General features: G+C 38.9%; 1 protein-coding gene across 1 annotated transcript; it reads left to right on the forward strand.

Moving 5' to 3' along the window:
• The first annotated feature begins 21,375 nt into the window (after positions 1-21,375).
• IFNG (interferon gamma) lies at positions 21,376-25,835 on the forward strand. The gene is made up of 4 exons (XM_037515257.1): positions 21,376-21,489; positions 22,667-22,735; positions 22,830-23,024; positions 25,701-25,835. The coding sequence occupies exons 1-4, from the start codon at positions 21,376-21,378 to the stop codon at positions 25,833-25,835; spliced, it is 513 nt and encodes a 170-aa protein (XP_037371154.1).
• The last annotated feature ends 46,254 nt before the right edge of the window (positions 25,836-72,089 follow it).

Raw genomic sequence — 72,089 nt, forward strand, 5'->3', positions numbered from 1 at the left:
GAATGGCCAGAGCATAGTAAGCAATGAAATTGGGAGATGATGGAGGAAGAGGAGCAGGCACTGGATCATGTGGGACTAGCAGGACACCATGAGAAGTCTAAGTTTTTATTCTGAGAGTAAAGGATGCTCAGAAGATTTGTGAGCTATTCCTTTGAAACTTGAAGGGTATTCTTTCTTTATATTTTAATCTTTTATTATAAAATCTTGAAATTTATCAAAAGGGGGCACTATTATTTATAAAACAGAGAAACTCTAACACACAAAGTTTTCACATTAAAAAATTCTCAATATCTGGCAATGCTGGATTCCCTGGAACTGCTACCCTCCCACCCCAGATTATTTTTTAAAGTTCCACATACTGTAGTTTTATGTATAAACAGTTTAGTATGCCTAAGGAATAAGAACTCCTGACAAAACACAGCTGGACCATCACATCACACTCAAAAATTGACAATGACTTGTTAATATATAATCAAATTGAACATCTGACAAATGTCTTAATAGTTGGTTTGTTTGAATCAGTATCCAAGGCAAATGGATTGTTATATTTCTTAGATCTAAAGTGTCCACATTATTGTCTTTTTTTCCTCTGTTAACCTTTATTTGTTGCAGAAACCAGACCATTTTTCCTGCAGAATTTCCCACCTTTGATTTTTGCTTCTGTGATGACATTTTTTGCTTCTATTATGGCATTTTTTGCTTCTATGATGGCATTTAACCTAGCCCTTTACCCCAGAATTTTCTGTAAACTGGTTATTGGATTCAGAAACATGATTAGATCCAGTTTTGAGGTTTTGGCAAGAATACCTCACGGTGGTGCTGTTAACTTCCTACTACATCACTTTGGAGAACAAGTAATGCCTGTTTCTCATTTCTTGATGTTAAGATAGATCAGTGGTTTCATGCTATTATCAGTCAGAGTAAAATCATTATAATCAAGGGAGAGTCTAGCCATGATTTATTCCATAAGATCATCCTGGTTACTATGTGGCTAAAGGGACATAGGCAAGGATGGAAAGAAAAATATTTAATAAACGATGGCATGGGCTTTGACTAATCTTGGTGGACTATTTTTTTTTTTAGATTTATTTATTTTTATATAAGAACCGAGGTACAGGCCAGATGAGCAGGAGGGTGAGAGGATTCACCAGAGACAGAGCGGGGAACAGAACAGGCAGACTGATTAAATGCACTGCTGATGGGAGCAGCGAGCGAGACAGACAAGCTTCGCCATGTGGGATTCTCGCTGACCGGACTGGATCGAACCAGCGCTATAGAGGCTGCGGGACAGCTTCACAGTGTGGCGCTCAACCACTTGCGCCATCAGTGAAGCCCGGACTGACTAACTATTGACGTTCAACCCTGACTATAGAAGTGGAAGTTTGGGAGGCAATTAAATAGTGCTTGATATTGAGCTTATGGACTTACTGATTTATGATTTGAAATCCACTCAACTTATTGTTTCTGTTTTTCTATCATGGACCTAGAACAACAGAATAATTCATGTAGTGCTCAACTATAAAAAGGGTTTGTTCCCATAGTCTCCTTGAGATACCAACTAAGTGGGAAAACAGAAGAATCAGTGTACCATGGATGGCAAAGAAATAAAACTACTGGATTTCTTTTAAGACAAAAAAAAAAATTAAGGAAGCCAAAAAATTAATATGGTAGCTATAGTTTTGGAGAAATTAGAAGGAGAAAGACTAGTGTGCATATATACATATGGAAGCTAACTTTTCTGTTTGCTATTTGATTTATTAAAACAAAGTGTATGCATGATTGTAAAATCCACTCATCACATGTCTCAGGTCTCTGCTTCCTGCTTAGCTCATTGCTTATCTCCTAATGCAAAAATGGTGTGTGTAACCACGGTGACTTGCCTTTAACCGCAAGTGAAGAATTAAGTTCTATTTCCTAGAGAAAAATGTAAGAGCCAACATTATTTGCTTTTTTTTCTGTTCATGCACACCCTTTTGGGAATGACCAATGACACTTTTCCTATTGAGGAGGAGGCCTTTTCATGGTTGTAACTAACCACAGGTTTGGTTGATTACTCACATTACTACATTATTAACATCATTTGCTGTATACTCCACACTAGGAAAAAAAGTGCTGAATGCAAAACCACAAACTCATCTGTAGGTGGAAATAGTAGTTAATGGCATGTTGCTGCTACATCAGACAGTTGATTCTTGGTAGAGAGGATTATCTTGAATGTGGTTTCCAAATCAATGGATAAGAGTGATGTGGCCAAGTTAAGCAATTCAATTGCTTATCACACTTTAAATGCAGATTGAAGTTTTTTGATAAGAGAATTCTGGTTCTATTTTTGCATACAACACTAATGATAAAGGACTGATCACAGAAATCTACAAAGAGTTGATGAGACTCAACAAAAACAAAGAAAATAATCCAGTCAAACAATGGGCACAAGAGCTAAAAAGATACTTCTCTGAAGAGAAAATGCAAATGGCCAACAGGCATATGAAAAAATGTTCAACATCACTTGTAATCAGGGAAATGCAAATCGAAACTACAATGAGACACCATATTACACCAGTGAGAATGGCACATATTAAAAAAACTAGCAACAACAAATGTTGGCGAGGATGTGGAGAAAAAGGAACTCTCCTGCACTGTTGGTGGGAGTGCAAACTGGTCCAACCACTATGGAGAGCTGTGTGGAGATTTCTGGACCTACTAAACATAGAGCTTCCATATGATCCAGCAATTCCACTCCTAGGTATTTACCCAAAGGACACAGAAACATCAATTCCAAAGAGCACCTGTTTATAGCAGCACTATTTACAATAGCTAAGCTTTGAAACAACCCAAATGCCCAAAAATAGATGACTGGATCAAGAAGATGTGGTACATATACACTATGGAATATTACTCAGCATTCCAAAAAGATAAACACAAGCAATTTGCAGCAACATGGATGGTGCTGGAAGGGATCATGCTCAGCGAAATAAGCCAGAAAGAAAAAGAAAAATACCGGATGGTCTCACTCATAGCAGGAATCTAGAAAACTTAAATAAGGGACCAGGAAAAAGAATAATTATAAGAAAGAAAATATCAAAATCAACAAAAATCTATGAACCAGAGACACTCTATGGGAGGTGGGGGGCGGGGAAAGGAGGGCTTGGGGTCAAAATAAGGGGGTTGTAATTGTATGGGGAATATAAAAATAAAATTTAAATAAAAAAAGAGAATTCTGGTTCTAATTTCTATAAATTAATGTGTAAACAATTAAAAATTATATATTAAATTACTTATATTAAAATTACAAGTTAAAATTATATATGTATATGTTAAAATTATAAACAATTCAAAAAGCATTAGGCATGGAATCGATTTGTCTATATATAGTTATTTCAAAAGTTACACTAAGTTTTGGTGGAAATAATTTTGGGCCTCAAAATAACAGTTCAAGAAATCTAAAAATCTATATTGAAAAATTAAGGTCATCAAAATATCCAAGACTAGTTCTAAGATATGATAGCATTTAGTTGAGCACCAACAAGAAAATCTAGATATATCAACTTGCTTGTCAAATTTACACAGACATCACTGGAATTTCACCTGATAAATGGTCTACCACCTACTAGGTTGGAGAAACAACATAAGGTCATGTTGAAATCCTTCTATTTTAAGTAGAATATTGCTTTTGTTGTTGTTGTATTTATTTATTTTATTTATTTTTTATATTTTTTACATCATTTTTCATTTTTGCACAATGTATGCATTTTCATCTTAGTTATAGTCCCCGTACAATTCCCACCCACCTTAATTTTACCATAATCCCTCCTATCCTCCACCCTCATAGTATGTCTCTGGTTTATAGTTGCTTGATGATTTTGATTTTTACTTTATTATAATTAGTCTTTTTCCTGGTCCCTTATTTAGGTTTTCTAAATTCCTGCTATGAGTGAAATCATCCGGTATTTTTCTTTTTCTTTCTGGCTCCTTTTGCTGAGTATGATCCCTTCTAGCTCCATCCATGCTGCTGCAAATAGCATGAGTTTATCTTTTTTGAGTGCTGAGTAATATTCCATTATGTATAAGTATCACATCTTCTTGATCCAGTCATCTATTTTTAAAGATTTATTTATTTATGCATACGAGAGCTGAGATGCAGAGGGTGAGAGGATTCATCAGAGACAGAGCAGGGAACAGAATAGGCAGACTTACTGAAATACACTGCTGAGGGGAGCAGCGGGTGAGACAGGAGAGGTCTGCTGCGCCATGTGGGTTGCTCTCTCCCTGTCTGGGATCGAACTTGTGCTGCAGAGGCTGTGAATTGCTTCATTGTGTGGTGCTTAACCCCTTGCGCCACCAGGGAGGCCCCAGTCATCTATTTTTGATCACAAAAATCTACAAAGAGTTGAAGAGTCTCAACAAAACAAAGTAAACAATCCAGTCAAAAAATGGGCAGAAGAGCTAAAAAGGAACTTCTCCAAAGAGGAAATGCAAATGGCTATCAGGCATATGAATAAATGTTCAGCATCACTTATAATGAGGGAAATGCAAGTCAAAACCACAATGAGATACCATCTCATACCAGTGAGAATGACACATATTAAAAAAAACTAGCAACAACAAATGTTGGTGAGGATGCGGAGTAAAAGGAACTCTCCTGCACTGCTGGTGGGAGTGCAAACTGGTCCAACCACTATGGAAAGCTGTGTGGAGATTCCTCAGCCTGCTAAAGATGGACCTTCCATATAATCGAGCGGTTCTACTCCTAGGTATTTACCCAAAGGACACAGTATCATTAATTCAAAAGGGCACCTGCACCCCTATGTTTATAGCAGCACTATTTGCAATAGCTAAGCTATGGAAACAACCCAAATGCCGCAAAATAGAATATTGCTTTTTTAACTCACCCCTGTCTCTAACATGGCTTCCAGAAAATTAAGAGCTTCGGGAAATAATGTTTGGGCTATGGAAGAGAGAAGATTGAAAATAGAGATGTACTAACACTGTTAAATTAAACCAGACTACATAGGTTGGCCATCCCTGCTAACTTCTCACCCCAGAATTAATAAACATATGATAATGATCCATGCTTTGACATCACCATATTGACTACACCAAAACAATTTCTTCTGGGCAAGAGAAATCTGCCAGATGGGGAATTATCTAGAGCAAGGACTACCCCTAGAATCCAGAAATGGCCTAATTAAGCCAAGAGAAACACAAGGAAATTATATATATGTATATGTTTGTACATATTATATATTATATGTAAACTTTATTGAATAATATAGTTACATACACTTTTACCTATATCTATTTACCTATATTAAGATAGTATTTAGGTTTATGAAGAATTTGAGGAGAAAATACAGCGCTTCTATATATCCTGCCTACCTCTCTTCTGTCTAATACCTCTATTTTTTTTTAAGATTTATTTATTTATTTATTTATCTATCTATCTATCTATCTATCTATCTATTTATTTATTTATTTATTTATTTATACAAGCACTGGGTACAGTCAGAGGCGCAGGATGGTGAGAGAATTCACTAGAGCCAGAGTGGGGAGCAGAGCAGGCAGAAGGACCGAAGTACACTGCTGAGGGGAGCAGCGGGCAGCAGGAGAGTTCTGCGTGCGATGTGGGACTCTCCTCGGGTGGCCTGGGAGCAGCCAGGGATCGAACCGGTGCTGCAGAGGCTGCGGGCAGCTTCGCAACTCAGCGCTCAACTGCTGCGCCACCGGGGAGGCCCCTAATACCTCTATTATTACCATCATGCATTAGTGTTGCACATTTTGTTATGATTCATGAGCCAATTTTCATTCATCTTTTTTTTAAAGATGTATTTATTTATGCATAAGAGAACTGGGGTACAGGCCAGAGGTGTGGCGGAGGAGGGGAAGAGGATTCACCAGAGACAGAGTGGGGAACAGAACAGGCAGCTTGACTAAAATACACTGCTGAGGGGAGCAGTGGGCAAGTCAGGAGAGGTCTGCTGTGCCATGTTGGTAGGTCCCTGGCCGAGGATCAAACTTGTGCTTCAGTGGCTGCAGATAGCTTCCTAGGTTGTGTCTTAATCCATTGTGCCACAAGGGAGGCCCTCATTCATCTTTTATATTAGGATTCATTCTGTATTCTACATTCTATGGGTTTTACCAAATGTAGCTGCCATTATAGTAGTATAAAGAACAGTTTTTAAAACCTAAAAATCTTCTGTGTTCTGCTTATTCATCTCTCCCCTCTCCCACCCATCCCCTGGCAATCATGGATATCTTTCTTTCTCTGTAGTTTGCCTTTTCCAGAATGTCATACACTTGGAATTATGCAATATGTAGTCTCTCCAGATTGGCTTCTTTCACTTTGTAATGTTTATTTATGTTCCTATGTGTCTTTTCATGGCTTGATATTCATTTCTTCTCATCAGTGAATAATATTTCTTTGTATGGATGTAAAACATTTTATTTATCCATTCATCTATTGAAGGACATTTTGGTTACACCTAAGTTATATTAAGTGTTCACTTGTGGATTTTTGTGGGGACAGGGCATACATTTTCAACTCACTTGAGTAAACACCAAAGAGTATTATTTACTGGCTCTTATGGTAAAAATATGTTTAGTTTTGTGAGAAACTGCCACTCTATCTTCCCAAGTGATTGTACCATTTTGCATTCCCAATGGCAATGAATACCACTTTCTGTTTCTCCATATTCTTGCCAGAATTTGGAGTTGTGTTTTGGATTTTTGCCATTCTAGTAGGTATGTAGTGGTATCTCATTTTAATCTGCAATTCCCTTGTGACACATTCTGACCATCTTTTTGTATGCTTATTTATCTCAATACATCTTCTTCAGTGATGCGTCAAACTTTTGTCCATTTTTTAATTGGATTGTTTGTTTTCTTACTGTTGTGTTTTAAGAGTTTTGTTGTATATCTTGCATGCCAGTCTTTTATCGGGTATGTGTTTTCAAATATTTTTTCTCACTCTGTGACTTGTCTTTTCATTCTCTTAAAAACCTCAAATTTCTATTCCTTAGTCATTCACAATAAAATTTATTATCATGATGTAGTTGTTGGGAACAGAATGACATTTCCATAGTGTAGTGGTTATGATGTTTGCCTCACAGGTGTTGGAAAATGTAAAGATGCGTAAGAAAATTTCTTGTCTTAAAGAACCTCCTTCCTAGCTTAGTGGGTGTGGTTACCTCAGAGGGAAGAAGCAAAACAAATTGCTGAAGCACTGGGAGCTCTGCAGGTGGCTTCTTACAGCTCTTCAATAAGAGGAAGTCCAACAGCCTCTTGACTGAGGCAGAGAGCGCTGCCCTGCAAGCTGCTGTCTGTGAGTGCATGGAGAAAGGAGCCCAGGCAGTGGAAGTATGACATCAGGTCGGGTGGGGCTATAAGAGCAATTTCCTCCCCTCTCAGGGTGACCCTCAGGAAGGAGAGAGAGGAAGTCAGGTCAAATTGACTTGACACCTCTGTCCTGGGAAATCCGATCAGGTGACTGAAAAGAAAACCTAACCCGCCAAGTCACTGCTCATCGTCAAGAGATGGCAGGCAGCTGGGGGAAGCCCCGAACCACATGCCATTAGCGCCAAGCTAGTCTTGCTGAAAAAGCAGACTAGAAAAGTACTTCTTTAAACTCGACCTGGCGTGACAAGAAATGTTGCCATCTTTCACTTTCCTACTGGAAGTATAGACTGAATGCTTTTGACATGTCCTTGAGATTTCCCCTCTTGTGACTCACTTTTTGTCTTCAAGAAGAAGATAATTTGAGGACATGCTTTTTTACTTGTTTGTTTGATAGGTTTCCTAATAGAATCGTAAGTATGGCCAGCATAAAAGTCATGATCAATGATTCTAATTAGCAAATGATATTTCTGATTTTCAAAGGAGCATATCCTCTCTCATTAATTTGGGGATGCTGAATCTTAATTAAAGACTGAAATATACTTAGAGCTGTCTGGAGTAATAAATCTGTCATAAATAAAAAGAAACAAGATTATCTGAAGGAAAAAAAAAATGAGAACTTGAGTTTTCCAACTTGACATTGTGATACTCATCGTCTTTCAAAATGAAAAGAATATGCAAAACCTTTAAATATCAGTCATGGTGGAGGATTATTAGGCCCCTGGGGGTGGGCAGAGTGTGAAAATGTACATTTGTAGAGGTTTAAATCTATAACCCCCAAAGCTATTACAGTGTCAACCAACTTTACTTCAATAAACATAACATGAAAAATAAGTATCAGTCACCTCAATAGGGAAATTAGTGGAATTAGGGAAATTATAGTTCAAGAAAACAAAGAAATAAAAACAAGAGAAAAGAAAAAAATCAGGATGTGAAAAAAATATAATTAAAAATTTGAGGAGTAACAAATAAATAGGCTGACCTTACAGGTTTCTCAAATTGAAAAAGTTTTCTAAGGGTGATCCTAAGGAAAATATATGAGCAAACATACCTCAGTGTTAAGTAAATATGAAGATATTGGCTTTTAAGAGCAATACAAGTCTAAGTAGGCAGTGACAGTGTTTGCTTTAAAGTCTTCAGAATGCATTTTAAAATGTTTTTTCAATTTAATTTGTTTTTAATATTTTATTTTATATATTTTTTACATCATTTTTCATTTTTTGCACAATGTATGCATTTTCATCTTGGTTATATTAAAATGTATTTTTAAATTAGAAATGCACATATTTCTGTTTTTCAGGTATAAAGAAGATATGGGGCTTCAGTAGCTATGTTGGTTCATGTAATGTGAGTCCCCCCACCCCCACCTGCTTCCCCGGGCAATGTGTCATGACGAAGCTCTAATAGTTTATTTCTTGTTCATGTGAAGTGCAAAATAGATGTATCAGATGCATCAGAGAAGCAGGTATCTTTCCTCTTTGCAGAACCAGGGTCCATTCATCCCATGGCTCCACCATCATCCACACTGAACTTGTGAGGTCTTGGGCACATTTGTGTCCAGCTGGTAAAGAGAAGTTACCTGGAAGATTGCACAGAGAGGCTGGCAAACATCACTTCCATCACATTCCATGGGCTAGAACTCAGCCACATAGGCACACAGCGCTGAAAGGAAAGCTGGGAAATATTATGAACTCTGTGCCAGAAGAAGAAAGGGATTTGGTGAACATCAAGTCAGTCTCTGTTCTAAAAGTTTTCTCAACAGTGGAATATACAGAAGCTGATTCAGGATCAGAGTCACTCTGTAGCGTAGATCCTCATTTGAATCTTAGAAGGTTCAAAGGTTGAAGTAAGATGTTAAAAAGAAAGATATAAATTTTGCTGAAGGTTTAGCCATCCCATGAGTCCCTCTGAAATTCCCTGTTGAGGTCATTTTTCTCTATTGGCACCTAACATCTTCCCCTTTCCTAATGGTATCCTTGTCTGCTTTTGGAGAATCTCATCACCCTCAATAGGTGTGTCAGGGTGGTATATTTGGGCACTTCCACCATGAATTCCAAAGGCTCCCTCTATCAGAATTTTTTTTTCTATTCACTATTGGCTTGACTGCCACACGGGCAATCAACTGACCCAACAATAGTCAATTTGACTCACTCCTTCAGGGTTTGATTTTGGAGCACGGATGCAAAGATGGGGCATATGGGGGGAAGCATTACTTTCCTGATTCTCCCTGCAGCATGCCTGGTAGAAGGCTTGAGTAGTTTCTGGGCCTGAGACCTGGGATTGCCAGGTACCACTGATTTGTTTGAATGTGGTTCATCAGTTTTATCTTTCTTCTATGCATGAGCTCCCCCATGTACCTTCAATACAGGTGCTTTTTTTTTTTTTAAGATTTATTTTTTTTTTATTTATGTGTACAAGAACAGGGATGTAGGCCAGAGGTACAGGGAGTGAGAGGATTCACCAGAGACAGAGTGAGGAGCAGGACAGGCAGATCTACTGAAATCCACTGCTGAGGGGAGCAGCGGATGAGACAGGAGAGGTCTGCTGTGCCATGTGGGTCAGCTCCCTAGCCAGGGATGGAACTCATGCCTCAGTGGCTGCCAATAGCTTGATAGTGCTGAGACTTTAACTCCTGCGCTACAGGGAGGCCCCCAATAAAGATGCCTTTTAAATAAAATTAGAGTTGGTTTTTAAACACATGTGAACAAAGAGATCTAAAAGATATCATACTGAAAACATAAAGTTCTCAGGATGAAACTAGAGATGAATAGATATTTCATGATCAACTGCAAGCTTGCTTGGATCAGAGTGGGTAAGTGCATAAGCAGTGGGCTCAGCCACATCTGGCTTTGTCATTTATTAGGTTGTTAACTGTGAACCATTTACTTAGATGCTATAAGTCTCATTTTTCTCCTTTACAGAATAAAAATAAAGTTATCTTCCTTAGATGGTTTTCATAATTCAATGATACATGTGCATAAACACTAACCACAAATAGCTATTATTTATTATTAGGTATGATTATTTTTATTGGAAGAAATATTTTGTTGCCCAAACTCCTGTCTTGGAGCTAACTGCAGATTATTGAGATCTTCTTGAACTTTGTGTTCTCAATGTTGAGGTCAGACACCTTCACTTTACATATTGTTCAGACTAATAATGGCCTCAGCTAATTGGAGAAATTGTATCAGAAAGTAGAGGTTAACCAAAATGAAGTAGTAATAATGACTACATGCCATTTGAACAATAGTTTAATAATTTCTACTTTTGTAAGAGTCATACATATATAGCATAGCTGTTAGGACATTATATATTCTAATCAAATCTCAAATCTTACAAAATCTGAAACTAAAAACAATTGGGCTTATGGGAATAACTGGTTTAGGATAGTTCATTCAATACCTCTCAATCTTCATAATCAGAATATTAACAAACAACAAAAATTCTAATCAAAATACAAGCTTTATTTAATTCCTAGGAGAGTTTCCACCCATCACAGTGAGTCAATTCTTCGTAGCCTTATAGCTTGGGCTGCTATTTCCTCCTTTGAGAAGTAGGGTCTGAGGACAGTTGCCTCCGATAGAGAATATCTTCATCATCATTAAAAATTCTTGTAGGGCGAGCCATATTTATTAATCTACTGTTTTAAATAGGAGGGAAAATCTTTGCAGCTTCTTCATCTGCACTTGCTGCTTCTCAGAGAGTGGCAAGTTTAGGAATTCTTGATTTCTTAAAACCAATTACTAATTGGAAACACTACTGTGATTTTTTGACCTTTTCCTTAAGGTTTTCAAATATTGCTAAGACTTTTTTTCCATTTGTAAAACAACTTGTACTTGCTTGCAGTAAAGATTTTAACATGCTGGGAAAAAAATCCACTATGAACCAAAATGAATTCCAAATTTTATCAAAACCAATTTTCTATTTGACACTTATGTATGAGACAACCCTATGTATCTCCACATATTACACAACTTTCCACATATTACACCAGAATACATTAAAAGAAAAAAAAGCAAATAATAAAATGATATTGTGAAGTAATGGAAATTTGTCCAAAGAAAGGTATGGCCTCTGCCATCAGCAGCTGGGAGGTAACTTCTAGGCCTTGATATGAAAGTATCATTGTTTACCTGGGACCTAAGCTATGATAGAGTCTATGCTGTCAATGTGATTTATGATGGAGCTTGTACCACAAGGTATGTCAGTCTGACCTCTGAAAGGAGGTTAGTCATACAGGAAGTCAACCATGTCTGTGTGTCTTAGCCCTTCTAACACCAAGATTCAAGTGCGCTTCCCTGGTTAATGGCTCTATGAATATGTCAGATGTCACCACTGAATAAAGTCTGGCCTGCTCAGGACTCCACTGGGGGAGGACAACTGTAAACTCTGAGCCCAGAATACTTCTAGACCCTACCCTAGGTGTCTCCTCCTGCAGTTGATTTAAATCTGTGTTCTTTTGCTGTAATAAACCATAACTTGAATGTAATACTTTTTCTGAATTCTCTGAGTCCTTCTAGCAAACTATTAAATCTAGGGATGATCTTGGGGACTCATGAACTTGCAGGTGTTGTCGTAAGTGAGGGTGGTCTTGAAGATTCCAAAACTATGATCCAAACATTTCCATTACTGAAACATACTTTTCCAAGATAATCACTTCAATTTGCTTAGCTTCAATTTCTACTTAACTCTGTATCACTAAAAATTTCTTACATTGTATTTCCCCATTTTAGATAGCATCTATACACTTCCTCCCATAGAAAATTGTGATTGATTCATCACATATGCTTAAATTTAGTCTCCCCTACTATCCTCCCCTCCCATTATAACTATATTACATTTTGAGTAAAGTTTACATTATTATAATTAAGTAAATATTTTTCACAATATTTATTATTTTTTTTTTCTTGTACAATTTTTGTATTTCTTGGAGTTAGTAATTGATGTTGTTTGGTTGATTTTCTTAGACTTCCAAATTAATTTACCATCTCTTATCCCTAATAGCTGAAGGAGTGAATTTTTTTTGTTTGTTTTACAAGGAAGCAAAAACATATTAGTTACATTTTTTTCCCCCCCTGGAAACACCCTCCTGGTTCTCCTTAGTCTTTCAGTTTCAGCAAGTGCTGGCTGTTCTGTAGGGCTGCTGCTCAGCTGTCTTCTCATAACTACAAAACATGCTGGTGGAACATTCTGAGAGATCTAGCTTATTTTGGAGCCTCCCTGATGGTGCAAGGGATTAAGTCTCAGCACAATGAAGCTATCCGCAGTCACTACAGCACAAGTTTGATTCCCGGACAGGGAGCTACCCACATGGCACAGCAGACCTCTCCTGTCTTGCCCGCTGCTCTCCTCAGCATTGGATTTCAGTCAATCCACCTATTCTATTCCTCACTCTGTCTCTGGTGTATCCTCTCACCACCGCCCCGCACCTCTGGCTTACACCCCAGTTCTTGAATGCATAAATAAATAAATTTTTTAAAAAAAATCTAGCTCCTTTCCTATGTTGAATCTTCTATTTCCTTGATCCAGGTCTTCCTTGATTTAATTTTTCATTTTGATTAAACAATTCCTGAAGATCTTTTGTGAGAAAGGGTACATGGGAAATAAAGTTGTGAGATTGCACTTGAATGGAAATTGTCCTTATCTAACAGTTGATTCTTAGTTTGACTGGAGATGATATTCTAGTATAGACATTATTTTATTAGGATTTTTTCAGATATTTAAACATATTGCTCTCTCAGCCATTTCCTTATTCTTTGTATGTGACCTATTTTTTCTCTTGAACTTTGAGGATCTTTTCTTTACCCAAAATTATCTGAAATTTAATGATGTTCTCTAATCATTTTTTGTGGGATTTTCCATTTTGGAAATTCGTTTTCTGAGTTTTTCTATAGGAAATTCTGTAAAATAATTTTCTTTCTTCAATTATCACTTTTTACCTTTCCAAAGAGCTATTGTTTAAGGATGAACTTCCTGAATCAATTCTTTGGTTTCCTTTTTTTTTTTTTAGATTTATTTATTATGCATATAAGAGGTTAGGTACAGGCCAGAGGTGCGGGGCAGGTGGGTGAGAGGATTCACCAGAGACAGAGTGGGGAACACAGCAGGAAGGTTGACTGAAGTACATGGCTGAGGAGAGCAATGGGTGAGACAGGAGAGGTCTGCTGCGCCATGTGGGTTCTTCCCTGGCCGGCCAGGGATTGAACTCATGCTGCAGAGGCTGCAGACAGCCTCATAGGTTGCACCTCAACCCCTTGCACCACAAGGAAGGCCCAATTCTTTGGTTTTCTTAATTTTCTTTGTATTTTTTCAGCTCTTGGTTATTTTGATCTTCCTTAGAGAATTCTTCAATTGTATCTTTCTATAATTTTTTAAACTTCTGTAGCTAAAGTTTTAAGAGCTCAGTATTCCCTAAATGTCTTGTTTCACAAATATTCTCTTAATTTTGATTTTTGACTTCTGCATTGTTTTCTAGTCCCACTAATTTGTTTTTATTTTTTTCCTGAGTTATTTATTTATTTGTTTATTTATATTTTGAACTTGATTTTCTACCCCAAAGGACTTTCTAAAGAGCTTTGTGGTCACTGGTATTTTTATGTTTGCTTATAAAGTCCTAATCATTGCAATAGACACATCATGTAAATAAATGGAGCTTCTTGACTTACGAGCTTCCTAACAGGGTGATACTTGAAACTGATGTATTTCATGGGAGGAAACCCTAAGTATCAGTATGTCTTTTCCTTTGGTCTGGCCAGTTTTTCTAGAGATGAATCCTCTAGTCACCTCTTAGGGGATATAACTCAGATAGTTAACATATTGAACTAGTGGCCTCAGTGTTCAGTACGGTGACTTTCAACTACATGCTAATCTTATCAATTATCTTTGTTTCTTCAGCTGTGGTAGATAAGTTGAACTTTCCTGGAAAGTCACTTCCAGTCTTCAAACAAGATGTGACAGGGGTAGTGGCCAAGCTGAGCAGGCTGGAAAGCATCTAACTGTATCTTAAATATAATTTCAATAAATTCAGTTGAAAGTTGTTCTACTTTTAATCATACATTGAACTTGCTCTTTCAGAGGTTGTTGACAGTCCAATCCTTTAGTCTTTTGCAGATCTACAGTATGAACTGACTTTCATTTTGTTGAATCCCTCTACTTGGGTACTTACAAGTTTCCTTGTCACAGTGGAGAAATCTAGAGTTGATTCTTGCCCATGCTTTTCCCATCTTCCATAACTTTATTGAGATTTCTCATGTGCCTTGTTCTCTTTCTCTTATTATTCTATAGGGTTACTGAAAAAATACAAGCAACATGTGCATTCAATATTCCATGTCATGCCCTTAAAACATATGACTTCCACAATGACTACAGCAATGAAAGAGAAAGTTGGAAAACTTCCTAAGACTTTACTTAGCATGGCTCAAAAATGACACACAATACTTGGACTCAAAAATAGCTTTCCCAGAAAATGTCATAAATTTCCATTTAATTGCAAGAATCTGTGAAGTGTTCTTATTCCATGTATCAGGAAGAAGCTTACATGTGGATATTGGAAGTTACTAGTAACACTGACCACACATTGATTAAACTCTTACTATATCAGGCAGTGCACTATAATACATATTAGCCTAATTTAACCCATGAAATCCTTTGAGATAGTTACTATTTATATGTCCTTTATATGAAGAAACTGACGCACAGAGAAGTTAGGTAATTCCCATCAAATGAACAGATAGTAAGGACTAGAAGTTATTATTGAACCCAAGTAGCCTGACTCTAGAGCCTTTGGACTTTGCTACTGGACAATTCTCCCTCATGTTTAATTAACCCACAGAAGTTTATTAAGGTATATTTTGTGCCAAACACCCTGTTAGGTAGGTACATAGAAAAAATATGAAAGAGTTTGTGCCAAATGCTGATAGTATTTATCCACGGATAGTGAAATTACAGTTGATTCTTTTCTTTGCTTGTCGTCTTTTAAATTGTCTGATTTTTTCTTGCTCACAAGATCACATAATTTAAAGCCATTCAAAACTATTTCCTTTAGAAAAACTAATAGCTGGGGATTTGGTATGATACTTGAAGAATTAATTCAGGGATTAAAAACATAGTCATATTAACTTATGAAACCCATGTGAAAAACCTGTTATTATTTATTGGATGGTTATAGATTCAGCATTCCTTCTCTAGGTTACTTGGGGGAAAATATAATCTTTAGTTTGTTGCATGTAACTTTTATGATGAGCAACCAAAGGATAAGTCTCTTTTAAGAAAATGAACAAGTTTTCAAAAGCTAATGCCAACTTAAGGGCAACTCACTTCTTGAGATCATGGGGGAAAACCCATAACCTGGGGCTTAAGTCAAACTGTGAGGAAACATTTTCTATTTCATCTTACATATTCTCTCTATATATATCTTTTAAGTTTCGGTTAAAATTTGAAGCTCATATTCAACTTAAATTCAAAACTCAAGTTATTAATGTAATTCCTCAATTTTTCCATCATTCAATAATTGTCAATTATTTCTCTTTAACTCACTAGCAATGTTGGAGTCCTCTATCTCATATAAACTTAATTTTGAATAACATAATAATGTCTTGTATTCTTCACAAATCAGTCACAGAAGCCTCATGTTATAAATGGAAGCAAGCACGGGTCACTGCCTCCAAATCTTTCTAAAGTGATGTAGCTGAGGAGTAAGGCATGCACAAAGGCTTTGTTTAAAGCCCCATCATACCAGTAGAAGATCCAGGACCAAAATTTGGGACTCTCCTTCCTCCTATGTCATAGTCCCCCACCCCATATTATTTTGCAGGTTGTGAATTTTTTTTTAAAACTCTAATACTAATGTTCATAGATGAAGAAGTCATGTCTTTTTACTTATTTGCGATATGAAAAAACTCATTTTAGCAGATCTAGGTAAGCAGCATAGCAACAAGTAAACCTTAACCCCAAGAGAGCAAATATATTGTGAACCATTAATAAGTTGGTGGTATGTATCTAAATTTCAGTGATGAAAGGATTTAGAAGTGACATCTAAATATAGTAGGAAAGAATGCCACTTCTACTAGTGATGGCTGCCATGGGCATAGAGGAAGAGGTGCAATTCATATGTCAGGTTTGTATTTTTTTCAGCCCAATAATCAGTCCTCTTCAACTATATGAAACATCTGAGATGGATGCACATGGAGACAATAAGGAAAATATGGATATTTTACAGGTGATTAAAACAAACAAAAAAATCACACTCTAGCTACCACTAGTTCCTGCCAGATTGTCTCACTGTTAACATCTTTGTAATCCATAAAACCATAGAAATATGGGGGGTGTCCAATAAGGACTTACTAATTGATTGAAATTGGGATGTAAACATGTATATTCATAATAGAACTGTCCCACTTTTCTTTGGTAATTGTGCCATTCATAGTACTAGGCACTTAGTAGGTGCTAAAAAATTCCTGTGGTATAAGAATTTGACCTTCACAACATGACCAGGAATCTCTAGATTATCAATGCACAATCCCATTTGACATAAAATTGATATTTTAAGATGGTGGCTATACTACTTAAGAATAATGTCAAGTATATTCTTTGTGTCATCTCTCAAAGTTGCCCAGATAGCATGAAAGAAAAAGGGGGATTCAGAAAACTCTCCTTGAACATATGGGATTTTATGAGTCAAAATGCGGGGAAAATCTGACTCCGTGTAAACTTCCATTCCGAATGTCATTTTCTTCCGAAGGCTCAGCTTGCATGATGTCAGGATGTTTCCGGGAGTCAAAATAGCGTGGGGGCATGGATCCAAGATTGACTCATCCTCAGTGGAAGAAATTTACCCCAAAGTCTGGACAAGAAAATTCGTTGAGAGTACCAGGGATATGACTGCTTAGCACAGAGGAAAAAGGGAAACCAAGGTGTAAGTTTTATCTTGACTGAATACCTACTCAGTCAAGTCTGAGGAGAGCATGAGATACGATCGAAAATCTTGCTGACGCTTAATGCATAACCATAGCCAGTTTTCAGAAAGAAAACCTAGCTGCAAAGAAAAAAGAAAGTTTTCAGTCCCTTTGTTTTAGTAATATGGTCACACTTTGGCTCCTGGTGGCTTTGCAAAACTTTTAAAGGGTATCTTGGTGGTGAGTTATTCTGCAGTCTCAGTGCTGGCTGGACCAACAAAGTGTGAAACCTCTAGTTTGCATGTGCAACATAGGTGTTTTACAGGCAGAAAAGAGAGAGAAATTACTTCTTTGGTAAAGTTGATAACACAGGAAAAGATCATAAAAGGATATGCTATTATAGCAGCAACATTCTAAACCAAAATCTACTGAAAGATGAAAATACAATAGTAGGTTTTTCACTTCTAGCCTAGGATGCAGGACTGGTTGAAAATCTGCAAAATGATGAGGGGCCTTTATGTAAGAGTTACTTGGAATGTCAAGAATGTAATGACAGAGTATTAAACATAAGGTGAGCTCTGTAAGTGTGGGGTTCTAACAGACTCAGAGATTGGTCCAGAAATCTGGTCTGCTAAGATGTTTAACCAAGAATTTCAGACTTTTATTTGTAGTGTATTTTTTAAAGGAATTGAAGAGTGACTATTATGTCACAAATCCTATAGGAAAAAAAGCTCTCAGAAACAAAATCCTGATAGGATATAATTATTTGGATTCACATATATAACCCAATTATAGGCATATGCAATAATCTTAATATATATTGATCAATTGCGGAACAGGCAGATTAGGGAAAATATCTTAGTTTTACATTGTACATCTAAAATGAGTACTACTATATGTCAATTATAAGTCAATAAATTTGTGTTTTAAAGAGTATCTTGGTTCTAGATACATCCCTGCATTATCTAGTTGAACGAATTTAAGCATAGCACATTGTTTCTCTGGGCCTTGAGTTACAACTCAAAAAAAAAGAGGCACTAGATGATAACCCCTGTTATTTCATAATTCTTTTTTGTCATGAGATCAAGAATTATCAGAGCTTGGATTTTAGCCATGTAGTTACTAATTCTAAACATTTGGTCATATTGGAAACATATTCCTAACATATATCTGTAAATATGAATAGGCATTATCAACTTATAGACATCTACAGAGTATACATTTTCTAGTTATGGTTCCTGCTGTTCTTCACTTCTTATCCCTAACTCCATATTCCAGTGGATAAACCAAAAGATGACAGAACAGATTTTTATTTCTTTCCAGAAATTTTAGAATAGCTTAGAGATTGGACTTTGTTTTCCCGGATGGTGTTGAGCAACTGCAGTGTGTATCAAGACTTTTATTAAATGTTCCTTGTCATTGTTTTACTGTGTAAGAATATAATGTGGGCTGCATTTTTCCTTAAGAAGAGATACAAGAGGGCCTCCCTGGTTGGCACAAGGGGTTAAGAGGCAACCTATGAAGCTATCTTCAGCCACTGTAGCACAAGTTCGATCCCTGGCCAGGGAGCTACCCACATGGCACAGCAGCACTCTCCTGTCTCGCCCACTGCTCCCCTCAGCAGTGTATTTCAGTCAATCTTCCTGTTCTGTTCCCCACTCTGTCTCTGGTGAACCTTACCCCCTGCACCTCTGACCTGTACCCCAGTTCTTGTATGCATAAATAAATAAATCTTAAAAAAAAAAAAAAGAAGAGCTACAAGGGAGCTTTGTGGGAAGGAGCACTTTTCATTTACTTAACTTGAAACTTTATTCTGGCAGATATGGTTCAATCTTGTTTATTCTTTGGGATAAAGAATCTTGTTTCTTCTTTGGGAAGATAGCCCTGAAAAGCATTTTTTTAAATCTTTTTCACATACAATAATACATGGTATTGTCCCAGTAAATAGGAGTTGGTGAAAGAGATACAGCATTTTTTCCCCAACATTAATCTTGTGTCCTATTTAGTTAAAAATTAGTTCATAGGAGTTAGGTCTGATAACACTGGGATTCAAATTTGAGGGAAAATAATTCACAGTAGACAGTTAAGCATCTAGATTCACTTTCTCTTAGTATTGTCTATGGGCAAATCTCCTTCCATGTAAAATTTCTTTAAAGAAGAAATTCTTTATAGAAAGAATTATAGAAGCAATGAAATAATTTCTGATTACCATGAACTCAGTCCTGCATAGAGGAAGACACAGGAGTAGCTGTTTCTAGTATGAGTGTGAATGATTGGGACTCTAGGAAAAGTATGAACCAAGTGTTAGGCCTGTTTAGGAGGATGTGAGGTTGATTTTAAGGATAATGTGGGGTGAACTCCTGGAGATAATGGTTTTTAGGCTGGGTTTGTGTGGATGGCTACCACTCTGAGGGGTACAGATGAGGGGAAAGGGAGTTCAAGACCAAAGAAACAGCATGAGCAACAGTGTGGGGAGTGCTTGATCGTGCATGTGTGCATTGGTGAAGGAAATTCTATGGGGACTACACCTGAAGTGTGTGTGGGGGGAGAGCAAACATTGTTTAAAAATGAACAATAATGTAAAAAATAAAAAATAAAAAAATAATAATAAAGTTAATATAGAAAAAAAGAAAGACTATTAATGTCTAAACATCATGCCCAAGTAGCAATAGGTGACTTCTATTGAGTACTTACTACACAGCAGGCAAATTTCTTAGCAATTTTTATGTATCGTTTGATTCAATTTTCAACTGAAGTCTAGAAGGAGATATGGTTTTTAGGTCATGTTAAAGGTAAGAAAGTGAGTCAGAAAAATTAAGAAGCTGGCTAAAAATCACATTGTCTGACAATAGCGGAGCCCAGATTCAAGTGTGTATCCATGAACACTGTGTACCAGTATACCACACCTACCAGTGGGTAGCTGGTGAGCTGGAATCAAAGATGAGCGAGGGTCTTTTGCACCATCCTGAAGTGTTGTCCTTTATAAATCAATAACCAGGAGAGTGGACAGAATCCTCACTTTTTTTTTGCATTTGAAAGGAAAAGAAACAAAAAGTAAAAAAAGGGAGTTATCCTTTTAGTGATGAATTGAAACAATCGATCATCTGGAATCATGCTGTTCTCTGTGGTAGCCTGTAGTCACATGTGGGCTAGACATTTGAAATAGTCTAAATTGAGATGTGAGATATTTATAAAATGCACACTTGATTTCTAGGATTTAGCATGATAAGGAGAATTATAAAATATCATAGTAATAATTTTGTATATTGCAATTTTGTATATTGCTAAATAAATATATTGGATTTGATACAATCTATTTAAAAATGATTTTTACACATTTCTTCTTAATTTTATTAATGAGGCTAGTAGGAAATATAAATGTACCTATTTGGCTTTTATTATATTTCTAATAGGCAGTGTTTGTTCAGAGCAATTTTAAAGTTGTGGTAGACATTCTACTAAGTAACTCTGATGAAGGACTTCCTTACCACCGTGGTCTTTTAACCACATTCTGTCTTTGCTTTCTAGTCACTTGGCAGAAAAATTTTAAAACGCACCCCCTTCGTAAAGGTTTGAGAGTCCCTAGAATTTCCTTTTTCACTTAATCCCAACCACAAACAAATGATCAATGTCCTCTGTGGATGAAGAGTCAACATTTTACAAGAGCAAAGGGAGAGGGTGCAAAAGAATTTCCAATTCCTGAATGGTGTGAAGTAAAAGTGCTTTCAAAGGATGCCACAAAAATGGCACAGGTGGGCATAATGTTTCTGTCTCATTGCCAAAACGCCCAAGGAGTTGAAAGGAAACTCTACCTACAACACCAAAATGCCACAAACCATAGTTATTAATACTAACTAACTACCATCTCTGCCTATCTGACACCATCTCATCTTAAAAAACTTGTGAAAATACGTAATCCGATGAGACTTCAACTAGGTATAAATACCGGTGGCAAAAGGAGATGCAGTACATTTTTCTGATCATCTGTAGATCAGCTCTTACAAAAGAAAGATCAGCGAAGTTTGTTGAACCTGATCAACCTAATACAGGAGCTACTGATTGCAGCTACTTTCACCCAACTCTCTCTGAAACAATGAATTATACAAGCTGTATCTTAGCTTTGCAGCTTTGTGTGCTTTTGGGTTCATCTACCTATTGCTGCCAGGTTTCATGTATTGAGGAAATAGACAACCTAAAGGACTATTTTGTAAGTATGATCTTTTAATAATATTTTCTTCTGGATGAAATGACTGAATGTTGACTTGGAGTTTTATCTGTAATAGGCCGTCATCTTTAGACCACAGTCATTTTGGGAAGACTTTATGTTGTTTGACTGTTTCATCATCTGGATGAGTTTTTACTAAATGATCTAGATATTGCTTAGGTCCCTGCTCATTCTGCTTTAGAGCTTAGAGGGCATTCATGAATCTTCCGAAGAATGGTTATAATGTGAGTATAGGGCAGAATAATAGGGTAATTTTGTGGTGAGAATCCATTTAATTGTGATATCAAGTAGTACGCATATTGAAAAAGTGACTGGTTATTAGTTATTGATTTCTCAGATTTATTATGGTGAGAGTAAAAGGTTAACATTAAAATTGTAATCTGAAATAAATGATCAATTAAAAAGGTGAAGTCCTTAAAGATTTGGTTTAAAAAATCACTTGCCGATACTTTTTTCTTCAAAAAGTGTTATTAAATTTCTACTGCCCCATCTATACTATCTATGAATTTCTCTGGAATGCAATCAGTTGCTGAGATTTTGTAAGTGTTATAATCTGGCTTACATTTTAAAAATTTCTTTCTTGTTTTTATGAATGCATTTTAAAAATTTTATTTATGCTTAACTAAAAGTTTTTACATTTTAAATATTTTGTTATTTGTCCAAAATTTATGATAACTATAGTTCTTAAATATAATCACATTGGCAAGCTATTTTATTCTCACAAGATCAAATTTCACGCACATACACAGGGTTCAGTTGGAACTACCATTTAAAGGTGATAAATAACCTATTATTTAGGGTGGCATAGGTAGATGTTATAGAGACCTGTGCCATAGGGGGGCAGTATTTTATAGTAGAATGGCTTTTCTGATTTGTCTATTGGACTTGAAAACACTTTCTTTTTCTTATAGTTGGAACAATTGAAGTATCATCAGTCTTGTTGGGTTCATTTGTGATAATGTAATTTAGAGATTATACTAGAAAATAGGAAAACTAAAATAATGTCTTTGCGCTGAAAGCTTTTGGAAATACTGTTAGAAGTAAGCAGAAGGGTTGTAAAGAAAATCAGTAATTATTTTTAGCATCTGAATTGACAAAACTGGATATATATGCTTAGGACAGCTTTGAGACAAATTAAAAAATCAATTTTTTTTTCCAGAATGCAAGTACTTCAGATGTACCAGATGGTAGGTATCTTTTCAGAGATATTTTGAAGAATTGGAAAGAGGTAAGCTGAATTTTCCATTTGACTAATTTTCCTGTTGCTTATTTTCTGATGGATAAATTCACATCAACATCTCCATATTTTCTTTGTTTCCAAGGACAGTGACAAAAAAATAATTCAGAGCCAAATCGTGTCCTTCTACTTCAAACTCTTTAACAATTATAAAGACAACCAGATCATCCAAACAAGCATGGAAAACATCAAGGCAAACATGGTCTCTATGTTCTTCAATAGCACCAACAGAAGCAGCGACAGCAAACGGGAGGACTTCGAAAAGCTGATGGATATTCAGGTGAGGTGTTCTAAATTCTTTCTTTGGTTTTATTGCTGACGGTCCTCCAAAGTACTTAATTCCCTGAAAGTGGAAATTAATTATTAAAGCTATGAAATGAACCCATGGCCTAAACTCCTCCCTACTAAATCTGTTCATATTTTAGGTAACTTTTCAATGTTCTATGGGAATCACTCATACCTGTGATTTGGGAAAAGGCGGGTGTTGTGATTACTGTGTGAAGACGGTGAATGGGCTGATTCGCTGAGGAGGAAGTAGTGACGTGTCGAGGGGAATCACTGAGAAGCTGTTGTCTCGTTACCCCTTATTTGTGTGATGGAAATTCTCTTGCTTTGGATGGAGGCTATCTGTCTTAATGGAAAGAGCAGTGGGAGGCGGGGAGATTTGTGCTCCCCCTAACTCAGTCACCAAGGCTCAGTTTCCTCCTTTTAGAAAGGAGCCTCTTGAGTTTGCTATAATTTCTATAGCTCCCATTGCTCTGCAAACGCTAGGATGCTATGGATAGAAAATGAAAACACGGTGGTAGAAAAGGCTGTGACATTCGAGAATTCACTAGGGGCATCACTCTCTCATGTTGTACATCCCAAACAGAGTCGAATGTTTGCGTGTCTCTTTTTTAGAAAAGGAAATAGAATGTATACCTTATCAATCCACAATTGCTTAGCAACTTTGGGCATTACAATATCTCAGCTGGAGAAGTCCTTAGGACTCCCCAGCTTTATCTCATGAAATTTTTTAAGACTTTAAAGTTATGACTTTTAGAAGTTGAAGGTAATGTTGAAGCATTAAAGACAAATCACATTTTTCAAATTTGTGTCTTGGAGGCAGAACTCTAGATGTCTTTGGTTTGGTTTTGGTCTAAATAGGCTTGAACCACAGCGGAGGGGTCCTATTCTGATTTGTGATCCAAAGATTAGTGTTCAGCTCTCCCTGTACCTGGGTCTGCCTGTCATTCCGCTCAGATAGGCCCCTAGGAACTGAAATTAGTGTGTACTTTTCAAAATTTGAGGTGGTACAACAGTGGCTTGGAAAAATTATAAGACTATTCATTACTATTTTCCCCAGCTAGTGTTTTCCAGTGTTGCGCAAATCTCTTTTGCCTACCTGCTAGGGACTGGAAAAGCACTCATTCCTAACCCAGTGCTGCCCCTTTTTGCTAATTCCTGGATAGTTCTTAGTTTCTCAGTGACTCTTCAAGCCTGGAGAAATGAAATTTATTTTGCCTGCAAATGCACAGCTGGTAGAAACTCTTTGACTCTGCTATAACTGGGCCTTGAAAAAAAATGTTTGTCATATCCTTTGGAAACTCCAAGAGTCCCGCTTCATAATGGGCAGGCTTGAGTAAGCTCTCAATAATTGTCATTTTTTACTCAATTGCTAACGTATTTAAGGCATTTTAAGCCTGGTAGCCAAGAATACCCCTCGTCATTCTCAGAAATCTTGCCAAATGGTCATAGTATTTCCAGCATTAGAAAGAAACATAGTGGCAGAACCAGGTGGCAAATGAATGGACTTCATTTTGTTTACCAATTCACTTAAAAGGTTCTATTGGTCAGAGTGAAATAGTTCAATTTGTTGGAGTGAAAGGCAGGGTAGAGGAACATTTAAGGAACGTTATCTCTTCTGGACTTGGTGTTCATGAAGCTTCTACCAGTGGTCTTTGGCTTGTGGTGGGGGTCAGAATCACCTGGGGAGCTCGGTGACTGCACAGCAGCCCAGGCCTTCTTCAAGTTCATGCCCTTGGGACTCTGACTGCTTTATTGGGCCTCTGGGTTATCATGCTACCCACCAAAGGGAGAACCACTGACCTATAGTAACTCACTTGATAGTTAAAGCAAAGACTAAAGTGTAAGGTGATAGATTTGGTAGTGAGCTTAGAGATCATCTATTTAATCTCATTGTTTAGGTGAAAAGACAGTTTCAGAGAAGTTAAGTAGTTCAAAGTCAGTAATTGCACATGAAGGACTCAAACCTATATCTTTTGTCACCTTAGGGATCTTTTCATTATATAATTTTGAGAATTCTATAATAGTAAATTGAAGGAATTTCTATGGCGACTACACCTGAGGGGGTGGGGGGAAGCAATCATTGTTTAAAAATGAACAACGATGGGGCCTCCATGGTGGCACAAGGGGTTAAGAGGCAACCTGTGAAGCTCACTGCAGCCACTGAAGCATGAGTTTGATCCCCAGCCAGGGAGCTACCCACATGGCACAGCAGACCTCTCCTGCCTCACCCGCTGCTCCCCTCAGCAGTGTATTTCAGTCAATCTGCCTGTTCTGTTCCCCGCTGCCTCTGGTGAATTCTCTCACTGCCCACACCTCTGGCCTGTACCCCAGTTCTTGTATGCATAAATAAATAAATCTTCAAAAAAATTTAAAAAATGAACAGTGATATAAAATATATGTAAATTTAAAAAATGAAAAAATAAAGAAATTAATATATTGTTGCATAAAAAATATACATGGTGTGCTTTACCTTATTACAGTACAACTAGCAATTTAATTATAATTTCAGACTTAATTGCTAAAGAAATCACATTGTATTTTAGTGTAATGCTGCTGAAAGTCATTTCTTAGAAGGAGCACTTCCATTTTCAGGGACCATGACATTAATGGTAGAATATCCTCATGGCTTATGTGCCTAAATTAATTTTGCTGTTTTCTTTATCCATAGGTCAATGATCTGAAGGTTCAGCGCAAAGCAATAAGTGAGCTCCAATCTGTGATGAGTGATCTGTCATCAAGATCTAACCTAAGGAAGCGGAGAAGGAGTCAAATTCAGATTCAAGGCCGGAGAGCATCAAAATAATGGTCATCCACTGAAATCTTTCAATTTTAACTCCAAATCTATTTATTAATATTTAATATTTTACCTTATTTATATGGATAATATATTTTAGACTCATAAATCAAAGTATTTATAATAGCAACTTTTATGTAACTAAAAAGACTATTAATATATATATTATTTATAATTCTTGTATCTTGTTACTACTTGACCCCTTTTTTATGATTAATTAAGTAAGATTATATGATCACAGGCAGCTGTGAGTTGTGCATTTATTTTACTTGATGATATAATGAACACTTAAAAATGAAATAATGCAACCCCATCATTGTCTGTTTGAGAACATCTCTCTCATTCTGAGTCCCACTTTAATAAAATGTCAGCACTTGACTGTGCAAGGTGATATGTAACTTGTCCCCTGATGAAAACATCATGTCTCATCTCAGGGCTGGTGCTTTGGAACATCACTGACAACTGTGACTGCCCCTAAATGGAAAACATTTCATTTGTTTAGTTTGTCAATATTTAATATATGTGAATAAAAAATAATCACATAACTATGCGGTGTCAGACTTTTTCTAAGTGTGGATTGAGTTTAATGAACAACATCTTCATGAATTAAGAGACAAGTAACTTTTTAGCTTTGGAAATCTTATAATTGGATTAAGCTCCATTAAATATGTCATCTCCACTGGCAATTTGTTAGCTTCAACTGCTTTACTTAGAAGCTATTTGAGTTATCTTTCTAAAATGCAGATTTAATTATGTCACAATTCACTTCAGAGCTTATGCTATGGAAAGTAGTCCAAATTGTTTAGCTTATCAAACAAAGATTTATTTCAATTCTTCCTCAACTGCCCACTCCATCTTTCATCTTTTTTTTAAGATATTTCATTTTATATAATTCTTACATCTTTTTTCATCTTTGCACAATGTATGCATTTTCATTTTGGTTATATTTCCCATACAATTGCACCCCCCCCTTATTTTGACTCTAGTCCTTCCTTTTTCTTCCCCTCCTTCCCCCCCCACCCCGTAGTTTGTCTCTAGTTTATAGTTGCTTGTTGATTTTGATTTTTACTTTGTATTGATTTGTCTTTTTCCTGATCTCTTATTTAGGTTTTCTAAATTCCTGCTATGAGTGAGACCATCCAGTATTTTTCTCTTTCTTTCTGACTTACTTTACTGAGCATGATCCCTTCTAGCTCCATCCATGTTGCTGCAAACTGCATGTGTTTATCTTTTTTGATTGCTGAGTAATATTCCATTGTGTATATGTACCACATATTCTTGATCCAGTCATCTATTTTTGGGCATTTGGGTTGCTTCCATAGCTTGGCTATTGTAAATAGTGCTGCTATGAACATAGGGGTGCAGGTGCCCTTTGGAATTACTGTTTCTGTGTCATTTGGGTAAATACCTAGGAGTGGAATTGCTGAATCATATGGAAGCTCTATGTTTAGTAGTTCAAGAAATCTCCACACAGGTCTCCATAGTGGTTGGACCAGTTTGCACTCCCACCAGCAGTGCAGGAGAGTTCCTTTTTCTTCCATCTTTCATCTTGATCTCCCTCCCACTTCCCACCCTTTATCAATCTTGGGTAAACACTACCAGGTATGGAATTGTGAATGTGAGCTCTAGGACAGAGGCCTGGGTTAGAGGCCTGGTCCTGCCAGTACAAGCAGTATGCCTTTTAACAAATTGCTTATATTCCCAAAGCTACAGTTTCTTCATCTGATAAAGAAGAATTGTGCCTTCTTCATAATATTGTGGTGAGGATTTATTCTTTTTCATCAGAAATATTTACTGGAGCACTTACTATATACTTGGTGCTGTTCTAGACACTTGAGGTTACTTAGTGAACAAAAAAGACAAGGATTCCTGTCCTGGGGAAATGTAAAATTTTGCAAGGGGAAGACAGGTAGTACACAAAATCTAATATGTAAGTACATTGCATGGTATGTTAGAAAGTAATAGATTTTACGGGAAAAAAAGGATGGGGGACTGGGAAAGCTAAAAGGGTAAATTGGTGGGCTAGAGGTTTAAATAGAGTGATGAGAGTTGGATTCACTGAAGAAACAATATATGAGGAAGCACTTGTAAGAGATTAGGGTGGTGGCGTTTGGATTTTGGGCATGGCAAACATGCTTGCAAAGAACTAAATATGGTGGTGAAAACTTGGAAAATTTAACTGGTTGTTAAAATTTCCCGAGTGACCCAGGGTTAAACAATGCCAAACACAAAGACAAATTTGGCTTCTTCGATACTTTAACTTTTGTTGTGCAAAAGACAGTGTTAGGCATAGATAAGACCAGCCACAGACTGAGAGAAAATATCTGCAATTCAGGTATCTGACAGAGACCTGTATCCAGAACATATAAACACATTTCAAAATTGAACATTAACAAAAAAATGAGCTCAATTTAAAAAGATGAGAAAATTTTGGAATAGACCTTTTCATGTGGCAAATCAGAATGTAAACAGATGGTGAACATCATGAGTGATTAGGGGAATGCTAATTAAAATCACACTGAGCTACCCCTGCAGCCTACTCCAATGGCTGAAATGAAGCAGGGGATTCCAAGTACCTCCCGGGATGAAATCTCAACTGCAGCAGGGGATGGCAGTTTAGGTTGACAGGTTGAGGTCACTTATGGGGGTAAATACACATTTAGGAGATGCCTGATAGCAATTCCACCCCTTGCAATTCATCCAGTATGGGAAGTGGGGAGGGGAAATAATTTCTCAGTGAAATAGCAACTGAGAATGAGGTTCAGGGACTATGTGTTGGTAGCTTGGTGTAGGGTAAAGAAAATATCAGGCTTTTCTGCCCTTCCGCCATCAGGATAGATGATGGATCCTTGCCTGAATGCATGCCTGATGGCGGGCTCCTGGAATAGGGTGTGGGCATAGGTAGACGGGATTCAGCTGAGCTAAGACTGTGCTTTTAAGGGCGGCGTCACAGGGGGACGCCAGCAGCACCAGTAGCAGCAGAAGCAGCAGTAGAAGCCTAAGCAGAAGCCGAAGCAGAAGCCGAGAAGCAGCAGAACGAACGCCAGAGAGTCCAGCTAGAGTGAAGACTTGCTGGGGGCTGGGAGACCTGCCAACCTCCCAGCCCCCCAGCCAGCACCCCTGCCTGCCATATGCCTGGTGAACCCCAAATAAATAACCTGCAAAAAACTACTGAGGACTCTGACTCCTCCTTTACCCGGTCTGCATGGGATCAGAAAACCTGCACTGTATCCAGTCCTGGCCTTTACAATTGGCGTAAGTCGGCAGGATCCATGCAGATGGGTATTGGAGCTCTCCGAAGACCTGGAGGGACTAAGGAGTAAAAGACTGCCTGTGACGACGCTGGAGGCGCCATGGCGGTATAGAAGATGGATACGTCCACGAGCTACAGGATGAGACCTGGTGTGAAGGAGACGCCCGGAAGGACCAGCCAACAACACCGGAAAGGACCAGCCAACTACACCGGATAGGACCAGCCAACGACACTGGAAAGGACCAGCCAATGACCCCTGAGGCAGCAGGCCGTTGCTGACGCAAGGAGAGGCCAATGGACTTCAACTGATGGACATGGACTGATAAACTTGGACTGACAATCCCTCCAGAAGGCGGAGGACCTTGGCAGGTTATGTTTTTTTTTTGAGAATCTGGGGGTGGCCAGTGGGCCTTGATGGCCAAAAGCAACCTGTGCATGCCCAGCAGCCAGGTGGAGGAGAAAAGCCAACTAAGAAGGCAAAAGCTGGTACTGATGCTAAGTTGAGAAGCCCTAAGCGGCTGTTAAGCAGCCTGGGTATGCTGAAGAACTGTGAGTCTCGTAAAATCACCTGTGGGTGATGCCCTGCTCATTCTTGAGTGAGGGTGAGGAGCTGAGGAACCTGTCCTTGGGGGACGGGTGGGGAATGTGGCTTGGGGTGGAGCCCAAGCCGAATGCAGAGTTTGGATCCCTGACCCATGTGCTTGTGCAGTGGGTTGGCTTGAGTGCAGGGGTCTGCGAGTCGCATGGGTGGCCATGAAGGCCGAGTGTTGGAGCGACTGCAGACAGAAACCCTGAGGATTGGCGATTACTCCCAACAGAATAGGATTGCCAATCCCAGAGCTAGTGCATCCTGGGGGTGGATGCTGTTTGTGCCTTGTAGCCGAGACTACAGCCAGAGAAGGCCAGGAAGCCTGACGGCTCCTGGTGTGATATAGTAGATGCCGTGAGTGATTTCCCCTCCCTCGTCTGAGCAGTGCCTTCAGCAGCAGATTTGGTGGCTCATCTGCTGGTACCAATAATTGTCTTTTGCACTTGGTTGGTTCCCTGCCTGGACTTATTTGTGTTCTGTTGTATTTTGTTATATTTGATGTATTTGCTTTTGTGGGCCATGGCTGCATTGTTTGTTTGCTTAGAAAATTGTGTATATATAAAGACTATATGGCAGAAAACCCTGAGGGGGTGGACTGTAAGGTAAAGAAAATATCAGGCTTTTCTGCCCTTCCGCCATCAGGATAGATGATGGATCCTTGCCTGAATGCATGCCTGATGGCGGGCACCTGGAATAGGGTGTGGGCATAGGTAGATGGGATTCAGCTGAGCTAAGACTGTGCTTTTAAGGGCGGCGTCACGGGGGGACGCCAGCAGCACCAGTAGCAGCAGAAGCAGCAGTAGAAGCCGAAGCAGAAGCCGAGAAGCAGCAGAACGAACGCCAAAGAGTCCAGATAGAGTGAAGACTTGCTGGGGGCTGGAAGGCCTGCCAGCCTCCCAGCCCCCCAGCCAGCACCCCTGCCTGCCATATGCGTGGTGAACCCCAAATAAATAACCTGCAAAAAACTACTGAGGACTCTGACTCCTCCTTTACCCGGTCTGCATGGGATCAGAAAACCTGCACTGTATCCAGTCCTGGCCTTTACACTTGGGCAAGTGGAAGAATAAATCGGTCAGGAGAGTGCAATGTGGATTTCCAGGCACTTTCAGGGCTCACTTGATGTCCACCATCATGAAGATATTCTTGCCAAAGTTCCTCTATTGAGCCTTCCAGTTAATACCAGCATCAGTTACCCAACATATGTACAAACAAGGCTTCAGGTGATTCTAGCTTATAACATTTGAATTTTCCAACAGAGACCTCAGACACCACATTGCTTGTGATGAAAAAAAAAAATCACAGCTGACTTCCAGTTTCAGCTCTGACCTATAAAGACTATGGAAGTTGTTACTTCAATACTTAAATAAGAAAAAAGTTTGACAAATTAAAATTCAGTGAGTTTTCTTAGTTCCATCAGAGAAATAGTTCTGGAGAATGAACTTCCCCTTTGGAATCTGGAGGGACAGGCAAATCCGAAGATCTGCTTAGAAAGAACAGAAAAAACTGGAACTATTAGTGGTCAGAATGCCTAAATCACCATATTCATGCCTTGCTAGAGGCTGAGTAAAGAGAGTTAGAAACTTCGAGGTTGAAGTGTTAGGATTTCCCCACAATTCATGGAATTTACTCACAGGAATTCCACCAGATTCTCAAGGTGAGGGAAGATCTAAAATACATTTCTTTTGGCTCTGGCTAGGAGATGGAAATATTAACCCTGTGAAATATGAAATATATCCCCAAATATAGATCTTTTCACCAGGAGATGGGCAGGAAGATTTTACCAGAATCTTATGAGAGCACCATTGAGGATGCTTCTCCAATTCCAGTTACCCTACCGCTATCTTCATTTTTACCTAAAGCTATACAAGATGAAACACTTGTGAATATCACAGCCCTGAGACACAGACTCACTAAAATACTGATATTTAAGAACTCTCTTTATTTATAGCATACTCTACTATTTCCCCATACCATATTAGTTACCAGTGTAATAATTACGGATTACAGCTGAAAAAGTTGTATGACACAGACTCACTTTTAATAGTGATGCTTAAGGAATCACAAAAATAAAGAAGGGAAATGAAAGCAAAGCACACCAAAGGAATTTGAAGTCTCCGACAAGCCAAGAGGTAGAATAAAACACAGTCTGGATGGACAAAGTAACTATCAGAACCAGACTCATATGACACAAATGGAAATATCAGGCAAGAGATTTAAGAGAACTACAACTAATATGTTAAGGACTCTATTAGAGAAATTAGGCAGAACAGATGGGTAATATTAGCAAAGAAATGGAGATGACAAAAAAGAATTAAAAGACCAATAAGAATTGGTTTTATTGTCCAAAAGTTTATTTTTATTGTTACTTCTTTGCTTGTTTTCTTTATATAGCATATGTGAGTAAAATATTTCTTTCTATAAATAAAGAATAATGTAACAAATGAAGAATGCCTTTGAAGAACTTATAAGTAGATTCTATATAGCTAACGAAAGAGTCAATGAGGTTGGAGATGAGTAAATAGAAACTTCCTAAACTAAAATGCAAGGAGAAAAGTGAAACAAGCAAATGAACAAACCTAGAATGGAACATCTGAGAAGTGCTGGACAATTATCGTAAATGTAACAAAACTACAAATCCTCAAGAATACCAAGCAAAACACATCCCCATAAAACTATATCTAGGAATATCATATTCAAGCTGTAGAAAAACAAAGACAAACAAAATCTCGAAGGAAGGATAGGAAAAAACACCTTAGCCCTGGAAGAACAAAGAAAAGAATTACAAAAGACTTCTTGTCAGAAAGCATGTGTATTAGCTTCCTCCTGCTCCTGTTCGACTCATCACAAACTTACTGGCTTAAAACAACATAAATTTATTATTATACTCTTCTGGAGGCCAGGAGTCTAAACTCAGTCTCAGTGGATTAATACCAAGGTGCTGCCAGGATTGTGTTTCTTTTTTTTTTTTTTTTAAAGGTTGGCATTCTTTCTTTAAATGATTTATTTATTCATTCATTCATTCATTCATTTATTTATTTATTTATTTATTTATTTATTTATTTATTTATTTATACAAGCACTGGGTACAGTCAGAAGCGCCGGAGGGTGAGAGAATTCACCAGAGCCAAAGTGGGGAGCAGAGCAGGCAGAAGGACCGAAGCACACTGCTGAGGGGAGCAGCGGGTGGCAGGAGAGGTCTGCGCGCCATGTGGGACCCTCCTCCGGTGGCCGGGGAGCAGCCGGGGATCGAACAGGCGCTGCCAGAGGCTGCGGGCAGCTTCGCAACCCAGTGCTCAACTGCTGTGCCACCGGAGAGGCCCAGGATTGTGTTTCTTATAGAGAGGCTAGGAGAAAATCTTTTTCTTTCCAATTTTCAAATTTCTAGAGGTTGCTTGCATTCCTCAGCTTAAGAACTTTTTCCTAAGCTGAAAGCAATTCCATTAAGATCTGGAACAAGACAAGGATGTCCACTCTCACCATTGCTTTTCAATATAATACTGGAAGTCCTAGCCAGGGCAATAAGACAAGAGAAAGACATCCAAGGAATCCAAATAGGAAAAGAAGAAGTCAAACTATCACTATTTGCAGACGATATGATATTATACATAGAGAACCCCAAAAACTCCACAGAAAAGCTAATTCAACTCATCAATCAGTTCAGTAAAGTGGCAGGATACAAAATCAACACGCAAAAGTCAGTAGCCTTCCTATACACAAACAATAAATCTGAAGAAGAAGAAATCGAAAAGACCATCTCTTTTGTTATTGAAACAAAAAAAATCAAATATTTGGGAATAAATCTAACAAAAGAGGTAAAGGACCTATACAAAGAAAACTATAAAACACTGTTAAAAGAAATAGAAGAAGACACAAAGAAATGGAGAGACATCCCCTGCTCATGGATTGGAAGAATAAACATTATTAAAATGGCCATCCTTCCAAAAGCAATATACAGATTCAATGCTATTCCAATCAAAATTTCAATGTCATTCTTCAAAGAAATAGAAAAATTATTGATGAAATTCATATGGAATCACAAAAAACCCCGAATAGCCAAAGCTCTCCTGAAAAAAAAAGAAGGGAATGGAGGCATCAGACTCCCAGACTTCAAACTATACTACAAAGCCATAATCATCAAAACTGCATGGTATTGGAACAAGAACAGACATACAGACCAATGGAATCGAATAGAAAATCCAGAAATAAACCCACAGATTTATGGTCAACTAATCTTTGACAAAGGAGCAAAGACTATGCATTGGAGCAAAGAAAGTTTGTTCAATAAATGGTGCTGGGAAAACTGGGTCGCTACATGCAAAAGAATGAAGCTTGACCACCACCTCACACCATACACAAAAATCAACTCAAAATGGATTAAAGAACTAGACATAAGACCTGAAACCATAAAATATATAGAAGGAAATATAGGCGAAACACTACGTGATTTGCACATCAAAGACATCTTTACAGACACATCACCCAAAGCAGTGATAGTGAAGGCAAAGATAAACAGCTGGGACTATATCAAATTAAAGAGCTTTTGCACAGCAAAAGAGACAATAACAAAAACAAAGAGAAACCCCACCAACTGGGAGAACATTTTTGCACCCAACACTAATGATAAAGGACTGATCACAAAAATCTGCAAAGAGCTGATGAGACTCAACAACAACAAAGAAAATAATCCAGTCAAAAAATGGGCAGAAGAGCTTAAAAGAAACTTCTCTGAAGAGGAAATGCAAATGGCCAACAGGCATATGAAAAAATGTTCAACATCACTTGTCATCAGGGAAATGCAAATCAAAACTACCATGAGATACCATCTTACACCAGTGAGAATGGCACATATTAAAAAAACTAGCAACAACAAATGTTGGAGAGGGTGTGGAGAAAAAGGAACTCTTCTGCACTGTTGGTGGGAGTGCAAACTGGTCCAACCACTGTGGAAAGCTGTGTGGAGATTTCTGGACCTACTAAACATAGAGCTTCCATATGACCCAGCAATTCCACTCCTAGGTATTTACCCAAAGGACACAGAAACATCAATTCCAAAGAACACCTGCACCCCTATGTTTATAGCAGCACTGTTTACAATAGCTAAGCTTTGGAAACAACCCAAATGCCCAAAAATAGATGACTGGATCAAGAAGATGTGGTACATATATACCATGGAATATTACTCAGCATTCAAAAAAGATAAACACATGCAATTTGCTGCAACATGGATGGCGCTGGAAGGGATCATGCTCAGCGAAATAAGCCAAAAAGAAAAAGAAAAATACCGGATGGTCTCACTCATAGCAGGAATCTAGAAAACTTAAATAATGGACCAGGAAAATGAAAAACTATAAGAAAGTGAAAATCAAAATCAACAAAAAACTATGAACCAGAGACACTTTTAGGGGGGCGGGGGCGGGAGGGGAGGGATTGGGTCAGAATGGGGGGCGGCAATTGTATGGGGAATATAACAATAAAATTTATAAAAAAAAAAAAAAAAAAAAAAAAGAACTTTTTCCTTCATCTTTGAAACCAGAAACATTGGGCTGAATCATCATGCTACCCATACTATTGCCCCCCTTTTCCCAATGCACCCACTCTTTCACCCCCTTTCCATCTCAAAGCCACAAATTGGTCTTATGGTCCAAAAGTTTATTTTTATTTAGTTCTTTCTTTTGCTTGTTTTCTTTATATACCACATGTGAGTGTAATACTTCTTTCTGGCTTATTGTACTAAGCATAGCTCTTTCTAGATCCATCCATGTTGTTGCAAAGGCAAGACTGCATCTTTTGAAACAGCCAAATAGTGTGTCATTGCATATTCCATTATACATACCACACCTTCATCCATTTGTCAGTCGATGGGTGCTTGGGGACAGGCAAGGGTCATTTTCAGAGACATGTCCAAAAAAAGTTGGACCTTTGCTGGTAAGTTGGGTCTCTGTGGCAGCATCGAGTCCTAAGCAGGGGTCGGGCCTGAAGGTGAGGAGGATGAGGGTATGATGGATCAGGATATCTGTTCAAATGCAATGGAATAACTTGAGAAGATGAAGAGACAGGGAGTCTTGGAGCTTGAGAGACCAAAAGGGTGCGGGATCACTTCTGTTGCATCAGATCCCTGCTAAGCTTCTATTGATGTAAAAATGACATGTCTATTGTGTCCTGTCATTTCAGTATTGACTTGGTCCCCAGGATCTGGTCAGGCTGACATGGAATCATAGAGTTGGGTCCCGAAAGGGACCCAACAGCACTCTTTAGATGGGAAAGGAAATATGGATTGTGAGTTTTGTAAAAAGTTCAGAGGAATCAATGGCCACTCTGGGTTAAAAACTCTATTTGACAGAGGTTATTATTCTTCTTGGAGCATTGACTTTTCAGAAATACTAAGTATTTTTGAAGATCTGGCACTGTTACTCACCATTGTTTTGATTTTGACTAACACAGAAAGTGTGGGGAGGATCAAATGAAATCATCTTTGGGTCTGTCAATTTCAAAGTTTTATGTCCATGTGAGATGGTATGATGTGGGCACAGTTCCTGGGAGGTGCCCTGCAATGTTCTTGCTGCCAAGACTCACGAACCATTAGAAATGAGGAAATATGCAAAATTTTTTTATTCCTTGAGTTTCTTAGGGGCTTAAATGATCAGTTAAAGTCTAATTTCTTTACAACTTGCCAGCTCTCACAATATTTGCCTTAAGAAGGATTTTGTGGTTCATGTTAAGAACATGTAGTGGAATTGTTTTGAATCTCTAACTCAGTGGTTTTCTCTGTACTTGTATTTTAAACTGCATTTGTTTACCCTTGGATCTTCCCTTTCATTTAAACAGAACATTCTGTGCTTGTTGTCACAGAGAAATGACGTAACAGTGGAAAATGGAGAAAACCCATGTCTCTACTTGAGTTTCAAAAGCCCAGGATATTAAAAAATAAAAAAGACTCATGATATAGACAACATGAGGAAACATCATGAGCTGGAAACTGGAACAAAACTTACCCTAATCCTCAAACCAATTCAGAACTGCCCTGGTAGAAGGCAGAGGAGAACTGGAAATAAGGTGGTGGGGAAGAAGTTGGTGAGCTCAGGGATAACGGAGAATCAGAGAGAATGATGTCACCTAGAACAGAGTCTCTATTTGTAAGTGAACCAGCTTCTTCTTGCGCAAAATAAACAGACATCATCTAGACTCACACAAATAACATTTTTTAAAGGATATTTTCCTTGATTTTCATAAGGGATTCTGGGAAACTATATTTCAGGCTAGAAAAATTTTTCAATGTATGTGATTTTTTTTTCTATTTACACATCTGATATTTTTATTCATTGTCACAAAGGCCACAGTGCAATGAATGCAACCTGCAGGAATAGAAATGATGCACTGCTCTTTGACCTTAACAAAAATGATACTAATGAAAAATAAAGAGGAAAAGTCCTGCCTGTTCACGTAATGTACACATCATACATTTATTAGCAGAGATTAAAAAAAGAGTAGCCAACGACAGTAAAATTATGGGCAGAAATAGCATCATTCTTGTGTCTGGTAGAAGGTTTTGTGGGCTGGATTGTTCATGTTAGAATCCAACAGCACTGTTTATAAATCTGTTTGTTGCTATTTATCTTGCTTGGGAACACCCACTAACAGATGCCTGGACTCACTGTGGATTGTTTGCACATCGTTAATGTTTAAGAAGGCAAACATCATTAATGTTTGCACATCATTAATGTTTGGAAAGGCAAACTCTTTAGGAAACATGAGTTATTAGCATATTCACTGCATTCAAATGTAGCTATATCAAGTGCACAGATCTGTTCATCCTCTTCACTCAGATTTTCCTGAGGACTCTGCAGAGACTGCTGGAAATCTTTCTCAAAAGTATTTATTTTGTCCATTGGTGAACTAATAGAGATGTAGCAGATAATTAATTTATAACATAGCCCTTTGGGTGAAGAGAAAGTGAGCCAATATTGTATATCATGGAAAACTTTTTTAAAATGCTGACCGAATATGAGAGAGCAGGTAGTAGTATCTGACTATGTGGGTGGCCCTGCTTTATCTCAGATTGGTGAAGTAAGAGTTGTTTTAGTTTTGAAGAGCAAATAGATCACATAAAGTCTCAGAAAAATGGATGTCAAGAATGGGAAAGTGAAATAAGTTGATTCAAGAGAAAAGCAAACTCTTGAAAGAGGGGCGAAAAGGACCAGTCACTTTAGTTGGAGTCTTTTACCAATAGCTCATAGAGCAATTTCTCAGATCAGTTACAGTATTTGGTCATTCAGGCATGTGCAGGTGAATGGAGTACATTTTTATTTCTCTTTTATTTCTATTTTTCTTTTCAAGCTCCTTTTTATACTTTGACTTGACCATAGAGACAGAAACTGTTAAACTCTTGACACCACAGTCCTGAAAACCCCAGGAAATGAGAAAACTTTTTCCATTGCAAGTCTTTCAAAGCTCATAATGGTGTACATTATTTCCTGGGTAAGGCAGGTAGAACTTGTATTTGTCCTAATATATATATTTTCACACAAAACAATTTACCTTCAGGCCTATTACTTGTTCATTGCTTAAATCTTTTCATTCACAAACAAAAGAAAGCTTTTAAAGGTGTAACCTATTCGTTTCCATATATTTGCAGCAGAGAATATTGGAATGTTTTAAATTGGTGGGAGAAAGATATATGAGTCTTTTGTATTTCACAAGATTTATTTTTTTATTTTTTATTTTTAGATTATTTATGCATACAAGAACTGGGGTACAGGGCAGAAATGTGGGGGGTGGTGAGGTGATTCACCAGAAACAGAGGGGGAACAGAACAGGTGAATTGACTGAAATACACTGATGAGGGGAGTAGTGGGCGAGACAGGAAAGGTCTGCTGTGCCATGTGGGTCACCTCCCTGGCTGGGGATCAAACTTGTGCTGCAGATAGCTTCATAGTGTTGTGTCTTAACCCCTTGTGCCACTGGGGATGCCCTATCTCACAAGATTTAAAAAGAAGTGGGAAACAGAAAGAATATTTCTGGAGCCTCACAATGTTTCTGGAGCCTCAGCACATTGTAATAGGATAACTTCTCCAACTTACACTAACACCATAACACTTTCAAGGAATTTTCTAATTTTACCAAAATTACTTCTTTCCATTTTCAAATAACATGAGTAATTCATATTTGAATATTTCTAGGAGCTTCATGATGTCCAGATTTCTCACTACCATAGATGGTGAGTCATCTTTGATGTTCTACTGAAATTATCTAGGGAGGGCCTTTACCTGTCTGGTGGAGGTGTGAACAAGCCAAAAGAATTGAAAGAGGAATATAGTTGGGAAATGTTGAAAAACAATGATCAATTCTAGGGAGAGAGAGCTTCAAGCATTCACAAGTGCAAACCTCCCCATTAACTTCACAATAGTTTGTGGGGGAGGAATAAAGCACTACCGGTAGGGTCATTGTATAAACTAAGGAGCCGATGGATGGGCTTTGTATGAGACATCAGGAGATTCTTGATTGCACAGAAATGTGTCATGTACTACAGGATTTTCAACCTCCTTGACCTCACCACCCACAAAATCATTGTGACAATCAAAGTTGCCAATGTACATTTCCAAAATTATTTTTTGGGGGGTATGTGTACCATTCATTTAGCCATAGGAGCATTGAACTAATTGAATTTTAGAGACTTGCACATCAGTGCATGTATGAAACTGTAACTTTGCAGGTTTCTTTTGTTTCTAATCAATGATATTAGTTTTCCAATATGTTTGGGGGAAACATTTTAGATATATTCCCACCACTAAGTATTCCATATACTGAGAAATACATAATGAAGGTACAAGGCATGGAGAACATCAGGAAAGTAGGAATCATGAATATGAGCAACTGATTTTTGGTCTGTTGTGGGGGCACCAGAAATCTTGGGTAACTGAGTCTTAGCTATTTTTATTTTATTTTTGTCATTAAGTTCTAGGACTATAACCACAGTAGAAAATGCTACGTAATTGGAAAATGGCAGGCCGGAAACTCTGGTTCAGGAGTCAGGAAATCCCCACTATCATTTCCCTTAGGCTAACCATTTGGGGTTGAATAAGATATCCCTGAAAGGGCCAGACCCCAAAGCCATATCAGTCTGCAAATGTATCCAGGTCTCTGCAACAACAAGACAATAGGACACCAAACAAGTTATGGAATGAGATCAGAGAAAGCAATTAGTTGTAATGTATTTAAAAGCAATGATTGTTTCCTTGTTTTAATTCCTGACTCAAGGCAATCACCTATGAATCAGAAAAGCAGAAAGCTCAAGCTCAGAGCAGGCAGCAACAAGCACCATGTATCACTGAACAACCACAAACCCCAAAATGTCCATATGACTATCAAACAGTGGTCTGGTCCCCTGGGACTGGGCATTTTTCCAAGGACATCGAGTTACTAGATCTTTTAACTGATGTGCAAACCAGAGAATCAAACAGTTTCATTTAATTCTGATTTGGCTTCTGATTGTCATTTTCAGTTAAGTCATTTTAAAAATAAGTCTTGTGGTGGTTGCTGCAAAGCTCTTGTTTCTTCCCTGTTGCCTGAGAGCTCACATTGAAAACCAGGACAGGTCTGAAACTTGGAGAAATGGTGATTGATCAGCATTGACCATTTCCAGGAATGGAACAGTGACCCAGGATCCTTCTGGAAGTGTGAAGAAGAGAATACAGGGGTTTGGAGATTTTAGGACATCATCAGGGAAAGGATCATTTCAAGGGTCTCTATTTGTGAAGTAAGAAAAGACTGAGTTGGGAAACAAGGTTCTGCTCTTCTGAGAATTTTTTTCCCTGCCAAATATCTTAAAGGTCACATACCTATTAGTATAAGAATGTTTTTAACCACACAAGTTTCAGTAAAATCAAAATCAAATGCTACTAAGGAAACCAGTTTTTTTTTTTTTTTTTTTTTTTTTAAAGTTTGAGCACCAGGTTAGCAACTAAGAAAAAATTGCTGCCTTTTGGGTTGAATGGCCCAAAGTTCTGAATGACAGAACAGTGCCAGGGAAACCACAGTCTGGGTTTCCTACCCTAAAATGTGGAAACATGTTTATTCTCATCTTTTTCCTATCTCAAAGACTAGACCAGAATGTTGGTGTTAATAACCAATTTGCATACTGCTCACCAAAAGAGCAACACCCCAAATGGCAAGAGATGAAGAGACTTGCTCCCTCCAGGCAGTGTGGGGGGACTCCAGGTGTGACTGGAGGAGAAGCAGTTTCTCGATTCTGCTGACAAAGAGGGCAAGACATCTGCTTTCTGCCCTCAATAGAGACAGTGGGATAGAGATAGTCTTTGATGAGATGAAAGCAAACTTAGGTTTCAGAAGTGAAATGAGAGGCCATTTCTAGCTTTATTAGATGGGATTAGGAGCAGAGGCAGCAAAGCAGGTTGGTAGATTTGAGAGTAAAGAAAAGAGGGTTAAAGATCCCCCTCACCCCCAGGTGACAGTAAGGCAGGGGAGGGACAGAGCTCTTGGATGAAGCAGAGAGCTCCCAGCCAGTCTGGGGAGGCTCTGCAATTCTGGGGGAACAAGTGGGACATGGTGCAAAGAATCTGTAAAGCAGAAAGGCTAAGAGTACATCCATGTCCCCCACCTCCTTGTGGTTAAGAAGAGTGAAATCAGGGCCTCCTTGGTGGCGCAAGGGGTTAAGTCTCAGCACTATGAAGCTGTCCACAGCCACTGCAGCAACCACTGCAGCAGCCACTGCAGCAGCCACTGCAGCTTAAGTTCAATCCCTGGTCAGGGAGGTGACCTATGTGGTGCAGCAGACCTCTCGTGACTCGCCCACGGCCCTCCTCAGCAGTGTATTTCAGTCAATCTGCCTGTTCTGCTCCTCACTCTGTCTCTGGTGAATGCTCTCACCCTCCAAACCTCTGACCTGTACCCCAGCTCTTATATGCATAAATAAATAAATCCTAAAAAAAAGTAAGAGTGGGCCTCCCCTGGTGGCGCAGCGCTTGAGTGCTGGGCTGCAAGCTGCCCCCCGCCTCCGCACCTCCAGTTCTATCCCTGGCCGCCGGCGAGGGTCCCACATGGCGCCACAGACCTCTCCTGCTGCACCCGCTGCTCCCCTCAGCAGTGTGTTTCATCAGTCTGCCTGTTCTGTTCCCTGCTCTGGCTCTGGTGAATTCTCTCACCCTCCCGCACTTCTTACTATACCCAGTGCTTGTATAAATAAATAAATAAATCTTTTTTTTTTTAAAAAGTAAGAGTTAAGACAGTGCAAATCCCTAAATTCTTTAATATGGTGGTAGGCATAAAATAAGCACTTGTAAGTGACAGCCATTTTTTTTTATCATTTTCATTTTAGTGAAGTGTGTTTTTTTAAAAATTATTTTTTATTTTACTTGGTTCATTCCTTTGGTTTCTTTTTTTTTTTTTAAGATCTGTTTATTTATTTTTACAAGAACCGGGGTATAGGCCAGATGCATGGGAGGGTGAGAGGATTCACCAGAGACAGAGTGGGGAACAGAACAGGCAGACTGATGAAATACACTGCTGAGGGGAGCAGCGGGTGCAACAGAAGAGGTCTGCTGCCCCATGTGGGACCCTCGCCGGCCGACAGGGATTGAACCGGCCCTGCCGAGGCTGCAGACAGCTTCACAGTGTGGTGCTCAACCACCTGCACCACCAGGGGAGGCCCTCAGTGAAGTGTTTTATTTCTGGTTCACTGGTGGGCATAAAGTAGCTTCTATATAATACTAGTTAATTGGATGACTAATTGGGGCAGTGTCTGAGACAATAATAATAGCAACATTTATTTTATATTTGCTGACTGGTTATGTCCTTACTATTATAATGTGTGCTCATAGTGTGCCAGGAAGTGTGTCATTCCTCACGTGTATTTCTATGAGACAGTGTTATTGCTATTCTCCTTTTGCAGATAAGGCTTCATATCACTTAGTTAAGTGGCAGAACCAGAGTTCAAGTCCATTGAGCTTGGCTCCAGAACACTCCACAGGGTACATTACCAGAGACAAAGAGAAGTTACTCAAGAATTGGAGGATTCTGGCACAAGCTGATGGCTTGTGTCTGGGCAGCAAATTCTGAAGTATCCTCAGGGAAGAGGAAGAAGGTTTCTGTTGAATAACAGATTGTCCCTAAGCCCAGATAGGAGTCAGGAGCGGAGACGGTCTGCAGGCCCTGGGCCAGACAAAGGGCCAACAGCCATTTGTTCTGCTGGGCCATGCCCTCATAAAAACCCTCCTTTCCTTTCCCTCACTAGTGGGGTCTGGAGCTCCTGGGCACTGCCCCTGCAGTGATTTGAGGCTCTGTGTTGCAGCAGCCATAACACCAGGAGAGTGATAATAAAATCCATGGAGAAGAAATAGCCACAGGGATCTTGAGCAGGCCTTCATTGGTCTGGACAGAGAGACTTAGAAGTTCTCTAGGTGAGAAAGAAAGAGCTTGGGGTAAATTTTTAAAGTAAGAAATGTGTATCCCGTGCTCACCCACTTCCTCACTGTGAGTCACCTTCCTTGCACCCACCTTCTCTGGACTTCAAAGCCCACTATCTACCCAAGACCTCCCAGTGTGATGGTCCACTTAGGTGCACCCTTTCCTCTACAAGGCCTTGGGCCTAGAATGCACCCTCATTGTTTCTCCCATCACACCTTTCTCCTGTGTGTACCCCTTGCATCTGGCTGACCCAGCTGGATAAAATCTGGTAGGTGAATTTTTTCCTATGGAGCCAATTGATTTCAGGCCTTTAATTTATCTTACAGATGTTGATGTTTTCAAAGAATATTTGTGAATGCCAATAAAGTGATAAAATAATGAAATTCTTTTTTTTAAAAAAATATTTATTTATTTATGCATATAAGAACTGGGGTACAGGACAGAGGTGTGGGAGGGGTGAGAGGATCACCAGAGACAGAGTGGGGAGGAGAACAGGCAGAGCTACTGAAACACACTGCCGAGGGGAGCAGCTGGCGAAGCAGGAGAGGTCTGTTGCACCATATGGGTAGCTCCCTGGCTGGTCAGGGGTACAACTCATGCTGCAGTGGCTGGCGATAGCTTGATAGGGCTGTTTCCTATGCCACCAGGGAGCCCCAAAATAAGAAATTCTAAGGGAGTAGCTTCAGCTCTTTAGAAGGGATTAGGGGTTCTTTTGCGCATCCCCTACGTTTCAGGTACCAGGAACAAATCTTTCTGCACATGTACAGGATTGTAGGTGTCTATGGGAAGTGATTAAAGGAGATGCAGGCATCTGCAATGCACTTCATTTTATGCTGTCTTGTGCTGTGCTCTCCTTTATCTTATCTCTCAGAGTTTTAGTTTTGGGGGGACAGGAACAATTTCTCATGCATTTCTTGTATCACACAATGCCTAGGGAAGATGCTCAACAAACAAAAATTCCTTTGTGTCTTCCGTGTATAAAGAGTATTGCAGGGGGACTCATTTAGGAAAAAAATTCTTAAGAGAGCTATAGCCCAGGGCAACCCCACTATCTGATGCAATCTTTTGGAAACTCCCACAAATTCAGTTCAATCAAATTCAATTACTGCCACCATCACAGGAAAATAGATTCGGATGCTTAAGAAAATGAATCAGGTTTCCATCTATTCAGCACACTTACTGAGCACTACATAATAAAACACTGGCATATGTGCTGTTGGTATTGACACTTCAAGAGGTGATTTCTGCCCTGAAGAACTCCCAGCTTAATGGAAAGGCTGACAAGCAAATACATATTGTAAGACTTTTATAAAGTTCACTGATAGTTCAAGTGTTACAGACTAACACTATCCCTGGGAGAGCATTTTAACAGCAGCCTCTTTAATTCACAGCTCCTTGTCATCCAACTGTCTCATTTAACCTCCTCCTCTCTCACTGTAAGAGGGGATGGTGCAGACAAGACCCTACATGACTATCACTTCTTGGTGAAAAATGACAAAAATCTACCAGAATGAAAGAAATGCCAACTATAGTATGATAATTGTAGTTGTTCAAGTTTTCTTTCAGAAAATAAAGAAGCTCAATATGTGTTCACTAGCCAATCCTTCCTTTAACCACATATTCTTAACACAGTTCTTAAAAAAATGTTTGATATTAATCAGGATATTAGATTTTTTTTCAGCACTTACCTTAGGATGAAGTAGGATGAATCTACCCTGGTAGATTTAGGTTTCTAAGTAGATGAACCAGGGTTTCATTTATTTATCAAAAATGTATTGAGCACATAACATAATTAAACATTGTAATATGTACTAAAGCTTTCAATTCCTCTAAGAGATGATTCCCATTCTGAAAATGGCTGCATCTCATCCTTTCTGATGGCTGCATAGTACTCCACAGCATGAGTCTAATACATTTCCTTGATCCAATCCTCTGTCATTGGATATTTAAGCTGCTTGCATGTCCCAGGTAATGTCAATAATGTTGCTATGAACATTGTGGAAAATATGAGGGGGGTTATGTTTCATATTCTTTGGACATATGCCCAAGAGTGGGATTGCTGAATCATACACTATTTCCATTTTCAGTTTTTTTTTAAGGTAAGTCCAGATCGCTTTTCATAATGGATACATCAGTTTACATTTCATCAACAGTGTAATAGAGTTCTTTTTTTCTCTGCATTCTCTCCCACTTGTTGTTGGGGGGGGGTCTTACTAATATGTGCGATTCTTATCATGTGAAATACTATCTCATGGTTTTAACCTGAATGTCTCTTACTGGAAGCAACATTGAACATTTTTTAATGTCTATTGGCCTGACTATACTCCCTTGTGAATTTTCTGTTCATATCTGCTATCCATCTATGAATTGGGTTGTTTGGTTTTTATTCTTGATTTCTGTGAGTTTTTCTTATATCTTGGATATTAATTGCTTATTGGTTATATATTGTATGAATATTTGCTCCTATCATTAACATTTGGTTGAGCTTTGGTTTATTCACGTGTTCCTTTGTTGCATTGGTTTTAACTGTGGAGTGGGGGATTGGGGGTGTTTTGAAATATCTCATTTTGGGCTTTGAGTAGCAGCCTCTTCTATGAGGATACAAAGATGAGAGACCTATTACTCCCAAACAATTCAAGCTCCAACTATTTTATATTGAGAGCCTCAGGCTCAAACCAATAATCTTTATTCTCCCTCCCCCTCACCCCTGCAGCTCTTCAATAGTGGACCCCTGTCCTGGCTGCCAAATCACGCACTCCCTTCTCTTGTGCAGTGCCAGGTCTCAGGAGTCCCCGGTATTGACATGTGCTCCAGTCAACAAGTGCAAGGGACTCGGGACAGCAGCCTCCCTCACTCTTGTGGGTTTGACCGCCCCAGGATCACTATAAATAGAGCTCACTTAAATTTTTTCCTACCCTATTCACCAGACTAGTGTTTCTAGTGTGCTCTGTGGTTGCCTATTTTCCTTCAGAGTTTTTTGGTTTTGTTCTACTAAAATCTTTTAAATATCTGGAGGAGGCAAGCCTGGCATCTTCACCCTGTGCCATTTTGTTGGATTCCTCCCTATGCCCCCTTCTGTGGTGCTGGAGCTGTATGCAACCAGGTAGAACAGCACGTGCAAAGGCAAAAAAGAGAGATGTTGATACCATCTTGGTTTCTCAGTCACATCTCGTCACCTACCCCCAGTCTCTAATTCCTGTAAGGTTCTGGTACTCCCTCATTCTTAGCTTCCCTTCCTCCTGAAAGCCTTTCTCTGTGTACTGTGAGACTTGAGGTGAGTCAGCAGCACCTTGCCCATGTCCTTGGCCAGTTCTGTGAATAATCTCTTGCTTTTTAACTGAAACCTAACTTTCAGCTGATGATAACTCTTCCCTGAAACTTTCTCAAAAGGTGACTGCTTTCTTTCTCATAGCCCTCATATCTATGGGAGGAGGAGTGGGTAGGAATTTTATTTATTTATTTTTTTATGTCTCGCATTCTTAACTTCCTCTCTTTTGATGTTTTCACTCTTCATACCATTTCTACCTCTTGCTCCTATGGCCGCAACTTAGACTTTGTTATTACCAACAGTTCAGACCTTTTCTACTTTTAAGGTCAAACATTTCATTTTATGACCATTACCTCTTATATGTTGATGACTCAAGATTTATTTCTCAAGACTCACCCTTCTTAGGAACCCCAAATCCATAAAGGAATAGCTTACACAATTTTTCCCTTTAATGTCTAGCAGACTTGCCAATTGCAAACAGAACACTTGATTCTTTCTCACCTTCACACATCTCCCCTTTGTATCATCCCCATTTTAGCAAATGACACCATTTTCTGTCCACTTCATCTATTGAGACATCTAGCTGTCATCCTCAATTCATTTTTACTAATTACTATTATCTAGACTATCAGCAAGTCTGATTCTTTTTACCTGAAAAATGTACCCTTAAATCTGTTCACTTTCTCACTATCTCCAAAGCTACCTTCCTACCTAAGCCACTATCATCTTTCCTCCAGACAGTTGCACCAAGGTCCCAACATCCACACCATGCAGTTTTTTTTTTTTTGTACAGCACCCAGAGGGACATTATAAATCAGAATAGAACATATCACTCTCCCTGTCTAATATTTAGTAGATTTCCATTGCATTTAAGTCCACAATTTTTTTTACCATAACTTTCAGAGTCCTTCAAGACTTTGATCCTCTCCCTTCTTCAATGATATCATATGTTATAGACCTCTTCCTTAGTTCTTGTGTTCCTTGTAGCTACCTCCTTTCATTTACTCTAACATGTCACCCCTTCCCACTACATGAAATCTATGTTTGATTTTGCTATTCATTTGTCTGGAAGTCTATCTATTCCAAGAATGTATTCTCGTCATCTTCCAGGTCTTATATTGTTCATCAAGCCCTCTGTCCAGTTTATCAAGCTCTCTTTCCTTTCATGATCACGCTATCTAAAAATGAACCAACAAAAATTATTCCTTGCTACTTCCATTTGTTTATTTCCTTGGTGGCATGTATCATTTCTCTGGTTGAAAATGAAAACACACTGCTATATTGTGACTTTTTCTTTCACACTAAATGCAGGATCAAATGGAGTCTATTACCTGCTTATTACATTTGTTTAATCTAATAGATTACCTAAGAGAACAATGTTTTCCAGATCTGTTTCAAAGAGATCCAAGTCTAAATCTCTGCTAAACCTTTTCATTTTGGTACTATTATGGATGTTTGTCTCTGTGTGTTCTGAATGTGTTGATTGAGCTATTTGCTTCAATGATCTTCGTTTTGAATTCTTGCCAGTAAAAACTAGGATATTCTCCTTCCCCTTCAGTTCTGAAGTAGACTAGGCTATTTGACATTGGGACAGATTATGTTTTACACATGCTCTTTCTTCCACTGGAAAGTTAAAATGTGAGGTTGTCCTTTTGCAAGTTATTTGGTAATCCTTATTCTAACTCAATTTTGTTGCTATATTTGGAGGACAGAGGAAAGGATATTTAGTTTTTTGGTTTTGATCAGTGTCTACACTGACCTTTCCTTTCTTCCAGAACAACAGTGAAAATTCATGGCATCACTGATAAAATGAGGGGAAAATATCAAAAGATGTTTGAGTTTGACAAATTTCTGATGAAGAGTAGGTAGAATCATAATGAGATAAATCAGAGCTAAGTAGACACAGCCCAGAACACAAGAAAGTCTACGGTGTAGGTGGTAAAAGTTTGCCCCTGACAAGTACAAAGAACAGAACTAGGAAACAAATCAGAAAGCAAAGGGTATATAACTGGAGGGCTGTGAAGAGAATGCCACATAAATCAGTCTTCTACCACAAATGCAATAAGAAGTTTTATCCTTTTGCAAAATCTAGAAACAGTCATTCAAATAATCTGTGTGCAAGGGCTTTGGATCCTACTGCAGGAGATGACATTTGGGGTTGGAGGAGCATTCAAGCAGACTCTCAAGTTTAAGCATCTAAATTAATTGCAGGTGAGGGATCCTTCTGCCTTTAGACAAAACACGTGCACTTGGCAGCTTCAAGTGAAGCGTTAAGTAAATGACACTTTGGAATCTATGTAGGAAGACACACGACCTATTAACATCAATCAACCTGGTCTCTCAATGGTAAATTTGAAAATGCACAAAGAATTGGTAGTTATTTGAGTGCAATCAAGAGTGCAAAGAGGGCCTCCCCCATGGCACAGCAGGTTGAGTGCAGTGCTGTGAATCTTCCCATAAACTCTGCAGCACTGGTTTGATATGTGGCTGGCCAGGGAGATACCCACATTGCGTGCCAGACCTCTCCTGTCTCGCCTGCTGCTCCCCTCAGCAGTGGTTTTCGGTCATCTGCCTGTTCTGTTCCCCACTCTGTCTCTGGTGAATCCTCTCACCCTCCCACACCTCTGGCCTGTACCCCAGTTCTTGTATAAATACATAAATCTTTGAAAAAAAAAAAGAGTACAAATAAAGACCAAACCAAGGTGAACAAATAGGGACCAGAAAAGAACTTTATACATTTTTCTCAGGACCATTTGGAAAAGTATATATATATATATATATATATATATATATATATATATAATGTGCACAAATTATAAACTTATATTGATGAAATATATAAGTATAAATGTTAAGTTATTTTAAATGTTAAAATTAAAAATAAAATTAAAGAAGTGTCAGAAGAAAAGTTCAAATAAACCCCCCATCTCATAGAGCTAAATTGAAGAACATGGAAAAAATGAAATAGGTTAAAAGAATTAGAGGAGTAATTAAGAAGTCTCATATAAGTTAAGTAAGATTTTCAGAAGAACAAAAAGAAATTAGAGAGAAAGCAATTATCAATGAAATAATATGAGAAAATTGCCAGTATTTGATAAGTGATATGTGTTTGGATGAAATAATTCACTGAGTATTGTGAGTTTTTAAAATCCTACATTATTTGTTGACCAAGAGTAACTACACAAAGTTCCAGAAAACCTAAAAGACAGGAAAGATTGTATAATATTCCGGAGATTTAAAAAAAGTTCACAGACTAAAAAAAGGGATGAGAATCAGACTGGCATTAGACTGCTCATCAACTAGAAGACATGAGTTCTGAAAAATAATTTTTAAGTATAGAAGTGTGCTCTCAAACTTTGAAAGCAGTGTGGAGACAGAATAATTGCATTTTCAGAAATGCTAAATGAATCTCAAAAATTTACTTTTTATGCATCCTTTCTGAAAAACATTATTTGAGATGGACTCTAGCAAAGCAAAACAGAAGTCTGAGGAAAAGGCAGGCATGAAGATAATAAACAGGATTTCATTAAGTCTGACATGAAAAGCATAAATTCCAGAATCACAGTCATAAAGCAGGCTAGAAATCTATCCACATGTGAGCAAGAACTCATTGGCTATGGGAGAACAACTTTGGGAAGAAAGTATCTTTTTTTGTTAGAAATAATAAGATTAAAAAACTGAAGGGAAAGGAAAGATCACTAAACATTCTAATAGTAGTCAAATGTGGTAAGAAAAAGATCATGTGACTATGAAGAGATCCCAAACTGTAAAATAACAGGGCTGTAAGAAATGGAGCCTAACTTAGTGACTTCGAGACACATTTCTCTGGGCTAAATCCCATTATTTGTTGACCAAGAGTAACTATAATGTAATATTCTGAACATGAATTGGAATTGACTTTTGTATAAACCTCTGAAAAATGACTTATTGTATGAAATGAATAAGAAGTATTATAAGCCTTGATAATGTAAAAGTAGATCTAAAGATAACAGATATAGCTAGAAGAAAGAAAGGTGAATTTATTATCTTATCTTACAAATGGAAGTCAAATACAGACCATGAAAAATGTATATAGTTTAAATATGAGTATGATTAGCTGAAAGAAGTAAAAATAAATAATATTAAGAAATTGGAAGAAGGAAGAAACAAAGGGTGATAAACATCTTTACCTTTCATATCAGGAGCTGGTAACTTCTATTTCAAGTTAGTAAATTATTGAGATAAATCAAAACTCTGAGCACTTACATAGAATTATAAAAGAAATAATTTGGACAGCTAAAAAACATAATAATTTCACTCCTTTGGAGAGTGAAAATACGTAGAAATCAGGAGTTCAATTTCCTTGCCTTTTGTTTTGTGTTGGGATTGTTGCTTTTATTTTCACACGACATTTTGTTTTAGAACATTTTGTTTTAAAAATCAGACTAGAATATAGTAGCTGAGAAAATGAATGAGTCTGCATGCAATGCATTAAATTTGAAATTTTATATTTTTTTAAGCCAACAGTGTGTTCTACTGTGACAGGTATTTTTCTCCTGTTGGTTGGGGAATGATAGCGTTTCATCTCAGTTGTAATGGTTTATATACAATCTATTTCCATATGGCAATGTTTTGTCCCACCAGGTACTGCAACTGAAGGTCAAGTACAGCAACAGCCAGCTCCCAGAAAGCTTCGCAGGAGTATGGTGCTGTTAGTGGTGAAGGAGCGCAGCACCATGCACTTTCTTCCTCTTCCTGGCACAGCTTTGCCCCCTCTTGCAAGTGCTTGTGGTGCAGTTGCAAGTTGTCCCCATCTCTGTGCAATTTCCTATCATCTCATGGTGGAGTTGCCTGGTGTTGTCTTTGTAAGGATGATTTTACTATGTTTAAACTACAGCTGAAAATGAGCAAATAGAGATACAGTACATGTGTCTCTATATACTATCTTTGTCATGTATGTATAATGTTATCATCTATCCATCTGTCTGCCTGCCTGCCTGCCTACCTACCTACCTGCCTACCTACCTACCTACCCACCTACCTACCTACCTGCCTGCCTGCCTGCCTATCACCTACCTACCTACCTACCTACCTACTTACCTACCTACCTACCTACCTACCTATAGTTTATTATCGATCTACCAGCAAAATTTTAAATTGTGAATGCATTATTTACTTACCATATGAATTTGGGAAAGTTATCTAATCTCTTTGTCATTTGTCAGATGGGATAGCAATAGGACATGCCTTATAGGGCTGCTAGGAAGATTCCAGAAATGCTTAGTTGCTGCACCTCCCCCTGCAGTGACCTTCAGGGCTAATGGCTGTTGCCATGGTCCCTGAGGTCCGGCGTGGGCAAGGAACCATGCGCACAGGGGGAGAACAGCAAACTCCCTAAAGCTTAGATAGGCCGGACGCCTGTTAAGAGATAATGACCACCAGAAGCAACCACGAAGATTGTTAAAAGGAATACTGAACACACGAAACCTTATCTCGCTTTCTCAAGGCCCACAAACTTTATTCTGCTCCAACTGTCTTTCTAAAATCTTTCCTTTTTCTGGTCATTGAGTGCTGATTAAAAACATATGTAATCTAATAACTAGGCTAATTCAAATGAAACATTACTAAACTCTGTGTAATAATAGAGTTGTTAGTTTTATGATTTCTCTGTTGTGTCCTTGGCTTTGTTAGCTTTGATCTTAATGAAAAAATATTACTTTGTGAAAAGTATATTCACCCATGCTAATTAATAAATAAGTTAGTGGTAGTGAGTAGTTATTAAAACAAAAAAGTAATTACATAGAACAAAAGAAAAATTATTAGCCTGACTACTTAGGAATATGACTAGGTCCAGATGTAACTTCGGACATAGATCACTGCCCCGTCAATGATAAGCTAAACATATGAGCCAGCTAGTTTAATTCACTGATAACCGATCCTATGCCTTTAGAAAAACATATATATACTGACCACTGACTCAAATAAAATTGCACTCAGATTTTCACTCTCTTGAAGTGTGTCTGTGTGTCATTTATTCGCCGACTCCCTGACCACCCCGCGCAATCTCTCAACCCTGAGACGGCCTCATCATCCAGTGCTGTGCTGGTCCGCGCCACTGAGTATGGTGACTAGAAAATAGTATGTGCTCAGGGGAATATTTATGATGTTTTATGTGCCCAATAGGATATAATATTATAATAGCTTTTTTTAAAAAACTTCCAAAGTTGTCAGTATCAACCTGACATGTTGATACTGTTGATACATGTTGATACATGTCAGTATCAACCTGACATGTCAGTATCATGTTAAAACTCCTTATCAGGCAGTACCTTCTTGATTCTGTCAGTGAACATTGCTGTGGTAATTACTGCTGTGACATTCTAATGATGCTTTTAAATTTCTCTTACTCCTTCTGTGTCTATTGAGTGAAATTCTTTTCTGCAGAGCAAGTGTCCATTCTCTTCTATTCTTTTACAAATTTAGCTAAAATTTATATCGGTATAGATCTGTGGATACTTATTTTACTGTATGGGTTGTAATCCAGTAGTATCACCATTGTGTTGCTATTTTTGTTCTAACTTTAGTCACAGGGAGTTCTTTTCAGTTGTCTCCTGCATTTCAACATGCTTTTTTTTTTTTGCCTCTTCCTTTCTTTCTAGCATCATAGGATGTTCCATCATCATTTATATTCTCTTTATGGTGGCACTGGAATCAAACAGGGCTATACTCACTCTCCTGGAAAATGGTATTTAGAAACCAGATCTAGGTGCCAGGGATGCTAATTGCTACCGATGTAACACCATTTCTAGTTTCTCTCAATGTGAATAGAAATAGTGCATATATACACACACACATGTACTTACTTGTCTATAGACAGACATATATGTCTCTGTATCTATTGAATATCTATTAAAATGATACCATGGGCCTCCCTGGAGGTGCAAGGTTTTAAGACGCAGCCTATGAAGCTGTCTGCAGCCTCTGCAGCATGAGTTTGATCCCTGGCCAACCAGGGAACAACCCACATGGTGTAGCAGACCTCTCCTGACTCGCCTGCTGCTCCTCTCAGCAGTGTACTTTGGTCGGCCTGCCTGTTCTGTTCCCCACACTGTCTCTGGTGAATCCTTTCAACCCCCCCTCCCCCGCCCCACACCTCTGGCCTGTACCCCAGCTCTTGTATGCATAAATAAATCTTTAAAAAAATAAAAAAAAGATACCATGAATCATAGTTTAGCCCTCACACTCTCCTTATTTCTAACTTTTTTATAACAAGAAATCTTCCTTTCATTGTCTATAATATTTACATTTTTGTTTGAACCTAACAGACAAATAAAATTGTTTCAGAGTTGCAAGCCTATGTACTTGCGAGGAACAGATTTATCACTAGAACACGATGTTTAAATTTTTTTTCTGAGTTTTATGGTACCTACTCAAAACACTTTTCCAAAGTTACTTAGATCAGCTCCTTCTTATTCTATGCTCCTTCAATGTGGTTATGTTATTTACTTGTAATACACACACTTTGATTCCATTTCCCCCCACATCCTGTGGTGAGCTGAGTCTACTCTCAGTGATGTACAGTTCTGTGGGCTTTGCCAAATGCATAGGGTTGTAAACCCCTCATCACATTTCCATTTTATTAGTCCCAACTTCTCTGTGCTATCCTTGTATAGTCAACCCCTTTGCTTGCTCCTGAACGTCAGGCAATCTCCTGTTTTTCATCCCTATCATTTCAGAAAGCTACAAAAAATGGAATTATAACCATGTAAACTTTTTGTCCTGATTTCTTTCACTTGTCAAGAGCCAGATTTATACATGTTGTTATGTGAATCAGTAGTTTGTTGCTATTTGTTGCTGCATGGCATTCCACTGAATGAATGTATCACAGTTTGTTTCCAGTTTTGGGTGATTGTGAATAAAGCTGATGTAAATATCTGTATATAGGTTTTGTGGGAACATAAGTTCTCATTTTTCATGGGTAGATACCTAGGGGTGAATTGTTGGGTGATAGGACTGCAGTGTGTTTAAGTGCTGAAGAAACTGTGTTGAAGTGACTGTGCTTTGCATTCTCACCAGCAATGTATGAGATCTCCACAAAGGATGATTTCTAGTCTCCTCTGTAAACACCCACAGTCTTCACAGAAAAGAGCTTCCTAGAGGCATACATTTCCTCAACTCCTGGGATCCCCCAGGGCTTTCAGCCTGTTTCACTGCTTTCACTTAGTCTTCACCAACTTGTCAATTATATTCGTCCGATTCTTCCTCTATTTGAGAAAAAAAGTGAAATAACTCCACAGTATGAAAATACAAAAAGCCAAAAAAACAAAAAAAAAAAGAAAATACATTTATGTATTGGTAAAGAGTATAGTTATTAAGATATTCTTAATATTGGCTATTTTCCACAATATGCCTCAAAATCAAGGAATAGAATTTTTTAATTCATTCTCTCCCTAGCTGTACTAGTCCTACACTTTCTAAAAATAATTTTGCTCAGAGTTTTTTACTAGGGTAATATATATGGAAAGTTGAGGGTTTTTTTTTTCCAGGAAAAGAAACCAGGAATGATGGGCTTTTAGCAAGTTAGCCTGAGCTAAGACCTTTCTAGACTCCACGGGATGAGAGCCAGAAATGACTCCCCTTCTCATGTAAATCATGGCACAAAGTGAGGCAATAAAGGAACAGGTTAATAGAAAATAAGCGAAGGAGCCAATTTTTCGTCAGTGACTCAATATAGTAGTCTGAAGGGCAGGGTGAGTCTGAAGATTTGAGGTTTGCAATTTAGCCAGGACACCAGTGATTTTTTTTTTTAAGGTATGGGAGCCTTAGCAGAGGAGAAGCAAAAGCCAAAGAAGAGGGTAGATCCAGGTGTGGCCCTCCAGGATGCATTTGGGCAGAATAAATGTGTGCTCAAGAGATGGGTTTGGACTTGGTTGCTAGATCTCAGGTTTAGTGTCTTCTGGGTAGTAGTTGAAGTCATGGCAATAGCTGGGACCACTAGGGAGCACATGCAGAGTGACAGCAAATGGATAAAGACTGAACTTTCAGTTACAGGTAATGTTCAAAGATAGAAAGACAAGAGGAGCCTAAAAAAAGGGTGACTACGGTGTCAGGAAGAACAAGAAAGCAGCATTTCAGAAGCCAAAGGAAGAGGGCGAGGACAGGCCAGTGATGTCAGATGAGAGGAGGTGGCAAGTGGTAGGGGTGAAAACCAGTCCATTGATTTGCCAATTTGTGGTCACTCATGACCTTTGGCATTTGCAATTTCAGAAGTATGAGCAGTGGTGGTGCAGAACCTAGACAGCAGTGGGTTGAGCAAAGATGTGAGAAAGAAGAGACACATCTAGTTGTCCATGTTCATTATCTGGTACTGGGTGGAGGCACTGCCAGGTAAGGAGAGTTTTTTGGAAATCACATTGCACATTTTAAGCCTGGTCCACTAAGCTCTCTCTGTCCCTTTCAACCCAGGCAAGCCAGTGTCTTATTTTCCTGAATGTGTATAACTGATTGCTTAAAAAAAAAATTCTAATGAAGGTCTATAACATTCATGCCTTCCCAAATGTACCTTGTCAGTTTCAGTCAAAAATTTCCAAACTTGTCCTGAAATCTGATTTCATCATGTATTCACTTGATAGTTCTGCCCTAAACCCCACTTTTTGAGCTTCCTAGATGTCTCCCTTAGAACACAGACATCTTTGCACATGAAAAAACAGAATTGAGTTCAATTTTACTTCAGAAACAAAAACAAAATGACTTTATTAACTGAAATATTAATCCTAGCTGGAAACCTCCGACTAAAGGTTTCTGAGGAATTTTATTTTGAAATAGCACATGACTACAAATAGTTGGAGAGATAGGCACCATTTAATATCCTTGATCTTCAAAATACCAAATCCTCAAAAGAAAACTGTCATAGCAAAGTTCTGATTAATGGGCAACTATATTTCAGAAAATGTTATAATACGAGACTAGAAACAGACTTAAATTTGGAAACCAGGACATTGCCTGACCTGAGTGTTCCATTAATTGAGATTTTTACATTGTACTTTTTATGGCCTTGGAACCCTCTACCCCCAGCTTTTGAAAATATGGCGCCTTGTTATCCCTGTGAGGTGGCAGGCTTATTTTCATTTTACTTGCGAGAAGATTGAGGAGCAGGAGATGAGCGACCCAAGGAATAGAACTCAGGTCTCTTGGTTCCCATCAGGCACTGCCTTCTGACCTTTCCAGCACTCTCATCAGATACCACCCACAGTTTAAAAAAAAGTATTACATCCAGTTAGTCAAGGAAAAAAATATATAAGTAGAAGCAGACAGTTTTATATATAGTACAGCTGATTCTGTGGGGTTGGCGGTCATGAGTTGGGGACTTGGGCTCTTGGTTATAGCGAGGTGGAAGTGGGGTGGAAGATGCTTCCACCCGGTGCTCTGCAGGCAGAGTGTTCATGCACCACCTTTGCCTTTCGACTTGTTTCATGGCAGATGCAAAGGCCATGCAGCCAGGAGCTCAGTTTCTGTACCAAACCCAGAGCCAGGGAGATGGTATTCATGTGCCCACATCTCCGCCCTCACCTCCTTGGCGTGTCGCCAGCCAATGTTTACTGGAGCTGCAGCCCCAGAGTGTTTGGGAACCAGCAGCCTGTGTATATCACAGAGTGACCACGATGCCTGGGTGTGCTGACTCATTTAAGAACAACTGATTTAGAGAGCTGCTGGGTGTGGGTGTTCGCAGTGTGCTGTGGTTGATTTTCCAGCATGCTACCAAAAAGCAATAGATGGAAGTGGCAAGCGATGAAGTCAAAACAGTTAAGTACTATTCAGAAGCGAATTCGTTATTTCCTTTCTCTTGGGATAGCCCAGTCATTAGTCCCTGAACTCGGCAATATTTTAGAAATGTCAAAAGATGAATAGTATTATTTATCAAGCCCTTTCTATGTGCCAGGCATTTTTTTGAAATGTTCTACATACATCAAATAATTCATTCCTTATGCATTTTGTGGTCAGGGCAGAGAGGCAATGAGTGGATACCAGGATGGATACCAGGTTGTCTGTGATAGAGTGTGACATTCAAATCTAGATCTCATTCAAGTCTAAGTTTTTAACCATGAAATGCTACCATTTGGTGCCATTCAAATAGAAATTAATGGTTGGTGACATTCAAATGGCATTTGGTGCCATTCAAATAGAAATTAATGATTTGTGTTTGGTGCCATTCAAATAGAAATTAATGATTTGTGTTTAAGTTTCAGTAGGCAATTTCTATACCTCTTCCTGACTTTTTAAACTCCCATCTATATAGAAGATGGAAGTTTGTTCACTTAGTCTGAAAATGTGCACTAAATTGTGATTAATTTAATAGTATGAAGAAAGGACTACAATCTTTTGTAGGTGATGGATGGATAAGTTCCTTTTATTATTACTATTTTTTTTAGGTGTTTGATTCTTGCTCTGGGATGTTCCAAATATCATCTCTTGCCTTAGGAGGGAGAAGTCAGTTCTGTGTGAGCTGCTACCAACTGGACTTGACATTGCTTCTGGCAAGATCCAGGGACTCCTTAAGGTAGAATAGAGTCCATGCAAGAGTCTTGGGGTGATGGAGAAAATCGTTATGAAGGAGACAGCTGAGAGTAAGTGAATTATTGCAAGGACATCATTTAGACATAACATTTCATCTATGAAATATTTTGTTGCTTCTGTCTCAGTTATTGGAATCTTTCCTCTGTGGGCTTCTTGCCCTTGTGCAGTCTGGGGTGGGGCAGAGTGCTCCCCCACACATCTCAGCTGTCATCAGCGTGACTCCAAAATAGACACATTTTTTAATAATATAAAAAAGAATCTTAATGCTTAAATTATGAAAGTGTAAGCTGCCACCCCTCTTTTTGGCCCAAATATTGGAAGCTAGCGCCCCCTGCCTACAGCTTCTCCCACCACACTGAGAGCTCCCTCTGAACCTCTCATGCACTGCTGCTCCCCACTGAAGGCACCACATAGACTGGGGTGGGCTTGAGCTGCTCTGATTACTCTGGAGGTCTCCTGGGGACGCTCCTCTATCCTGACCTCATGGAAAAGGTTTCTGCTCTTCTGTTTGCCTGTCTGTGTGAACTGTGTGGGGGGCAGGCCCTTCCTACTTCCCTCTAACCAGCTGAGCTCAAAAGCATACATAGTAAAATTTAAATCACCCCTCATTTACCTGTGGTTTTTCTTAGAGCCCTCAAAATTGCTTAGCTTCCAATTAGCCTCCACCTAGCATAGACCAGTTCCCCCACCACCCTTTTCTATAGGTTCCAGGTACTGGAAACCCTGCAAACTTCCCCTAGACCCCAGAGACAGGAAATAGACTTTCCCACATTGTCTAAAGCCCACTTCCCTGATCACATTCTGTGCTCCAGAACTGATTACCTGTCACAGCGACCTCCTGGGAGTATCTGTTTCTTTAAGAAAAGATATCTGGTCCTAACTTTCCAGGTGTGGGTTTAACCTCCAGCTCCCCCAAATCATCAAACTTTCATACTTCCCAGAATCCGGGCTCCTCTTGAATAAAGTGTTCAGCACACCAGCCAGGGTCATGGGGTAGCAAACCTGTCGTGTCCTTTTCATTCCTGCCTGCACTTTCTACAGGAGGTCATTTCCTCCCAGCTCCAATCTCCTGCACAGAACTGACACCAAGCATGTCCCACTCTACAGGAAGACCTAACTAAAGAGAGCAGACAGAACGCTTGCTGGAGAAGGAAATATTTCTCTCTCTGAAATGTAATTACCAGCAATAAAGATTTGTCAAAATACACTCCCAGCTGATATTGCTGTACTGTACATAGTGTTGGGTTTTTTTTTTTTTTTTTGGTACATAGTGTTTTTTTGTTTGTTTGTTTGTTTTCCTTTTCTGAACAGTACCCTCTACACAGAGGTAGTCAGAAAGCCTGGAGTGAAGAAACATAACTTCAACATTAGGGGTGTTTCACTGCATTCTGGTCTTCCCCAAGAAAGGGGAGTGGGTGTTTACTCCCTATTGGCATAACAGAGAACCACTGTCAAGTGTTTTTTTTTTTTTTTAATTTAGTAGATTAGTGAATTATTATAAAAAGGATATAACTTAGGAACAACCGGATGGAAGAGAGAGATAGGGCAAGATATGGGGAAAGGTGCAGGTTTCTTGTGCCCCATCCAGGTGTGCCATTGTCTCCAAAATCTTCCACGTTCACTCCCCCAGAACTTCTCTAAAGCCCCTTCCTCGTGGGCTTTTATGGAGTTTCAATACATAGACATGGTTGATTGAATCATTGATGGTTGGCGATTGGTTCAACTTCCAGTCCTTCTTCCGTCCAGAAATCAGAGAGTGGGACTAAAAGTTCCAACACTCTCATCACATGGTTATTTTCCGACAACCAGCTTCCATCCTTAGTTCTTCCACAAGTCATCTCATGAAATCACAAGAAAAGTTAAAAGCCACAGAAGCAACATCACATTTTGCTTTGCAGTTTTTCATAGGAAATAGGAGTAAATTACAAGGCTGCGAAGAAGATGAAGTTATACTTATTTTTGACCTTTAGAACAGCTTTCTCGTACTGTGATTCATAGTCACTGGTGTGTTATGAGCTGTTAAAGAGCATAGCAGAAGAAAGCATTCTGTGGTCAAGTGTTTTTATTTGTTTTTCTTTCCTTGGAATGACATGATTATCCTTCACAAAGATAAATCCATACCTCTGGCCTAGAAAACAGGACAGCTTGCTAATTTTAAAATGACTACTTTCCTCATTTATTTCATACATCAGCATTTACTAATATTTTTATTATTTTTGCACAGTTGTAGTAGAAAGACTACTGGATGTGGAATCATGGAGATCTGAAGTGGAATCATGGAGATCTGAATTGGAATCCTAGTTCCATGTTTTATTAGTTTTGTGATGTCAGACAAGTTGTAATCTCCCTGAGGTTCAGCCTTCTCACCTTAAGATGGAAAGAGTTGCATCATGAAAACCAAATGAAAATAAGTATATGATATCATTTAGGAAGAATAGAATTTTAATAGATGCAAATTACAATTTTATTTTCTTTCTCTTCCTTCTTTTCCTCCTCAAGCTCTCATCCATGCCACCTCTTCCAATTTCAGTTTTTTGTGTGTGACAAATTGTTCCAGGAAGAATTTAATGAAAGACTAACAATCTGTATTTCATTTTTCAAGCCTCTGTGCCTTATACATTCTTCATCCCAAAGATACTCTTTTCCTCAGTTGGAATACTACTTATTGAGCAGTTGTTATAGACTAGATACTATGAGAAGAAAGTTGAAACTGTTCCTGACCTTGTGGGATTATAATCTAGCTGGGAAGACAGATTGAAATCATACAGTTACATAATTAACTCAGTAGAGTTGAGATAAATGGTTTGAAAGAAAAGGACTCAGACCAGTAGTTCAGGTATCTGCTACATCAGCATCTGTCATGGCTCTTTGGACCTTCCAGTGCCTCTGCACTAGCTCTTGGAGTGGCCCTTGGTCTTCCTGTCTCCTGTGCTCCCATGTCAGAGGCACTCAATCTTCTCCCAGTGCCAGCAGTCCTTGTTGAGGACCTGGTGTCTATCTTTATTTAAAATGCTTCCTGGTTAATTGGAACTTGGGCATCTGTATGTTTCCCAGGCTGCTCAGAGTGGACTTGTTCTTGGACCTTCCAGCAGCTGCTGGGAGTCTGAGAGTGGATTTAAAGCTCTTGCTCAAAGCCTTCTTCAATGCATGGGGGATATCTGCCAGTGTGATTCTCTGTATTGTCTAGGGATAGGGACCAATGCCTCACCTCTTTCTTGTCACAGGCTCTTCACAGTCAATTGGGTAGACCCCTGGGCTCGCTGCTCAAACCTAACTTGACTCAGCATTATGACATGTTCAGTTAAGTGCATGCAGGAAATGTAATTGTGCCAGTTAGGAATGGTGTGGTTTATTGCAAAGAGCACATGACTAGTAGTCAGATCTGACCTTGTTACCAGTCAGCTCTGTGACCTTGAATAAAACCTTCCCTTCTGTGGTTCTGATGTGACATCTATAAAAGGAACTATAATATCATTTGATTAATGTTTATTAAATTGTGTGAAGAAACTGGAATGAATATACACATATTTCTGGTAATCTAAATTATTTGAATCTTAGGTATTTTTATTATTAGGCTATTTATTTTTTAATGACTAGAAGACAAAATGACATATGTTCTCCATAGTGTAGGTTATGAATTGAATAGTTGTATTCCACAAAATGAGAATGTTGAGGCTTTATCCCCTAATGTGATGTGATTTGGAGATGCAGACTTTGGAAGGTAATTAAGGTTAGATAAGGTCACCAGGACAGAGCCCTGTTCTAATGGGATTAGCACCATTGTAAGTATAGACACAAGATTCTTGGCTTCTTTCCACGCACACACAAGAAGAGGTGATGTAGCACATAGCAATATGGTGGCCACCAGCCAGCCAAGAGCAGAGGCCTCAGAAGACACCTACCTTATTGCCAACTGTGTTCTGGAATTCCCAGCTTCCAGAGCTAGAGGAATAAATTCCTATTGTTAAAGTCACCCAATCTGGTTTTTATTATAGCAGCCTGAAGGGACTAATATAATACATAACAGAGTCTTACAAACACTGTTTCTAGTAAGAATGAGGTGATTATTAAGTCATTTGATTTTTTCCTCACTTAAACAGATGCACATCATGATAGAGTCATAAATAAATGTCTTTCAAGTAGTCTATTCTGTCTTTTAAGAATTCATAGTGATTAACCTCCAATGAGGAAATCTTATTAATATAATTAATAAACTGATAACATAATCATGAAACCATGTTTTAGGTTTTAACTCTAGTATATATTTTTTACTGCTTTTTCTGCTTTTCACTTTCCATGGTGGGTACCATGAAGGCCATTTATGACGAAAAGTTCATAGTTCATTTTAAAATGTCAGTGAAAGAAAAATTTATACTTTGATTTCCTGCATTATTTTATTTTTTTTCAAAAAGATTTATTTATTTATGCATACAAGAATTAGAGCACAGGCCAGAGATGTGAGGGGTGAGAGGACCCACCAGAGACAGAGTGGGGAACAGAACAGGCAGACTGACCAAAATGCACTGCTGAGGGGAGCAGCAGGCAAGACAGGAGAGGTCTGCCTTGCCATGTGGGTTTCTCCCTGGCCGGCTGGGGATCGAACTGGTGCTGCAGAGGCTGTGGATTGCTTCATAGTCCGGTGCTTAACCCCTTGTGCCACCAGGGAGGCCCTCCTGCATTATTTTCTTTCTTTGACCCAGCAAATTTCATTTTAGCAAAAGAGAAACAGAAGGAGAGAAGATGCTGACTGACCAGACTTTTGGAGTTCCTTGGAGTGATGAAAAGACTTTGAATCCAAATGCATGAGCTCAAATAAGATCAGAGGTCCAAAAACGTGCTCGGAGTTTGTTGATGTATAAAAGACGAGTTTTCTAGTTTACATTGACTATTTTTGGGGAAGGTCATTAAATGAGTTAACATGTGTATTGTTGATTTTTCTTAACCAATGAATAGTTCAGTTTTTCAGAGAAAGATGAATGAAAATATAACTGCACAGATGTCAGTCATACTGTTTTCTGTACGTTCCTCCCCTGTAGCCTGTATTTATGAATTTGACCTTATGCACACTCTTTATTTTCTTTTTTCTTTTCTTTTTTTTTTTTTAAAGATTTATTTATTTATTTATACAAGCACTAGGTACAGTCAGAAGCACAGTGAGAGAATTCACCAGAGCCAGAGCAGGGAACAGAACAGGCAGACCGATGAAATACACTGCTGAGGGGAGCAGCGGGCACGGCAGGAGAGGTCTGCACGCCATGTGGGACCCTCGCAGGTGGCTGGGGATCAAACTGGCACTGCAGAGGCTGCGGGCAGCTTTGCAGCCCAGCGCTCAACTGCTGCGCCACCAGGGGAAGCCTTACACTCTTTATTTTCTTTTTTTTTTTTTTTAAGATTTATTTATTTATTTATTTATACAAGCACTGGGTACAGTCAGAAGTGAGGGAGGGTGAGAGAATTCACCAGAGCCAGAGCGGGGAGCAGAGCAGGCAGAAGGACCGAAGTACACTGCTGAGGGGAGCAGCGGGCGGCAGGAGAGGTCTGCGCGCCATGTGGGACCCTCCTCCGGTGGCCGGGGAGCAGCTGGGGATTGAACCGGCGCTGCAGAGGCTGCGGGCTGCTTCGCAACCCAGCGCTCAACCGCTGCGCCACTGGGGAGACCATTACACTCTTTATTTTCTAAATCTTCATTTGTGATATAAATGTCAACCGTATGTAATAAAGGAAAGTTTCTCTCAGTCTTATGTTGAAATTTTCATAGCCTGAATTTTTAGTTTATCTGAAAAGATAATCAGAACATGAAGATCTCAGTTGTATTAAGAGTTGGTCTTGGGCCTCCCCTGGTGGCGCAGCAGTTGAGTGCTGGGCTGTGAAGCTGCCTGCAGCCTCTGCAGCGCCGGTTCAATCCCCAGCTGCCAGCGAGGGTCCCACATGGCGTGCAGACCTCTCCTGCCGTGCCCGCTGCTCTCCTCAGCAGTGTATTTCATCAGTCTGTCTGTTCTGTTCCCTGCTCTGGCTCTGGTGAATTCTCTCACTGCTCTTCTGACTGTACCCAGTGCTTGTATAAATAAATAAATAAATCTTTTTGAAAAAAGGAAAATAATGTTGGTCTTTGGATATGTAAGTTAGTTAAATGGCTAATGTTGGAAACCAGCCTGTTTCAGAATCACAGATTCTGAGACTATACTTGATATGCCTATAATACATGGCTATTTTCTCCCTAAGAATTGAATATTAAATTGCCAACATAATTGTAATCTCTTATTAGGCGATCAAGCACCCGGAAGAGGTGTTTTGGGGCTTGCTTTCTGAGTCAGACAGTCAAGAAATAGAAAACCTTCCACCCACTCCAATTTATCACAATTCTTACAGTTGCAGTATATCAAGGACTTCCACCCACTCCTTGTTTGTATTTTATGTATCTGTAAACCTACAATGCTAGATTTGGGTGGTTTTCACTGTGATAACATCTCAATCTCCTTACAGGAGCTCTGGACAAATTGGTCCACTTTTGATGCAATATGTTGTGTTCAAAGCATAACATAGTCATGGTGAGACTTTTATAAATGTTTTAGTCATATCAACGTCCAATTTCTTATTGTCACCTATATTTCATTCTCTTTTTATTATCTTTTTGCAGTGTCTTCTGATTACCCCCATTACATAGTCTGTCTCATCAAATGCACACTCTTTATTTCCTAAGTCTTCATTTGTGATATAAGTATCAACCACATGTTAACAAAGGAAAGTTTTTCTCAGTCTTACGTTGAAATTTTCATAGACTGGATTTTTAGTTTATCTAGAAAGATAATCAGTACCAAGTCAAAAGGAGGAGGTTGCATTTCATTCAGAGCCATGTTGGTCAAAGAGAAGAGCAACTCAGTCAGTTTTGACTTTCTGGTTGTAACGTAACTACTGAAAGGATTTCAAATCCTTACCAATCTACTATTACCCCTTTCGTTCAATTCAGTTACCTTCTCTCTCTACTATTCTCCACCTTCTCCTTCATCAACTTTCATCTTTCCTTTTGTTACCTCTTTTCAGAGGAATTCAATTAAAGAATGCCCACTTCCTTCCCTTGAATTGGGATCCTGAGGTGAAGTCTGGATTAGCTTCTCCATTCAGCTGGGATCTAAATGAGCTCAGTTTGGTCTGAACTGAGTTTTGTATTCTCATTAGAGCTGGTATTTAGTCATATAATTAATATTTATAGGGAAATACCATATGTCAGTTGCTGTGTCAGGTACATGGTGGGAATCAGACAGACAAATCCTCATCTCCTCATAGTCTGTGTTCCGGTATAAGAGCCAGGCAATAAGCCAGCATGGGAATGCTTCTGGAATGGGGCATAATGATGAGATCTGAGAAGTACAACCAAGTGGGATGAATCATTAAAGAAACAATGTTTATATGATGAGGTGGCCTTGAACAGAGACAGAATGAACTGGGAAGAAGTTATTCAAATATCTGGGGGGGAGCATTCCAAATGAGAACAGCAAATGCTGTCTTTGGGTTGGGGGTGATACAAGAGTGTTTGAACACCATCTAGGGGCCAGTGTGTCTATAGGGCAGTGAGGGAGAAACATAGTTGGAAATTGTATTCTAGAAGTAGCTGGGTGTCAGATCCTACCCACCCCCCACCCACCCCCCGCCAAGACACTGTAATTGAGAAAACAAGTAGACTTAGACCAGAAACATTGTTTTGTAGCACAATACATTATTCAGGAGAAAATAAAGTGTCATGAACAAAAATACAAGTGGACATTCAAAAGGGTTTTATTCCTGTGGCCTGGGCGTAAGTGAGGTTTCCGGGAAGAGGATGGTCTTGAACTGTAGGCATTTACTCATTCACTCAGTATGTATTTTTTGAGTGTCAAGTAGGTACCATGCTCTGTGTAGATAGTGGAGATATAGTGATGAGAAAAATACACTGATCTATGGGACTATAATTGCAAACTGTGTAGAATGCTTTGCAACTACAGTATAGAATAGGTGCTGAAAGACCATAAGACCTAATGGAGTCTAGGGGTGGGAGGATTATGGTGAAGGTGCAGCTCAGGTTGTGACCAGGTGACGGGGATCTAGTACATGGCAAGGGTTGTGCAAGAGGGTGTGTGTGTTAGCAGATGCAGCAGATGGCAGGGAGGCCCTTATGGGATGGGCCAAGCCTGTTCAGGCAACTGAAATACAGTCAGTGTGACTGAGCATAGTGAGAGTACATTGGTCAGGTGGGGTGTGGTTTTCCTAAACAAGATTGTACCAGATCTCGTGGAGCTTTGGATTTTATATTTTGTGCTAAAAATGAGGGAAAGCAATAAACAGTTTTGAATAAGGAAGTATTATCAGATTGCTGGCTGAAGTTGCTCATAGTTCTTGGTATATATAAGGAAAGGTATTAGAAGAAGTCAAAAGAGGAAGGAGGGAACAACTCAGAGGCTAGTGCAGGAATTCAGGATAGAATAATGCTGGTTTAGAGGCCTCCCTAGTAGCGCAAGGAGTTAAGACACAACACTGTTAAGTTATCCACAGCCACTGCAGCTAGAGTTCAATTCCTGGCCAGGGCGGTGACCCACATGGCGCAGCAGACCTCTCCTGTCTCACCCACTGCTCCCCTCAGCAGTGGATTTCAGTACATCTGCCTGTTCTGCTCCCCACTCTGTCTCTGGTGAATCCTCTCATACCCCGCATCTTTGACCTGCACCCCAGCTCTTGTATGCATAAATAAATAGATCTTAAAAAAAAAAGAATAATGCTGGTTTAGATTAGAGTATGACAGTAGCGATCAGGAGCAAGGACAAATATGCTTTTGAAGTTTTTTCTTCAGGTAGATCTCAGGTACCATGCAGAATTTTCATTTATCCAAAAACACCACCCAAAACTTGTACATTCAAAAACCCTATCAATGAGGGCCTCACCAGTGGCACGGGGGTTGAGCGCAGCGCTGTGAAGTTGTCTGTAGCCACTGCAGCGCAGGTTTGATTCCCAGCTGGCTAGGGAGATTCCCACATGGCGCAGCGGACCTCTCCTGTCGTGCTCACTGCTCCCCTCAGCAATGTATTTAGGCCTGTCTGCCTGTTCTGCTGCCTGTTTTGTCTCTGGTGAATCCTCTCACCCTCCTGCGCCTCTGGCCTGTCCCCCAGCTCCTGTATAAAAATAAATAAATCTTTAAAAAAATCCTATCAATGAATTTTTTTAGTTAGAAAACCAGGCATTCTTACTGTAAGATCTTGCATATTAGCAATAACTGCATTTTATGTTTGGAAAGCCTTTGGAAATCTGCTTTTCTGCTTTTATGCAAATTGCAAAATCATGATGCACTTATTTGCACAATAAATAGGACATGTACTGTGTTGGGAACATGTACTGTGTGGTAGGATGTAATTCTGAATGAAAGGTTTATATTTCTTCTTAAGAGCTGGTATTTCAGCAAAACTTAACAGTTTTGTGTATTATTTTAGGAGACATATATTTTGACCAAAAGAACATACATAAATGGGTGATATGTATCTTAAATACCTCAGTTAGATATAGGAAGGCATAAAATTATTTCTGAATTTTCATGAGAAATCCTACCTATTTTCCGTATTTTCTCTTAAAATATTTTAGAGTAAATAAATTAATAGGCAAACAAGTTCCTGAGGAAATATTTTTCACCAAATTAACCAAGAAATTATGTTATTATTATATAAAGACCTTGCATACATCATTAAATAAAGCAGAATCTCATGAAAGGAAAAATATAGTAAAAACATAAGAATTGCTATTATTTAAAATAAATAATAGAAATGACTTCCAGAAGGTTGACTTCCATAGTAATTAAAGAAATGCAAGTGAAGCCACACAAATAGTATTTGCTCCTCTCACCTTAGCAAAAGATTTCTCCTTTGGGCCGGTAGGGGCAGTTATACCATTGTGAATGGCACCACTTTTCTGGGAAATAGATGACAATATGCAAGGTGATTTAAAATGTTAAATCCTTTTGTTTAATTCTATTCAAAGGAATATAACTTAAAATAATCAGTCAGAGAAAGATTTCTGTACATACAAGTGGATAGTAGGTTTACAATAGGGTACAGATACTGGGCTGAGGATCTCAGAAAACTATGACTTGAATTGTAGTTAGGTTTTGCAGAGCTTCTGGGAACCTTATTCTGCCTCTTGTGTGAATAGATTGAGAAACCTCAGCTAACACCCTCACTATGGTATTGAAATCTTCATTTATTTCCTTTGGGAGAAGACATACTATGCAACCCCCAGACAGGACTGTGAAACCTGGTGCTTCCTCACTCTCTTGCCTTCAGAGAGCTGCTCCTCCATTCTTTAAGTCTGAGCAGGTCAGACTCTAACCATACCTGCTGGAAGCCCTCTGCTGCTAACTCCACTCCTCTCTTCTCTCTCAGTCCTGCCTTCCACCTCCATCTAAGATTTTAGAACAACACACACACACACACACACACACACACACACACACACACACACAAGTCCTAGAACAAGTTAGGGATAATTAGGCAGCTTCAAGGGCAGTGCAGGGACTTCAGGAGAGTGAAGAAAGCCTCCAGAGATAAGGGCAACAAATTCCAAAGGGGACTAATCAAACACCCCAAGGACTAGGAACAACAGGACATTCCTGGACAAGAACAATTAAGGGCTGGTACACAGAGACTTAATTCTGGGCACAGAGACATTTAGGCAGTGAGTGAGACAGCAGAGAACTAACCAATCACAAAGAGACTGGTGGAACTTTAGAATAATTAGAGAAAGAAGGTACATATTCCCTGAGGCACGACTCCACTTAGGCTTCCTTGTCCCTCCCTGGCCTGTTTCCACCGGCCTAGGAGTTCCACTTTATTTCTGTTCCTTTTCTCTTCAATAAACTTTTTCTTTCTCTAAACAAATCTGCTTCTCCCTGGCTTGCTTCCCTGAGCATCTGCAAAACCCCTGCTGCGGCTTCGTGAGACACCAACCCATGGTGGTCTAGTGGCCGGAACTTAGCACTGCCGCTGCAGCCTGGGGTCCATTCCTGGCTGGGGGACTAGGCCTGAAAACCTGCAATTTCGGTATCATACACACACACACACACACACACATGCACACACACATACACCTGCATGCGGGCATATAAACAAAACATCAGTAGATTTGGAATCAATAATAGTTGGTAATGTTTATATGATGTTGGTGTCAGAAACTGTTTTTGCATATTAATTAATCCAATCCTTATAATAATACAGTAAAATTATCATGAGTAGATGCCATTATTATCCCCATTTTACAGATGAGGGAACCGAGGCACAACGATTTGACCAATGTCTGTAGTTAATTTGTGGCAGATCTGGGATTTTAATGTCAGCAGATCTTGATCCAGAATCCTGATTTTTTTTTTTTTTTTTTTTTTTTTTTTTTTATAGAGGCATGCTTTATTTATTTGTTTGCTGGTTTGTTTGTTTGTTTTGTTTATACATGCACTGGGTACAGTCAGAAGCGCGGGAGGGCGAGAGAATTCACCAGAGCCAGAGCGGGGAGCAGAGCAGGCAGAAGGACCGAAGTACACTGCTGAGGGGAGCAGCGGGCGGCAGGAGGGGTCTGCGCGCCATGTGGGACCCTCCTCTGGTGGCCGGGGAGCAGCCGGGGATCGAACCGGCGCCGCAGAGGCCGCGCGCAGCTTCGCAACCCAGCGCTCAACCGCTGCGCCACCGGGGAGGCCCCAGAATCCTGATTTTTAAATCACTGTATCATCCTGCCTTTTTAATCTTGGTTTTCCACTTACCAATCAGTCACTAGGCAAAACAACAGCTCAAAGGCTATGTTTCCTACTGTGAAGTGAGTCTAGCAATGCCAACCACACTGACAAGCTACGATGATGGAATGAGATGGTTTATGTGAAGCTTCTGACACACACTAAGGACTGTATACAGTACTGCTGGCATTATTATTCACAAGTACATTATAATGACGCATAAGTTTGCAGATTGACTTTGAGATAACACTTAACTGCCATTTAAAAGTGATTTGCAAAGAAAAAGAAACCTTTTGGGCCCATTTCTAGTGTTGCAGCATTTGGTCATTAAGCAGCTCACCACAGGGTTCTGATTCTCACCTCTTCAAGTTGTCCAGACCATCTGCATGATCTGGAGACCTGAGGACTGCACCAGGTCTCTGCCAGTTGTGAAGCTCACAGCAGCAAGTTTGGCAAAAACTGTTAACAGTTTTTGGAGCAACAAGCAAGTTTAGACACAAAGGAACTCACCAGGATGCTCCAATAAGAACACCATGGGGTTCTGAATGGAGACTTTAGAGAGGGTTTGCCTATCTGTTTGATCCCATGAGTTGACTTTCTAAAGAATGGCTGTGGTATAGAATTTTATGCCAACCACAAAATGCAGTTACAAGCACATCTTTATCCATCCTATCACTTATGTGGTCACTGTTTATTCATTTTGGTCTTGCAGAGTCAGGGTTCTAAGAAATAGAGAACAAGTGATTCCTCACAAACACCAGAGTAGAAATAGAGATGGAAGCATTTTTCTTCAGTAGCTCTGTCCATGCAATTTTGACAAGTTTTGTGTTTATTTATGCAAAATATGCACCTGTTCATTTTCTTTAATTTCTCTTTTTAAATTTTTCTTTTTCTTTTTTCCATTTTATATTATTTTTTAATTTAAAAAATTAAATGTACTTTTTTCTTACATTATTGTTAATTTTGAACAATATAGGATTTATCACTCCCCTGATTTCCCACTTCTTGCATTTTAGAGATCTGACACATCTGGACTCAGCTTTTGAACCAGTTTATTTCCATGGGTCTAGATTTTCTTATCAGCCACTAATAATACCTCACTTACAGAATTCATGAGAACATCATATGAGATAAGGTGTGACTTATAGTTGGTTAAATATGAAGACAGAGAATACAGCAGCATACAAAAGAAGAAATATGTAAGCATGGAAAACAAGAGACTAGAACAAGAAACAGGCAGAAAAGCATAGGAAATAACCAAATGATACATAAGTAAAGTAGAAACAGATTTTTTGTCTGTGTGGGGAAAAAGACACAAGCTCAGAGTTTAAATACGGTATTATCACTTACCAAGAACTGCTTAGAAAGAAGCCGAAATTAGATTATTACCACTCTCAAGTTCCTTGACAGATCAAAACTGAAGTTTCTTTTACATACATCTCAAATATCTTTGTTGTAGACATCTTTGGGAAGGTCATTATTCAGCCTACCCCACATCATTAGATTTGCGTTTTAGAAGTTATCACTCAAGACATGTACAGAATGATTTAAGAAGTGTGACACAGAAGTTCAAGAAAATAAATTATAGGCTATTGCAATAGTCCAGGTACAGACTTGCTCATGTGACAATGAGGAGAGAAAAGGAACATGTGAATTCTAAAAATGGCTTGAAATTGGGAAAAACAAAGATTTCATGACCAGTAAGGTCTAAGGAGTGAAAAAAGAACATTCAGACTGACTCCAAGTATATGTGCCAGTTATGTGATTGTAGTGTGATTAAATTACAGAAAATAGATGAGAATTTGTGTGGAAAACATAATTATTTCAGTTTGGACCACATTGTTTGAGATGTTCTTGGAACACAGTGATAGTAAGACCAAATACCATAGTAAATTTATACCAGAACTGCCTTAAGAAAGATATTGTCTTTGAGGGAAAAAGAAGTTCAAGTACAGAACTTGAGAGGTTCCAACATTTGAGAAGAATGATCAGATAAGGAGGCAGAAAAAGGAAGCAGTTTCATTGAAATGAAGAGATGAGAGAAGTTGGCAGTGATGTCAAGTATCTTAGAGAATGGCGAAATAAGGACTACTGTGTGTATAAGTAGATGGAAACTAATGTTAGATTTTATTAAGAGCAATTTTAGAGAACCTATGAAGGCTGGAGCAGATGAAATAGTTTAAGGTTGAATGGGTAGTGCGAAAGTAAAGAACATGAATGTGGTTATTTGTTCAGGTCTGGATCTGAATAGAATACAAGATAATCTGCAGGCAATGGAGAAATAATTGTTTACCCCAATAATGTTAGTAATTTTTACATTCTATAAATTTAAGGGAAGGGTCATTGGAGAGGAAAATAATGAGGATTAAAGTCTCAAGAGGTTACGGAGATACATTAAATAAAGGGTCAAAATTGGGCCTCCCTGGTGGTGCAGCAGTTGAGCGCTG

This window comes from Talpa occidentalis, unplaced genomic scaffold, assembly GCF_014898055.3.
Source record: "Talpa occidentalis isolate TD23 unplaced genomic scaffold, MPIMG_talOcc4v2.1 talOcc4.16, whole genome shotgun sequence".
NCBI classification, from domain to species: domain Eukaryota; kingdom Metazoa; phylum Chordata; class Mammalia; order Eulipotyphla; family Talpidae; genus Talpa; species Talpa occidentalis.

Bases quoted from the DNA above. Each gene is read 5' to 3' on its own strand.
- IFNG (XM_037515257.1), top strand. From the start codon at position 21,376: ATGAATTATACAAGCTGTATCTTAGCTTTGCAGCTTTGTGTGCTTTTG. The intron at 21,490-22,666 runs GTAAGTATGATC...TTTTTTTTCCAG, and splicing joins ACAACCTAAAGGACTATTTT to AATGCAAGTACTTCAGATGT. The intron at 22,736-22,829 runs GTAAGCTGAATT...TTTGTTTCCAAG, and splicing joins TTTTGAAGAATTGGAAAGAG to GACAGTGACAAAAAAATAAT.